The sequence below is a fragment of the Euphorbia lathyris genome, chromosome 2 (genome assembly GCF_963576675.1).
Source record: "Euphorbia lathyris chromosome 2, ddEupLath1.1, whole genome shotgun sequence".
In the NCBI taxonomy this organism is placed as follows: domain Eukaryota; kingdom Viridiplantae; phylum Streptophyta; class Magnoliopsida; order Malpighiales; family Euphorbiaceae; genus Euphorbia; species Euphorbia lathyris.
Genome location: NC_088911.1, coordinates 102,817,710 through 102,889,798, shown reverse-complemented (window position 1 = coordinate 102,889,798; position 72,089 = coordinate 102,817,710). Strand labels below are relative to the sequence as shown.

At 35.7% G+C, this 72,089-nt stretch overlaps 4 protein-coding genes across 4 annotated transcripts; 2 read left to right on the top strand and 2 right to left on the bottom strand.

Moving 5' to 3' along the window:
* The first annotated feature begins 30,567 nt into the window (after positions 1-30,567).
* Positions 30,568-32,989, top strand: LOC136219211 (zinc transporter 11). Its single transcript, XM_066006502.1, has 3 exons — positions 30,568-31,116; positions 31,789-31,844; positions 32,157-32,989. Exons 1-3 carry the CDS (start codon positions 30,648-30,650, stop codon positions 32,685-32,687), a joined length of 1,056 nt encoding a protein of 351 aa, XP_065862574.1. The 5' UTR covers positions 30,568-30,647; the 3' UTR covers positions 32,688-32,989.
* A 113-nt stretch (positions 32,990-33,102) lies between these two features.
* Positions 33,103-36,744, bottom strand: LOC136219213 (uncharacterized). Its single transcript, XM_066006503.1, has 6 exons — positions 36,351-36,744; positions 34,916-35,258; positions 34,057-34,141; positions 33,735-33,821; positions 33,390-33,629; positions 33,103-33,286 (listed from the first exon to the last, which is right to left on the bottom strand). Exons 1-6 carry the CDS (start codon positions 36,494-36,496, stop codon positions 33,210-33,212), a joined length of 978 nt encoding a protein of 325 aa, XP_065862575.1. The 5' UTR covers positions 36,497-36,744; the 3' UTR covers positions 33,103-33,209.
* A 4,852-nt stretch (positions 36,745-41,596) lies between these two features.
* On the top strand, positions 41,597-44,511 carry LOC136219210 (DNA-dependent metalloprotease WSS1). Its single transcript, XM_066006501.1, has 4 exons — positions 41,597-42,075; positions 42,264-42,459; positions 42,605-43,267; positions 44,132-44,511. Exons 1-4 carry the CDS (start codon positions 41,918-41,920, stop codon positions 44,321-44,323), a joined length of 1,209 nt encoding a protein of 402 aa, XP_065862573.1. The 5' UTR covers positions 41,597-41,917; the 3' UTR covers positions 44,324-44,511.
* Positions 44,512-60,694: 16,183 nt separating this feature from the next.
* Positions 60,695-61,972, bottom strand: LOC136220854 (uncharacterized). The gene is made up of 2 exons (XM_066008679.1): positions 61,667-61,972; positions 60,695-61,589 (listed from the first exon to the last, which is right to left on the bottom strand). Exons 1-2 carry the CDS (start codon positions 61,826-61,828, stop codon positions 61,032-61,034), a joined length of 720 nt encoding a protein of 239 aa, XP_065864751.1. The 5' UTR covers positions 61,829-61,972; the 3' UTR covers positions 60,695-61,031.
* Positions 61,973-72,089: the final 10,117 nt, after the last annotated feature.

Genomic DNA, 72,089 nt, shown 5'->3' with positions numbered 1-72,089 from the left:
AATAAGAGAGAATGTCAAGACATAAGCGTATAAAGAGGAGAGTGAAAATATGTTTTGCCCATTAATTAAACATTTTATTTTTTCTTAATGAAGTATTAAGTCCATAAATTAATTTTAGTTAAATAGAATTAAATCGCAATTGTAACCACTCAGTACAAAAAAAAACGTTTTATAATTAATATGTGAAAGTAATTATATTAATTAGAATCACATCCGGGTTTGGTGGAGATTTTTCTTTCTTTAATGTAAGCGCATTATGCGCAATTTTAAAAAAAAAAAAATTATATTAATTAGAATCATTATGCTCAACATTTGAGATTCAAATAATAATATTTTTTTAATTAATATTTTTCAATAATTTGTCCTATGATCATATTTCATTTTCATCTGTTAAAAACTCTTGAAATACTAACAATTTTGTACGAACCATAATATAATAGTTAAAAATTATATAAGCCAATGTTACAAAAGCAATTATCTCAATATCCATAATTAATGTACATTTTTAGGATTTTGAGCATCAAAATTTATTTTTATTTACCTTGATTTTGAATTCGTATCTAGCATAATCCATATTCTTCAAGAATAAACATCTTATCAAGCGTATTAGACGCTTACAATCTCATTGTCTAGAAAATTGGGAAAAAATAACTTCTTGATAATAATAATAATAATAATAATAATAATAATAACATAATTTATATTGAAATAAACTTCATTGTAAGTATAATATTCCAATATCTCTTTAATATTTTATTTAATATGTCTCAAACTTCAATGAACAACTATTGTGTGAAACTTTATATCTATTTGTACAAAAATGCATAAAAATAAAAAAATACAATCCATTATCAGTTAGCTAAACTCAAACTAAAAAAATGAGCGGATTCAACATGTTCCGAATTAGAAAAATTAATCTAACTTCAATTAAAACTAAAAATTGAGTTCATAAAAAGTCGAAAATCTAAATTTTAGTTAGAGTTAACAATCAAAACGATAACACCTAGGAATAGATACTAAAAAAGAATGCAAATATACAAAACCTTTATTTTAGTCATTTTGAAAAATATATAAATAAAAAAGAAAACATGGATAAGGTAGCGAGAGGTATGGAATCTGGATAACGACAGAAATGGAATTTCATCTCTGAAAGATGAAACTATAACAACAATTATTTAATAAAAATAAAACAACAGCACAATTGAGAAAGCCAAAAATTGAGTTCATATAAAACCGAAAATCTAAATTTTAGTTAAGAGTTAGCAATCAAAACGATAACACCTAACAACATATACTAAAAAAGAATAAAAATTTACAAAATCTTTATTTTAGTCATTTTGAAAAAAAAAAGACAAATAAAAAAGAAAACACGGATAAGGTAGCGAGAGGTATGGAACCTGGGTAACAACAGAAATGGAATTTCATCTCTGAAAAATGAAACTATAACAACTATTGTTTAATAAAAAGAAAACAACAACACAATTGAGAACAAAAATAACTACAACAATTGAAAAAAAATCGAATAATTACCTTGAGAAACATAAGAATTTCTTATAATTTTTGACACTTTTGTGTTTTACGGTTAGTTGTTCATGCATCTTCTATTTCTGTCGGATTTCTTCAATTGAAGCTATCAGTTTGGAAAAAAAACACAAATAAAAAAGAAAACATGGATAAGATAGCGAGAGGTATAGAACCCGGGTAACAACAGAAATGAATCTGAAAGATGAAACTATAACAACTATTGTTTAATAAAAATAAAACAACAACATAATTGAGAACAAAATAATTACAACATATGAAAAAAAATCGAATATTTACCTTCAGAAATATAATACTATCTATCGTGACCAATGAATATAATGGTGGAATACTATCTATCATGTTTTATATAGAAGTTTATTTGTGACTTTTAGATTTCCTTTGTTTTGTATTTTTTCATCTTCCTGTAACTCTTGCTTTCTTTTATTATTTTAATTAATAGGCTAATAATTATTTAATATATTATAAATATAAATTTATTATTTTTAATTAATTAAATATTTATTTTTAATTAATTAAATATTTTTAATCTAATTTTTTACTACATTGACAACTCATTAAAAAGACCTCTAAAATACTTCCGTAATTATATATAGTATAGAAGTATAGATATTAATAATTTTATTAAATTTTTATGGATAGGTTAATGATCGTAACGTTATTGTTAAACTTACAATTTACATTGTTTTAGATTTTACTAAAACTTGGATGAATGAGACTTACGATATTAAATAATTGGTCAAGTTACCAAATACTAATAGCTAAATTGGTAGGGCTCTCTCCTCTCTCCTCCCTCATCCCTTTTCCGGTTCCATTTTCTTTTCTTTTCTTTTAGCAGCTCCTCCCTTCAATCTTCTCTTTTTTAGTCTTTTCTCCCTTTTCTTTGTTTTTCATATCTTTCATGGACTCCCCTCTATCAGATCTACTCCGGGTTCCTTCTTCCTCCTCCCATTTATGTTTTAGTTTCCGTTTTTAGTTTTATATTTACATTTTCTTGTTAGTTTGAAGTCTATATTCCTTCTTGAACTTCCTTTTCCGTCAGATCTACATTTGTGAACTATACTTCTTTCGTTTATTATTTTTTCGGTTTTAGCAAGAGCGGAAAAGGTTTATCTTGTCCGTAGATCTATAGATCTGCGTGGATGCACAAACAGAAAGGACTCAGATTCGAACGTCCGGAAGAGCCTAAATGATGAAGTATGGATTACAACGGTTTTTCAACGGGATTCGACGTATGAGAAGAATATGATTTCTATGTGTATTATATTTGTATCTTTTCTAGTTTTATTGCTCTCGATAGTCTTTTTATTGCTCTTTGTAGTCTATGTATTACTCTTGGTAGTCTATTTCTTTCCTTTGTGGGTGTTTGCCTGTATGGGATGGAAGTTTTATTCCTCTTTGTTTGGTACTGTATTTGTATTTTTAAATTAATGGAATGATATGCGCTATTTTATAAAAAAAAAAATAGCTAAATTGGTAAAATGAGGCAAATCTTATTAAATAAGATAAGACGTGAAAGATTCCAAAAAAAAAGATAAGAGGTGAAAGGTACTAATATTGGTTTTAACCCTACCTACTATTTTTAAGGAAGATACGTTTAGGGCTGTTATCGAGCCGAGCTTTGGCATGTTGAAACTCAGCTCGCTATAAAATTAACGAGCTCGACCCGAGCCCGAGCCGAGCTTTGGCTTGCTCAACAAGCTTGAGCCGAGTTTCGAGCTTGTTTCGAGCCCAAAATCCTCTTTTGGACTTGGTTCATTAAGAAAATTATCTAACCATGAATTGTTTGTTAGTAAATCGTTAATTATATTTGTGAAGTTTACTCGCAAATAACTCTTTAATTGTGTACATAAACAAGCTCACAAGCAAAGTTTGTGAATAAATAAACAAAATGCTTACAAATAGTTCGTCTATTACTCATTTATTATGTTTGTGAACGAACTCATCTAATAGCAAATGAAATAATATTAAGTTTAGATATTTGTGAACTAACACAAAACTATATAGTTTTCTACAAAACTAAAATTTGTTTATAAATGTTCTAATCGAGCCTGCTCACGAGCTTTCGAGCCGAGCTTTGGCCTGCACAAGCTCGGCTCGTTTACGAACCGAACCACTAAATCATATTTACGAGCGGTTCGTTTACAAATTGAGCCGAGCCGAGCTTTTATCGAACTGATCACTGAGCCGCTCATGAGCGGCTCTACCCATTTACAGCCCTAAATACGTCTACTTGGTTTATAGTTAATTAGAGACTGATATCACCTTCCAACCGCTTCGAGTGTGACACTTGGGATTGACGTCAACGCCAATCCAGCTTTTGGAAAATTTAACTCTTTGCTTTTCTTCGCCTATTTATTGTTCTAGTCTTTTTCTCCATAATATAACAAGTCCAATAGGATTTTTTCCATTGTTCATGTTTTTGTGTTTTTTCATTTTTTTAGCGTTTTCGTATTTTCGTGTTTGTTCACTTTTTTATTTTTTACGGGTTTTTTTTCATATTCTCGTGTCTTCTAACGTTTTCATGTTTTTCGTGTTTCATATTTTTATATCTTTTAACATTTTCTCTATTTTTCCATTTTCACGTTTTTTATGATATAAATTATGGATTCGCCAAAATTTATAGGATTTGAAAAATTGGATATAGAGAAAATTAAAAATTTAATGGAAGGTAATTTTATAAATTACAAAATACAATGTTAGTAATATCTATTTCTTGGATAAATTGAAGAATAGCTATTTCATGAAATTAAGAATAGAAATGGAATATCTATTCTATAAAAAAAAATTCAACCAAATATTTAGAAATTACTATTCTATTTTCTCTGTATTTCGCGAACCAAATAAACCCTTAGGTGCCGTTTGGTTCGCGGAATAGAATGGAATGGAATAGAATTGTTATTCCAACGGAATAGAATAGCAATGAATGAAATAGAAATTCTTTAGGAATAAATATTCCTATGTTTGGTTGGTGGAATAAGATATGATGGAATAGATAAATTTTTATTCAAAAGACAATATTACCCTCAAATGTAATTTCTTATTTCTTTTAAAATTTTAATTATTATTAAAAATTATTAAAATATTTAATATATATTATTTTAAAAATATATGAAATACAGAAATATGCGAAATATGAAATACAGAAAAAAAAACACGAACAAATTTGAAAATCATAAAAATCACGAAAAGTAAAAAAAATATTAAAAACATGAAAAACATGAAAAAAGCGAAAAATATAAAAAACGAAAAACACGAAAACGTTAAAAAACACTAAAACATGAAAATGTGTTTATAACGTTTTTTCATATTTTCATGTTTTTTTTCATTTTTTTTACGTTTTTTCGTGTTTTTCAAGTTTTCTTGTTTTTCGTGTTTATTCATATTTTCATATTTTTCGCGTTTTGTCATGTTTTCGTGTTATTCACGTTATTGTGTTTTTTTTTTTTTGCATTTTTTCATTTTAGTTTTTAGTTTTTTCCTTTTTTTGTTTTCGTTTTTTTTTTTGTATTTTTCGCTTTTTGTTACTTTTTCATGTTATTCACGTTTTTTCATGGTTTTCATATTTTTTTTTGCGTTTTGTCACGTTTTTCGTATTTTTCACGTTTTAGTTTTTCTTTTTTTTCCTTTTTTGGCGTTTTCGTTTTTTTTCGCGTTTTTGTATTTTTCGCATTTTGTTACTTTTTTGTGTTATTCACGTTTTTTTATGTTTTTCGTATTTTTTCACGTTTTTATGTTTTCGTGTTTTGTTTGCGTTTTCGCATTTTCATGTTTATCATGTTTTTCACATTTTTGTATTTTAGCATTTTTCGTATTTTTCACGTTTTTGTTTATTTCATACTTTGTCACTTTTTCGCGTTATTCATGTTTTGTGTTTTTTCGTGTGTTTATTTTTTTTTGCTTTTTCTTGTTTTTTTTTTGCATTTGTTCACGTTTTTTCATGTTTTCGCTTTTTTTTTCATTTTCTCGTGTTTGTAACGTTTTCACGTTTTTTGTGTTTCATATTTTTTGTATTCTTATATTTTTTAATGTTTTTCTTAATTTTCCATTTTTCACGTTTTTTTATGATATAAATTATGGATTCGTCTAAATTTATAAGATTTGAGAAATTGGCTAGAAAGAAGATTGAGGATTTAATGGTGGATAATTTTGTAAATTACAAAATAGTACAATATTAGAAATAGACTATTCCTTGGCTAAATTGAAGAATAATTATTCCATGAAAACAAGGAATAGAGAGTCCATGGAATTGTCATTCCATCAGAAAAAAATCAACTAAATGTGGAAATAACTATTCTTTAGGAATAACTATTATGCGAACCAAACGAACCTTTAGCGTTATACGATATGATGTAAAATATTGTTTTTCTATTTTTGAGCCCACTACTACATTTTATTTCAGACGACCACCTAGACATGGTAAATGCAACAAATAAAATCGAAATTGACATTACCTTCAAAAAAAAAAAATTACTTTTTGGTCTATTACTGGTAAAGTGTTCCTTATCTTTATATTCCGTTTGTAGGATCCGTTTATTTCAACTGTTTACTATTACTAATAAATAGTAGATATTAGTTGTTTTTTTCCATAAAAGTAGTTGCTTCGAAATTTTATTAAATATTTTCTATTTCTTGTTTAATATTAAAAGTAAAAAAAAAAAAAAAACACTTTCGAAACAAAACGAACACATAGCATATTCCTTAAAAGCAAGGGTAGTTGCTTATTTTTCAATTAGCTTCTGTCAAAGTTTTATTATTATTTTATAAATAAATTAAATTAAATGAAGAGAGGAATTTGTTTTTATAAATATTACTACTTTTTTTTTTTTGAAAAATACATATTACTACTTTATAATTATTATCTTGTTGATTTTTTAATGTTTTTTATATGATACATTTATATTGATATGGATAAATTTTTAATTTGAAGTAGCCAATTAGCTATTGGATAATTAGTAAAAGAATGCAGTAAATCAAAGCCTTAGATCGATTAGTATATATATGCAAAGACTTCAATTCATTAATTAGGAGACTTGACGTTTTGGTGTTTTGCCGTTCATATTTCGATAATGACATCTCATTAATTTCATATATCCTATATAACGCTCAATAATAACTTCTTAAAATACCAAATTCACTTTCAAATCATCTCTTTCAAACAAATTTGGGTTAAGGTGCAAAAATACTCATAACGTTTTGGATCATAAGTAATTTTACCCCTAACGTTGATAATAAATTAGTTCAATTTGAAAAATAATTGATCAAACTGTCTTCTTGGTCATGAATTTTGTCGTTTACACTTCACATGTGCGTCATTTTTTTTTTTGTAGAAAAGGAAAAGAAAAACGAACAACAACAAACTACCCAGGAATTAACCTAGGGAAACTAACCCCAATTCTATCTTGAAGAGGAGAGATGAAACTAGGGGAAACAGGAAGGGTAGTAACGCCTAACGTCCCTTCATGGCCCGCCGCCGCCAAGCGATCAGCAACACGATTCTGCTCTCTAAAAATGTGTCTGAACTCTACGAACTCAAAGGAGGAGCAAAGCCTTTTAATAGCTTTGATGAGGTTGCGACTGTTAAGACCCATAGAATGATTCTCAGAAAGCATTTTGATTGCTTCCAAATTATCAGACTCCACAGAGAGCCTCTTAACACCCAGCCTTTTAGCAAGATTGATTCCAGTAAAAATAGCCCAGAGCTCCGCAGAAAAGGAAGAACCCAACCCTAAATTCTGGGAGAACCCAGAAAGCCAGGCGCCTCCTGCATCTCTAAGCACACCTCCAGCCGCAATCTTACCGCAATCTTACATGTGCGTCATTTTATCAGTAACAGATCGCAAATATATGTTGGGATGTGAAAAAAAAATAAAAAAATATACTGTCTTTTTGTACGAACTAGACAAAAAAAATTCAAAAAATTCACCGAATTTATAAATATTAATCTTCAAATCTATTATTAAATTATAAAAAATATGAAATATTTTTTTAAAAACGAATTGTTATACAATTGGTGCAGAATAAAAAACAAAAATATCTGTATTTTATAATAGTGTCTGAAATTGATCCAATTTATCAACGTTAGGGATAAAATTGCTCCTAGCTTCCAACGTTAGGTATAAAATTACACCATTTTAGACGTTAGAGGTAAAATTGCTTTTGACCTAAAATGCTAGAGGTATTTTTGCATCTTAACCCAACAAACTTATAAGTAACAATATTATTTTATTTTATTTTTGCGAATAAATGCTGGTATGTCATTTAAAAAGAATAGTATAAATATAACTTAAAAAAAATAAGGAATAAAATCTTATACGACTAGAAGAAACTCCATTAAAAATAACTCTATTGAATTGAATGACATATTGAATGACATATTTGGCATGTACAAGACATGAGAAAAAATATAATAATTCCATTTAACTCTTTCTTTACTTGAAAACTTGAATTGACTATATAAGGCTTAATATATTAAGGGGTTAAGGTACAAAAATACCTCTAACGTTTTGGGTTAGGAGCAATTTTACCCCTAACGTCTAAAATGGTGCAATTTTACCCCTAACGTTAGTAGCCAACTGCAATTTTACCCCTAACGTTAATAAATTGGGTCAATTTGAGAAATAATTCATCAAACTGTTTTCTCGATCGTGAATCTTGTTATCTACACTTAATATGTGTGCCATTTTATCAATAACAAATCACAAACATTCGTTGGGATGTGAAAAAAAATAAAAAAAATAAAAAAATACTATCTTTTTGTACGGATTAGACAAAAAAAATTCAAAAAATCTATCGAATTTATAAATATTAATCTCAAATTCTATTATTAAATTATAAAAAATATGAAATCCTTTTTTTAGAACGAATTATTATGCAATTGGTACAGAATAATGAACAAATATCTGTGTTTTATAATAGTGTATGAAATTAACCTAATTTATCAACGTTAGGGGTAAAATTGCTCTTGGCTTCCAACGTTAGGGGTAAAATTGCACCATTTTAGACATTAAGGGTAAAATTGCTCCTGATCCAAAACGTTAGGGGTATTTTTACACCTTAACCCTATATTAAGAGCCCCTGTTCACCCTTTAAATTTATAAATTGTGTTATTAGTTTTTGAATTTGTTTAAAACAACATATTGGTCGCTGAATTTATTTAAAGTGATATATTGATCATCTGAACTTGCTTACAGTGATCCATTTGCCCTTTGAATTTGTTTAAAGTGATATATATTTCAATTTGTCTAGATCTATAAAAAAATCAAAACTTAAAAAATAAAAGTCTAATTCGTGATTCCAAGTCTTTAAACTTAAAACAAAGTGACTTTTTATTTTGTACATTTTTATGACGTTTTTATATGTTAGAGACTTTATCATGACACTTTAAGCAAGTTTAGAGAATTAATGAGACACCGTCTAAATTTAGAAGGTCATACTAGGGCTGTAAATGAGTCGAGCCGCTCATGAGCGGCTCGGTGTTAGGCTCGATAAAAGCTTGGCTCGACTTGGCGCGATTTGTAAACGAGCTGCTCGTGAGCATGGTTTACTCGTTCGGTTCGTAAACGAGCTGAGCTTGAACAGGCCAAAGCTCGCGAGCAGGCACGATTATAATATTTATAAACAAATTTTAGTTTTATATAACTTTGTGTTAGTTCACAAATATCTAAACTTAATATTATTTCATTTGCTATTAGATGAGTTCATTCACAAACATAATAAATAAGTAATAGACGAACTATTTGTAAGCATCTTGTTTATTTATTCACAAACTTCGCTGCTGAGTTTATTTATGTACACAATTAAAGAGCTATTTGCGAGCAAACTTCATAAATATAATTAACGATTTACTCATAAACAATTCGTTGTTAGATAATTTTCTTAATTAATTAACCAAGTTCAAATAGGATTTTTGGGTGGAAAGAAGCTCACAAGTTTTTTTGAAACTTTTGTCTTATATATCTTTATAACGTTTTTATATATTTAGGACTTTATCACAACATTTTAAAGAAGATTAAAACTATCTAAATTCAAATTCAAGAGTTCATACAAGTTGATACAACCAATATTAATGTGATCAAAGAGAAAATATTAATGTGATCTTTCTTCCTATAGTCATCCATTCCACGTGATTCAACCACGCGCAATTCTTTAGGTAGATTCTTTGGTTGGTTACTTTGTCTTTTTTTTTTTTTAAAGTAATCGGACCATTTTATTCAATTTTATTTTATGTAAAATTCACTTTGTTTTATATTAGGGTTAATGCTCTTCCAGCCCCCTTAATTTGTCTAAATTGGTCATTTTATCCCTCCAACTCATCGAATGTCCTATTTACCTTCTTAACTCCATAAAGTGGTATTTCTCACCCCCTCAACTTGTCCATTTACCTCTTTAACTCCATAAAAGTGGTATTTCTCACCCCTTATAATCCGTTATCGAGGTCTAAATTGATACCCTTTTTAAACGTTAAACCTATATTGGTGCTATTTTGTACGTGGAACCTAAATTGATACTTCCCCAAAAACCATAGACCTATTTTGGTACCTTATCCTTACATATAATGGCTCTAACTTGTTTATATTAATGGTTTTGTTATTTGTATCTTTTATTCATTCCTTCTCTTTTCAATTTTTTGGCTAGTTAAATTTTGATTATCTAATTATTGTAATACAATATTATTGTAATAAACACACGAATGATCAATATAATTATCAAATTAAAACAAAATAAAAAAGTTGATATTAAAAAAAAAATTCAAACTCATTTGATTAAGTCCTATTAATTTTGCACTATAAGGGGTAATAAATACCACTTTTATAGAGTTAAATGGGTAAATAGGACCATAAGAGGTGAGAAATGCCACTTTTATGAAGTTAAGGGGGTAAATAGGACATTCGATAAGTTGTGGAGGGGTAAAATGACCAATTTGGACAAGTTAAGGGGGTGAAAAATACCCATTTTATGGAGTTAAGAGGGTAAATAGGACATTCGATGAGTTAAAAGGATACAATGACCAATTTGGACAAGTTAAACAAGCTAGAAGAGCATTAGACCTTTATATTATTTCAAGTTTATATCTCATTCGTAAATAAAATTAAAAAATCTGTACAATTTTGAGTAACTAATTGTGGTTCCACTTTATGTGGATCTTATTTGTTTACAGTAATTGTCTGGATCAACTTGGCGGATTTAAAGTCTTTTTCAAGGTCGATTTGAGGAGTGGATACCATCAAATAAGGATTCGGGTTGGGATGAATGGAAACCGCTTTCAAGACCCGAGATGGACTGTATGGGTGGCTAATGATGCCATTCGGGATGACTAATGCTCCTAGCACATTCATGAGGCTGATGAATCAAGTGCTTCACCCAATTATTGGGAAGTTTGTGGCTGTATATTTTGATGATATACTGATTCACAGCCAGATATTGGAAGAGCATGTAAAGCATCTGCGGGTAGTATTTGACCTATTGAGGAAGCATCAGTTGTACACCAACACCAAGAAATGTAACTTCGTTATGGAGAGTCTGGTCTTCCTCGGGTTTGTGGTTGGAAGATATGGGATCCAAGTGGATGAGGAGAAAATGAGAGCTATCAAGGAATAGCCTACCCCTAAGAATGTGGGAGACATTTGGAGTTTTCATGGACTAGCTACTTTATATCGACAGTTCATCTGAAATTTCAGCACCCTAGTAGCCCCACTTACCGAATGCCTGAAGAAAAGGAAGGGATTCAAGTGGGAAAGTGATCACAAAAACATTTTCAGCTTAATCAATGAAAAATTGAGTACAACGCCAATGTTAGCCTTTCCCGATTTTGATGGACTGTTTGAAGTCGAGTGTGATGCTAGTGGAGTTGGGGTTGGGGGCGTCATGATGCAAGAGAAGAGACCCATCACCTACTTTAGTGAAAAGCTATGTGAAGCAAGATAGAAGTAGGCTACCTATGATCAGGAGTTCTATTTCATGGCCAAGGCTTTGAAAACGTGGGAACATTACCTGGTGCGGAAAGAATTTGTCCTGTACACGGACCACCAAACTCTTAAGTATTTAGGGAGTCAAAAGCAGTACCGAAGCTCCATGCATGCCTGATGGTCCGCCTTTATAGATAAGTTTGTAGGTCCCTTATGAGTTAGAGTTTAGTTACAAGGGGGGTGAATGAAACTATTGGGTAAATTTACTTCTTAATAAAATTTTCTCACAATTTAATTCAATAGCACAAGACAAAGGCAAGTTCGTAATCAAAGGCAATCTTCGTTTACTGAGTTATACAAATAAATGAAGCTTGATTCTACTTCTGACCTTTCTAAACAAAATGCAGTTCAACCAGAGGAGCTTCTGTTATGACTTAAGGTTATGCGGTCTATTGTGCAGAAATAGTCAGAAGCGTTACTTAGATATTTTAACACAAATGCAAGCACATATCAGAAGAAGTAATGTAACATCCCTAAAACCCTAACATATGAGTCTTCCCATATTCATATATGTTTTCATGATTGAATACATACATTTTAGATTCATCGCATTGTCATTAGAAGTTTCATATGCACAATGCGATTTACCGTGCGATTAGTAGACGATTAGTGTGTCGTTAAGATGTAACGATTGGTTAATTGAGTTAGAACTTAAATGAATGAATTAATATGTCCTAAATTGATTAACTTACACTTTAGGAGGGCTGAATTTGATGTTTGTGAGCAAGCACCTCACTAAAGCATGAGGTGTCACTCAAGTAAGACAAAGTATGCCTCTTTGATTTCAAAAGGATATATACAGCTCCTTTCTCCTCATTCCCAGCCACAATTTCGACCATTATCTTCAAAAAACCTTCCTTTTTCATACCCTAACATCCTCCAAATAAAAATCTTCCAATTTCTTCCATTTTCAAGCCAAACAAGTCAAGTTAGGAAGCATACTAGGTGATAGACACAAGTTGAAGGTTAGTATGTTGTTGTAGCTTGTTTTCTATGAGTTTTAGATTCTGAAATACCTAGGTATGATCATATGATTTGTTTTGGATGATTTGTGATTGATTTTGTGGAGTTTTGGTATTGTTTAAAGTGGTTATAGGCTGTCCAAATGAATGATATATATCAAGTGCCCTAAACAGAAATATAGGATACTGCTTTCAGTCATCTTGGAGCATGTTTTTCATATTGATATTGTTCGAATTTGAAGATACATAAAGAATAAACTATGTTTCTATATATGTTATGAAACCCTCTATAAAATATAGGACTTTAATTCCATATATAGATGAAGAAAACCTAGATGGAACATGACTGCCTTGAAATTGAATATCATGTGAGGCAGCCATGTTGATGTAGCATTTTGAGGACCTTAGAGTACGAACTTGAGAAACTTTCTTTATAAAAACGTGTTCCTAACTACTTGAAGTATATGTCTGTAAAAGGATTTGGCAATCCATTGTGTTTAGTGTGAGCTAGGTTGAGTGAATTATGGTAGATGAAAATCTGAGTAGTCTGTTTCTTGGCTGGAAACAAGACAGAATCATTTTGTATGCCATATATTGTGTAGAAGTGATATTAATGTGCATTTTGTATATGTTATACCCATATATGTCTAGTTTCAGTAGGTTCAAGAAACAGGGCATTTGGATTCATATAGAGAAAGTTATGGCAGAATATGTGCAAGTAGGTCATGTGATGATCTAAGACAAAAGGATTAGATTGCATGAACTTTGTGGAGTTAGTGTCTTGTAAATCATATAGCATTCATTAGTTTATATTTTCATTAAGTTTATGTTATGGCTAATTGTATAAATATTATGTGACATTAGGAGGACAAGGTACAATTGAACGCACACCCGATCGTGTAGAATAGATCGAACTGAGTGTGACGGTAAGCATATTGCTTATATATGTGTATGAATATATTGTGGCTTGTTACTTGTTGAGTGTGAGATGTGGTTGAATCTGATGTGAATGATGTGAATAATGTTTGAGTGTTTGTGATATGTCATGATTGATAAGAAAGTGATATGATTGAGTATGTTGCAGTGTTATGAGTAAATACGGCATGTTGAGCCTTGTGCACATACTGGAACTGGATAATGGTTGGATTATAAATGAATATGAGCTTACTTAGATGGATATGTGAAATGGTCCAAGTTGAGAGTGCTATCCGAATATTGTGAGCCGAAAGCACATGTGTTGAGATATATGAGTACATGAGTTGAGTTTAACTCCTCCGTAGCACAGATGATTGTATTCCGAATTTAGTGTTCCGGGATACAGGTTGGGCCCAAGGACCATTTTATATATATTGTCTAAGTACAGCAAGGCCTTTCTAAAATAAGTATTACTATACTAAGTGAAACAAGTGAATATCTTTCTATTGAAAATTCTAACTTGGTACTGATGATATATTTTGATTTGTGCTCTTTACATTACTTTTGCATATACATATATGCGTAATATGTTTATTGAGTAGGCAGCTCACCCCTTGCCAACATATTTTACAGGTTAGGTGGAGTTCTTCTTGCTTAAGTTCGCACCGACAGTGTCAGCCCATTCTCATTTAGGCATTTTGGAGTCTTGTGATGTACTTTTGTTTTGTAAATCCTCTATGTAGGATAATGACTTAAACGTGTATTGTAAATTGTAAATGCTTTATCTTATGTATAATATGTAAAGTTTATATGAGATTGAAGTTTATATGATTGAGAATTGAAAGTATGTCTGTAACTGATATTGTGTGAGATATCATGTGATCCTAGTGAGGGGGTTACATTTAGTGGTATCAGAGCAGGTCTACTTTCCTAGGGATTAGGCTGTGTATGACTTGTTTTGGATTCCTAGGTTAAGACCACATAATCATATTTTCTTATTCTAAAGCATGTTGACATGGTCATGTTTCTTGTAAGGTTATGGAGTCTGATGGTGAGAATGGACAATCTGGTAATGTGTCTCGTCATGGTTCAATTGGTCATGTTCATGTTCATGGTCATGTTCATGATGATATGAATTGATACTTTGTGATATTGTGAATTGTTTTGCCATGTTTGATGGGAATTGATACTTGATTGAATTACTTGTGGTGGAATGACTTAAATGCAAAGTATGTGTACATGTTGCATAAAACGTAAATGACGTTGTGGCATACCAGTCTAGGCATTTATGACTACTTGCTTATATGGACTACTTGGACCTATATGGTCAGATATATGGACTACTTGGACCTATAGGTCATTTACATGGACTACTCGATTACATGGACCGAAAGGTCGAATTATGAAATTACAAGGCTGTACAGCAATACATGTGTTACCGTTTGTGAAAGATAGAAAACAACTTTTTGTAACCAAAAGGGCTAGATTTGATACAGAGGGTCAGTCTAGCAGGCCATCAAAGAGAGGTGGATTCTCAGTTTCTTCTAGAGGCTATTCTTAATAATTTAGAGGTAGTAGTAGTATCTATCATGGTGGGACTAGATCACGGGGCGGATTTGGAGATGTTTTGAGTAGTGCTCCATCTGTTGGTAGTAACAGATTTTCAGGTGGTCGGTTTAATAGTGGGTATAGAGGAGGAGCGAGGACAACATCTTTTCCAGCTTGTCAGACATGTGGATGGGTACATCGAAGTGAGTGTTGGGGACCTTCCCCGGTTTGTGGCAGATGTGGCCGATCTCACACAAGAGAGTGTTATGGTTCATTTAAGAAGGGTACATGTTTTGAGTGTGGAGAAACAGGCCATTATCGTAATGATTGTCCCTTATTAATTGATAGAGGAGAGAGAGTTAAACCTCAGTCTAATATAGCAGGTGGTGCAGCTAGGGTGGATAGATGCAGAGGCAAAGGTCGAGGAGGAGGTAGAGGGGGTAGACATTGTTGGTCCCTTATAATATTACAAGTATAGTTCCAAGGGGGGGTTAGGAACTATTTAAAAAATTTAAGTTAGGGCAGACGTCTTTTTCGTGAGAAAGAGGTTTTAACAGCAGCGCTGAGTGAATAGCAAGATACTGGCTTAGTCAACTGGTGACTAGGTCAGTTTATTCACTTGAGTCAGGAGATAGCACTTAGGGTCTATTCTTGAGCTCAGATATTCAATGCGCACAACTCAGCTTGACCTCTTTACTTGGTCAGTTTTTGTTTAAGCAAGCAATAAATATATAAAGGAGTTTAAGGTTAGAAATATGTTACTCAGCAGATTTATCCAGGTTCGGCCTCCAAGCCTACGTCCTGTCCCCGGAACACGTTCCGAGATTTCGAATTCTCTACTGAGCTTTTTAACGGTAGAGCATCAAACCTTTTACAATCTTAGCAACTGAGTATAACAAGAGTACCTTCCTCTATACCTCTACTCAATCCTAATCTCTCGCTGAGTACTATAACCGAGTACTCAGCCTCTCCTTTCTAATCTCTAGAAATGATAAGTGTTTGTCCTAAACAATGATTGCTAAGACACCTTAAATGATTGAATAATCACTCTAGACTTTTACACAAAGGATATGAAATTTAGTGTAAGATTGCTTTGCTTTTTCTTGCAGAACTTTGCGTAGAGATTTGGTCAGCGTAATGGCTTGATCAAGTTCTGTCTTGAATGAAGCAACTGAAGGGCTCTATTTATAGAGACGTCTGAGGCATCGGTCATTTCGAATTTCGAAATAACCGTTGGAGGGAAACAACTTCCTGTCGTTGTCATCCTGTCTTGCTCAGAGCTCTCGGCCAATCAGATTTGAGTATCTTCTATCCTCGGTCAGCTTTTGGTCAGCTCGGCAGAATGTCTCTCCATTTATGGTAAGGTCAACTAGACAGCATTCTGTGTCGTCTGAACTTTACCCAAAGTGGAAACACTTTGTCTGGAAGTTGTTCTTAGCCAGCTGATGTCTTGTACTCTTTGTCGAATCAACTCAGCAGCTTCGTCCCGAAGTTGTTCCACGAAGGTCTTCTAGATCCTTCTTCCACTGAGCTGCGTTTTGTACATAACGATAGCGTTTTGACATACGCGGGCCGAGTTGCCTTAAACTGTTTGACTTGGGCTTTGACTTCCGTATTGGGCTTTGGGCCTTTTAATCTTTGTGTCTTATAAACAATTTAACTCAACATTGAACAAACACATTAGTAGAATAAATCAAAGCATTTAAACTTAGTGTGTTTAGAATATGTTTTTAATTATACTTAAACAATTTTGTCAAATCAAAATTATGTGGAAAGGTGTTTCAACAAACTCCCCCATTTTGATGTTGGCAAATTCAGCGAAGAACTCAGTATTGAGCTCCCCCATGATAGTTGACCTAATATAACTTATCAAACTCCCCCGTCAGGGTTGAGCTACTGACTTAGTTTTACTCTAAACATTTGAAGGTTTAATCGAGTAAGTCTAAGGTCAGTTTTCAGATATAGGTCAGCTCATGGAACATATTCTATTTTACTCAGTGTTTAGCGGAAGTTTTATCATTCAGAGGGCGCTGAGTAATTTGTTGTTCAATGAGTTTTATAAGACAATGTTATATAAACATACAAGTCAATGTCAAACATGTTATCAGCATTAGGCTCAATCAATAAGTTTTATAAGCATTAACCATAGCTGATGTAATTGAAGATACATAATGACTTAATACTCAGCATCATAGATAATAACTTATAACTCAGGTTTTGGATAAAAAGATGCAAGTATATTACTAGAAGTAGTCAGCGTATACAACAAAAGAAAAGTATAAACATAGAGACTACAAACTTAGCATAACTAAGCTAGCCTAATTTCTATTTCTTTTTCTTTTGCTTGGACTGACTATGCTCATGCTGTGTTCTAGCTTGTTCTTTCTCCCCCGTTTTGTCAGCATCGAGAGGAGGAATCCTAAAGGCGTCGGTTAAGACGGCTCTGGTCAGTTCGGTGGACAGCGCCTTAAGTCTATCAGCGCTTTCATTGACACCGTAAAAAATAGCTACTCCATCATCTGAGACCTCGGAGGGTATATTAAGTTCAGCAGCGCTGATCATGCTTACTATGAAAGCTTGAGATTTACCTATCCAGGTAAGTGCTTCGGACAGACCAACAATGACTTGATGAAATGTCTTCAGTAAGGATGTGTCGTAGTATTGACGCTGAATATTGCTGTGACGTACATGGTTGAAGGTTTGTCTAGTGACAGACAGTATCTCATTTTGCTTCATGGCGTCAGTGTCCATTTCTTGTTTGTTCAAATTCAACAATCGAATAGCCTCACCAATTTTCCCCACTGAGCATTGAGAATAGGAGACCATTTGCTCGTTGGTCTTGATTTGCTCGGTGTGAAGTTGAGCAAAGAGCATTTTAACTTCATCATAAGTGGCATATCGCGTGTTCGCAGCTGACAGGGTTTGAACTTGATCTTGTTCTTGATCAACGTTGGGTTGGTCAGTTTCTTGTTCATCTCCAGCAGCCAACACAGTATTGGTTGGCTCAGCATCAACCTCACTAGCTGTCTCCTCAGCGTCCTCAGCGTCATCCTGACCGCTTGGTTCTTATTGTTCTTCATCTTCTTCACTATCGCCATCTAACTCTTCCTCAACTTGTGCAATGAACTGATCATCCAGATGCACATCATCTTCTTGATGCTCAGCTTCAGTTCCTAGACACTGTGTGTAGTGAGAATCACCCGGAACAACGATGTCAGTCGGGATAGCATTAATAGGAGTCAGTGTAGAAGACTTCTGCTTCTTTTGAGGTTGCTCTTCAGCATCTATTCTTTCCTCAATTTCAGGCTCATCTTGCCTGCTCCTTTTCTCAGCTGACTTAGGTCTCTCCTGACCTGGTTCAGCAGCTGACTTAGGCTTCTTGGCCTGAGGCTCAGCCTTCTTTGAATGAGTCCCAACAGCTTTCCTCTTGCGGGCAGCTGGAGCCTTTGTCCTTTTGCTTTGCTTTGGAGCTGTTTCCTCAGCTTGTTGTTCAGCAGCAACTTTTCCTTTCTTTAGTGGCTGATTGAACTTCAAAGCCCTCAGCGAAGCAGCGGTTATCTCAGATCCTCTAGCCTTAGTTTCCTCAGATAGATCAATTTGATGATCTAAGAGGATTCTGGTGATGAGCGATCCCAGCCTGAGAGTTCCAGTGCTCCTTAGGAAGCCAGCAATCAAGAATACTGGCATGTTGATCGGCTTGTATGTCAGCATATGCCATATGAAGCATTGCTCAAAATTCGTTGCTGAGGTGGTGCAGTTGATCTTGGGATAAATGAAGTAGGTCAGCAGATAGTGAGCCATCTTTTGGTGCTGACCCATTGAGGTACTTGAGACTTCTCCAGAGTGGCCAAAGGGTTTACAGAAGGTGGTATCATACCCAGTTCCTTCATGATCTCCAGACCGCCTCAGTTTTGTTCCCTCATTCTTTAACTTCAGCAAGTTAGCAAGATAGGTAGGGTTTATGAAAATGGTCTTTTCCTTTACCACAGTTACCAGATAGTCCTGGTTATCATAAGCAACTCGGAGATTGTGGTAGAACTCCCTTACTAGGTCAGGATAGGTGTGATCTCTAATGGAGAACAGCTCTGTCCAGCCATTCTTCGATATCCATTCGCAGAAGGGTTGCTCGGATGTCACGAAGGCCTCAGAAACCCATCGTGAGAAGTCTACTTTCCATTCGCTAATGTCTTCAAATACCTTGGTATAGGTTCTGGCCTTGGTCGGCTTTCCCTTAGAGGAGGTAGCTTGGCCAGTTTTGCCTTTGCTCGGCGTAGTGACCTTGGCCAGCTTTGAGAGTTTTTAGAGAGAGAATGCTTTGCCAAAGAATTCGGTAAGTGTAAAGAAAATAAAAAATGGGGATTTACCCATTATTTATAGCGGTGAAAAGTGGATCTTATCGAATCCATGTGTCAGTTTTGCCTTGGGATTGTGAAACGACAATAATCCTGGCTTTTATGACACATTCGGCGCATACGTCATCCTAGGTGGCTATTCGCGTGCTTTTGCATTTAATGCAACGGATCTAACACTCAACGTTTAGAATACTAAGCGTTTTATATTCTGAGTGGTCAGTAGTATATAAAAGGATGATTTCTCAGTTTGAGATTACTACTCGGTGTGCATATTTACTCAGTATTGATATGTATTTTGCGTTAAGTACTCAACATAACAATCACTCAGCATGCATTTGCATAAGTCATTCAGCATAGTAATTCACTCAGCATAAATTTATATTTAGAACATGAATTTACTGAAGAGGATTAAACATACCAATGGCTTCTCTCAGTATGCTGAACTGTTTACGAGACAGTGGCTTTGTGAAGATATCAGCAAGCTGCTCATCCGTTGGGACATATGTCAGCTTTATCTCACCCTTGAGTACATGGTCTCTAATGAAGTGATGCCTTATGCTGACATGCTTCATTCTGCTGTGTTGAATTGGGTTCTTTGATAGATCAATTGCACTTTTGCTGTCGCATTTGACCTCAATTGTCTTTGTTTGAACACCATAGTCTTCAAGATGTTGCTTAATCCATAGGACTTGAGCAACACAGTGACCAGCAGCAATGTACTCAGCTTCAGTGGTAGACAAGGCTACTGACACCTGCTTCTTGCTGAACCAGGATACAAGACAGCTTCCTAAGAAATGACATCCTCCAGAGGTGCTTTTCCGTTCTAGCTTGTCTCGACCATAGTCAGCGTCAGTGTATCCAACGAGTGTAAAGCCATGAGTGTTGGGATACCATAAACCTGCGTTCACTGAGCTTTGCAAGTATCTAAGGATTCTTTTTACAGCTATGTAATGAGATTCCTTAGGGTTAAAGTAGAGAGCCTATCATACCTCGATACAATTTGCTATCTACTGACTTACCATTCTCGTCAGCACAGAGGACAGTGTCAGTGCCCATAGGAGTGGATATTGGCTTGCAATTTTCCAAGTCATATTTCTTTAATATCTCCTTGGCATATTTAGCTTGACTGATGAAGATGCCATTGTTTCCTTGTTTTATTTGAAGTCCGAGGAAGAAGTTGAGTTCTCCCATCATCGACATTTCAAACTCAGTCTGCATTTGTTTACTAAATTCCTTGCACATTGATTCGTTAGTTGCACCAAATATTATATCATCAACATAAATTTGAGCCAGCAGGGTATCTTTACCCTTTCTCTTAATGAATAAGGTTGTATCAGCTTTGCCCTTGACATAGTTTCTAGTCAGCAGGAAACTGGTCAGCCTCTCATACCAAGCACGTGGTGCTTGCTTGAGGCCGTACAGAGCCTTTTTGAGTTTATAAACGTGGTTTGGGAATTTTGGATCCTCAAACCCTGGAGGTTGATTAACATAAACTTCCTCGTTTATAACTCCATTAAGAAATGCACTTTTAACATCCATTTGGAATAATTTAAAGTTCATGTAAGATGCATATGCACATAAGATCCTAATAGCTTCTAGCCTTGCCATTGGGGCAAAGGTCTCACCGTAGTCAATACCTTCTTGCTGACTGTAGCCCTGAGCTACAAGCCTTGCTTTGTTCCTGACTACGTTTCCTTGCTCATCCAGCTTGTTGCGGAAGACCCATCTTGTTCCAATGTTCTTCTGACTCCTTGGATGTGGCACTAGCTCCCATACATCGTTTCTTCTGAATTGGTCAAGTTCCACTTGCATTGCGCTCATCCAGAATTCATCTTCCCCAGCATCAGCGAAGTTCTTAGGTTCCTGAACTGAGACGAAGGCTACATTGCTGAGGTACCTCCTGAGTTGGTTTCTTGTCATCAGGGTATTCTCAGTGGCATCAAGGATTGCACTCTCTGAGTGCCCTCTTGGAATCCTTATCTCTTTGGGTAGATTGATGTCTTGTGCTATCTATGTTTCAACAATCTCTGCAGGTGAAGACTGGTCAGTGAAAACAATATTTGGTTCACTTTTACCTTTAGTCAGCCCTTGAGGGAATGACTCAGCGGCTGTATCTTGATCAGCGGGTGCTGAGTGTGGATCATCCTCGGTCAGCGGCAGATATCTTCCTGCAGGGTTAGTTTCGTCGAACTCAACATGTACTGACTCTTCTAAAACTTGAGTTCGTTTATTGAAAACTCTGTATGCTTTGCTGTTTGTTGAGTAGCCTAAAAAGATAGCTTCATCAGCTTTTGAGTCAAATTTAGCTAGGCTATCTTTAGTGTTTAAAATAAAACATTTACAGCCAAAGGCACGAAAGTATCCAATGTTGGGCTTTCGTCCTTTCCAAAGTTCGTAGGGGGTTTTCTTTAGTATAGGTCTAACAAGAGCCCTATTAAGAATATAGCACGCTGTGTTAACAGCCTCTCCCCAAAAATACTTTGGAAGCCTATGCTCACTCAGCATTTTCCTGGCTATTTCAACCAAGGTTCTGTTCTTCCTTTCAACAACCCCATTTTGTTGAGGCGTTCTAGGAGCAGAAAAATTATGGTCAATGCCGCTGGTTTCACAGAATTCAACAAACTGTTGGTTTTTGAATTCTCCACCATTATCACTTCGGATGTGAGCCAATTTTAGGTCTTTATCATTTTCAAGTTTTCTAACCAAATTTGAAAATGTCTCAAAGGTCCCATCCTTGCTACTCAGCAAGATGACCCAAGTGTACCGAGAGAAGTCATCTACAATGACCAAGAAAAATCTTCTTCCACCCAGACTCAGCGGCTGGACTGGACCGAAGAGATCCAAGTGTAGTAATTCTAACGGACGTTTAGTTGAGACAATGTTTTTGCTATGAAAAGATTGTTTGGTTTGTTTTCCAGCTTGGCAAGCGTGGCATAATTGATCTTTTTCAAATCTAAGTTCAGGCAGTCCCTCAACCAATTGCTTTCTTGCTAATTTGGCCAGGAGGTCCATGCTTACATGACCAAGTCTCCTGTGCCATAGCCAGGAATTTTCTTCCTTTGAAACTAAGCATACAGTTTTTGAAAACTTTTTCTCTAAGTCTAGCATAAAGACATTATCAATCCGAGGGGTAGTTAAAATTAACTCATTTGTTTTTCCCTCGTATATTTTACATCCAGTAGCATCAAATATAACTTTTCTCCTATTGTCACATAGCTGAACTACGCTGAGTAAGTTATATTTGAGTCCGCTGACTAGGGAGACTGACTCAATAGTAGGATTACCTCCGATGGTTCCTGACCCTACTATCTTACCCTTTTTCTCCAAAACTTACGCTTCCTCCTCGTTTACGCTCAAATGTGATGAACTGAGTTTCATCACCAGTCATGTGCCTCGAGCATGCGCTTTCAATATACCACATCTTTGACTTCTCAGCACACCTCAGGCTTACCTGCATTGTAACTAGTTACTTTTAGGTACCCAATTTTTTTTGGGTCCTTGCTTGTTAGGTTCAACAGGTAAAGCATCATATTTCATTTTATGGCGGCATACTTGGATGGTATGGCCATTCTTTCCACAGAAGTCACAGCTGAATTTCCGTTTAGGATTTTTCACTGACTGGTCAACACCCCAGTGCTGAGCGTGCCAGCACACCTTTGTGGTGTGTCCTTTCTTCCCACAGAAGTCACACTGGACATTCCGCTGGGGATTCCATCTCTGCTGATCAGTACTTTGGTACTGAGCGTTCAGAGGAATATTTCTTTTATTTTGAACCTTTAGTTGGTTCTGGATATTTGTGACGTCCTTTCTCAGTTTCTTTGAATCTGATTGGACTTCAGAGACAGACTTATGTATGATCTCCATGTTGTCATGCAAAGTTGAGTTGTCCTGAAGAAGAAATCTGAGGTCACTTAGCTTGACCTCTTCAACCTCGTCACAGCGCCTGCTGAGTGCTCTAATTTTCTTATTACACTTTTTGACAAGTGTATAGAGGTCACTCAGGGCATTACCCATTTCGTTTCTGAGCTGGGAAAGTGATATTACCTCATTTGATTGCTCCTCATCATCAGATGCAATGGAGGGGTCAGCATGCTCAGAGACGCATGGCTCAGCAAGTTCGTCAGCCATGAAGCATATCTTCGTTGACTCGGTGGCCTCAGCTTCTGTTGATGAAGACTCATCACTATCGCTCCATGTTGCCACCATTGCCTTTTTGCCGTTCTTCTTATCTTTTCTCAGCGTGGGGCAGCTTGACTTGATATGGCCAGTTTGATGACATTCAAAGCATGTAATGGGCTTTGAGTTGTCTTTCTTGTATTTGCTGTCGCTGGACTCAGCTTTATACTTATCAAACTTTTTGTAGGGCTTCTTAGAATATTTGTCATTCTTTCTGAACAGCCTTTTCATCTTCCTTGTGAACATAGCCATCTCTTCATCATCTGTTGAGCTCCCATCAGTGGAGTCAGCTTTTATGACAAGAGACTTCTGCTTCTTATCTTCAGACTTTTCCTTCACCTCGAAGTTTTTCATTGATATCTCATGGGTCAGCAGCGAGCCGATGAGTTCGTCATATTTGTAGGTGGTTAAGTCCTGAGCTTCCTCAACAGCGGTCTTCTTTGCTTGCCAGTCTTTAGGAAGACTCCTGAGTATCTTTTTGACTTGTTCTTCCTCAGTGAAGATCTTCCCAAGTCTCTTGAGCTCATTGATGATGTTGGTAAACCTTGCATTCATGTCAGATATTCCCTCATCATTGTTCATTTCGAACAGCTCGTACAGTCTCATCTGCTGGTTCACCTTGGACTCCTTTACTTTATTGGTTCCTTCGTAGGTGACCTCCAGCTTCTTCCAGATCTCTTGCGCCGACTCACAACCTGAGATTTTATTATATTCTGCAGCATCGAGCGCACAGTGAAGCATGTTTATAGCCGAAGCATGATTTTGTAGCTTCTTGAGATCATCCTCTGTCCATTTGGCCTCAGCTTTAACAACTGTTAGGTCAGCCACAACTTTGACAGGTACAAATGGACCTTGGACTATGGATAGCCAGACACTCATATTTGTAGCCTGAATGAAATTTTTCATCCTATTCTTCCAGAAGGTGTAGTTGGACCCGAAGAATAGGGGAGGCCGAGTAATGGACAGCCCCTCAGGTAAGATCTGAGTTGTTTGGTTTCCTGGGAGAAACCGAGTGCTGTTTTCGCCCATAGTGGGGATCAGCTCAAGGTGGTTAAACCTTTTACAGTGAGCTTTTAAGCTCTGATACCACTTGTTGGTCCCTTATAATATTACAAGTATAGTTCCAAGGGGGGTTAGGAACTATTTAAAAATTTTAAGTTAGGGCAGACGTCTTTTTCGTGAGAAAGAGGTTTTAACAGCGGCGCTGATTGAATAGCAAGATACTGGCTTAGTCAACTGGTGACTAGGTCAGTTTCTTCACTTGAGTCAGGAGATAGCACTTAGGGTCTATTCCTGAGCTCAGATATTCAATGCGCACAACTCAACTTGACCTCTTTACTTGGTCAGTTTTTGTTTAAGCAAGCAATAAATATATAAAGGAGTTTAAGGTTAGAAATATGTTACTCAGCAGATTTATCCAGGTTCGGCCTCCAAGCCTACTTCTTGTCCCCGGAACACGTTCCGAGATTTCGAATTCTCTACTGAGCTTTTTAACGGTAGAGCATCAAACCTTTTACAATCTTAGCAACTGAGTATAACAAGAGTACCTTCCTCTATACATCTACTCAATCCTAATCTCTCGCTGAGTACTATAACCGAGTACTCAACCTCTCCTTTCTAATCTCTAGAAATGATAAGTGTTTGTCCTAAACAATGATTGCTAAGACACCTTAGATGATTGAATAATCACTCTAGACTTTTACACAAAGGATATGAAATTTAGTGTAAGATTGCTTTGCTTTTTCTTGCAGAACTTTGCTTGGAGATTTGGTCAGCGTAATGGCTTGATCAAGTTCTGTCTTGAATGAAGCAACTGAAGGGCTCTATTTATAGAGACGTCTGAGGCATCGGTCATTTCGAATTTCGAAATAACCGTTGGAGGGAAACGGCTTCCTGTCGTTGTCATCCTGTCTTGCTCAGAGCTCTCGGCCAATCAGATTTGAGTATCTTCTGTCCTCGGTCAGCTTTTGGTCAGCTCGGCAGAATGTCTCTCCATTTATGGTAAGGTCAACTAGATAGCATTCTGTGTCGTCTGAACTTTACCCAAAGTGGAAACAATTTGTCTGGAAGTTGTTCTTAGCCAGCTGCTGTCTTGTACTCTTTGTCGAATCAACTCAGCAGCTTCGTCCCGAAGTTGTTCCACGAAGGTCTTCTAGATCATTCTTCCGCTGAGCTGCGTTTTGTACATAACGACAGCGTTTTGAGATTAAAGTTTATATGATTGAGAATTGAAAGCATGTCTGTGGGGATGTAAATGGGGCGGGGCGGGGCGGGGCGGGGATTTGGTTTCCCATCCCCGTTCCCGCCTAAACGGGGATTCCCCGTCCCCGTCCCCGCCAGCTAAACGGGGACAAAAACTGTCCACGTCCCCGCCCCACGGGGAAACCGCGGGTACGGGGAATCCCCGTTTACCCATTTAATACAAGATTATAATAAAATTTATTATTAGAATTTAACTGTATACTTAAATTTTGGTTGAAATGTTTAGGAACAGTGAGAATAATGAATTTAGTATGGGTTATGGGTGGAAAGACACAGCATCACAGCATAGAATGTGGGCCTTTTTCCATTCAATTAAGAACAAATTGAAGTAATGGTAGACATAAATTAGTGGGAAAATAGTTATTGGTTAATATTTTATTAAATATAGTTGATTAACAGATATTCTTCTTACTAAACAGGGAAAGCGTTGAAGGATGCAGACAGTAGTGAATAGGAACCAAAAAGAAAAAAATAAGGAAGCAGAATGTGTTTAAAGCAGGATTAATCGGGGATTATCGCGGATTAATCGGGGATTACCCGTCGGGACTTTACGGGTACGGGTACGGGGATCCCCGCGGGGCGGGGATACCATTTCTTGGCCCCACCCCGTACCCGCCTACGGGGACTATATTGGTCCCCGTCCCCGTCCCTGCCAAAAAACGGGACGGGGAATCCCCGCCCGACGGGTACGGGTATTCCCCGCCCCAGTTGCATCCCTACATGTCTGTAACTGATATTGTGTGAGATATCATGTGATCCTAGTGAGGGGGTTACAAGTAAAGTAAAGGGTTAGAGAGAAGTCACTCATCGATTTATACTGGTTCGACCTCTTGCCTATATCCAATCCCCAGAATACCTTCTTTTGGGTTTTAATCCACTAATGAACTCTTTCAAATGGTAGAGCATAAACCTTTACAATAGACTTAGAGACACTGTAATTTACTGTCATTCGCACACTGCACTCAACAATCTATCTACCTCTCAACCTGTTCACTTATAACTGAAGTGAACAGAAGAGATTCTGATCTTTTTATCTATTGATAAATTTGTTCTAACTTAGAACACAAAGTAAATTTCTATAAGCTATTACACGGATGAAAACAGTGAATGTGTATGAGTTTTTTGCTTTTTGCTTTTGGCATTTGAAAGATGTTTCTCTTGATTTCAGCGTTGATTATCAAGTGCAAATGAATATTTTGTTGGGGCTTTTATAGTGAAGACTGGAAGAGGGGTCATTTCGAAATTCGAAAAGACCGTTGGAGCGAAACGCTCCTTCTGTCGCTTTTATCTTTTGATTCCAGTACAAAAGCTTTTCGTTGAAATAACTTTTCCTTCTGTCTTCAGGAGACAGCACACTTCTGATTTTTGCCAGAGGCAGCCTAACGGTTTAGACATTTATAGTAAAGATTCCAAAATGTCCAGGGATAAGCAGCCTGTTCTTTGTACTTTTTTCCGATATAGAGGTCCAATGTCAATTGTGAAGAGTCAACGTTAATCTTCTTTGATTTGGTTTCATTCTTATCTTTCGGAACAATCAGCCTTCTGGGCTTGAGATAAGCTTCTGGATTCTTCCAGCCATTGTGCCAGAATCAAGCCTTGGGCTTTTAGTCAATTTTAAGGCATTTTCTCTCTTTTTTTATTTAATCAAACACACTTAACAAACCATTAGTCAAATTAAATCAAAATTTAATTTCTATAATTTTCATAGATCATTTAATTCAGAAATTAATTTGATACATATATCTCAAAAGAGCCATATATCTTCAAAGAATGTATAGTATTGAGTTTGATATATGTCTATCGAGACATTATATATCTCCAACGAGTGTATAGTATTAGAGCTATTGTTTGTATGTCGGCCGCACGAACAATTTGCGAGTATGAATTAGAATGAGAAAAATAAGGAGAAATATGTTTCGTCACGTGCCAGTGTGAGATGTTAGAAATTTGACATGGAATCTGCTCATAACAAATATGAGTCGAATAGGGTTAAGTAGATTATTATGCTACTTTCTATATAAGCTTACTTATAATTAATCCTAAATCTAATGCCGACAAAGGTTTTTTTTTGCTTCCTTTCCTTCTATAGTCGACATGGCTCTTTTCTCTCTTTCATTCTCTCGTTTTTAGTTTGTGAATCGTTGCATTTTCTCTCGATAAGTCTCGATGGAATTACTTCGTGACATGTGATATGCAATCAAGACTCATTTTCCATTAGAATCAATCCAAACAATTTTTGCGATATTTGGTTTTTTTGCGCTATAAGCGGTCGTGAACCCGTTATCATATTCAAATTATTTATGCTATAATCCTAATATATATAATGAAGCGTGAGATCATGAACAGATTATTACAAAATAATATATATAACAATTTGTATTTTTTTTATTGGTGTAAAAAGTAGTTTATCCTTATTTTTGGATGACATGCTCTTGAAATGGAAGAGATAGGACGGCTACAATTTAATTTGATACTAATTTGGTTTGCACATTAAAAGATTAGGCAAAAACATCCTGAGGCCCCTGATCTTTCATTGTTTGGTGCATTAAGCCCTCGATCTTTTATTTAGACACATTGAGTCCCTGATCTTCACCATTTGGTGCATTAAGCCCTCGATCTTTCATTTAGACACATTGAGCCCTTGATCTTTCATATATGGGTGTATTAGGTCCTTCCATAAATCAATTAATATATAGATTTATTAAGGGCATGTTTGGTGTGACAACAAATGATGTTCTAAAAATAACAAATTCTAAAATAAAAAATATATTATACAAATTAATAAAAATTAATAAAAATAAAAAATTTATTGAACACAATAAAACCTTGTTTTTCGATAATTATGTTCTAAAAATAAAAATAATGTTAAAATTAAAGCAAATTTTTTGGAAATAAGAAGGGTAATTTTATCAATGACAAGTAACTACAAACAATTGTTCATGAAAAGAGCTTTTCATGAAAAGCTCCAAAATGTTGCAGTGTCCAGAGAAAATGCGAAATGCTGCAGTTATATAAATCTAACCAAACATGCCCTTAATAAACATATATATTAATTGATTTATGAAAGGACCTAATACACCCATATATGAAAGATCAATGGCTCAATGTGTCTAAATGAAAGATCGAGGGCTTAATGTACCAAATGGTGAAAGATCAGGGGCTCAATATGTCTAAATAAAAGATCGATGGCTTAATGCACCAAACAATGAAAGATCAGGGGCCTCAGGATGCTTTTTGCCAAAAGATTACTAGTATTATGTTTCCACACGCGTTATGATATGCACATATACAAATTTGAACACAAAACGCATATTATTACATCCAACAAATGACCAAACTCGTATAATTTCAAAATGTAATATAATCAATTTTATATTTTCTAACGTTATAACCACTAAATTCCAATTAACATTTTAAAATGATCGTTGAGACCTTAAATTAAAATATTCAAAAAAAATTATTACATTTTGAGCAACTTTTACTTTTCAACTTTTTATTTTTATACCATGTAGTTATTGTTTGATTAGAATGAAGAAAATGAATGTTTGAAAAAGAGAAAGGTTCGGAAACGATGATTTTGGAAAATAAAAATCTCAATTCAATAGTAAATGTGTTTTTAAAGTTGTCAAAATTTAACACATAATCTTAAAATATATTATTTTATTTTCTATCTCATTCAAATAATTTTTGGCAAATTTTTTTTAGCAAATTGCTAAGCAACTTCAAGAGTTCCCACTATGGTCCCACAAATCATTATATAATTTATTTTAATTATAAATATTGTCATAAAAGTATACCAATATTAGACAACTAAATCATTTTTTATATTAAAAAAATGATAATGTATAGGTACCAAATGAGTGTAAAAAATTGGCAACATTGCCATAAAAAACTAAACAACCTTATTACTCCATCAGAAACACTCTTCCAAGCACCCTTTATCTCATCAAGTACACTCCTAAGTACTCTCATTGGACATGCTCTAAATAACTTTATTTTTTCGATTTTTCCATTTATTTTGATATCGTCAACAGTTATTTTGAGGCTTTATTTAAAAGTTAGTAGTCATAATAATTGAAATTGGAAAGTTATCTTACTTTTATGTAATGTTTTGAAGTTTAGTCAACAAACATAAAAAATGAGTGAAGTTTATTGGACATAGGTATAATAATGGGTCAAATACATGAATATCATAATTAAGTACAAAATTACAATTAATTCATATCACCAAACTTAATTCTTAATATGTCATTATTCTCTATATGTTATGATTTTACACCATAGTTTAAAAATTTTAGACTTTAATTCATAAGTCATAAACTCTAGAAAATATATCATAGACTTCTAATTTATAAATTTTAATCCTTAAAATATATTAAAAGTACAGATTTTACTAGTTTGACTTAAGAAAAAATTATGACTTGACATAGTTGTAAATAGTTGTCAAAAGATGAATTTATGTGTAATTTTCCCCATAATATAATGGTACCTCTCTAACTTAATGTGAAACTCCTGTATATTAGAATTTGTTTGACATTATGATTTATTTGCATATTTAGATTTGGTGTGTATCTTAATCCAAATTACATTTTAAGTTTCACAAAATTTATTTAAATTCTACAAATTCCATTGAAATAAATAATTTCTAATAATTGAATAAAACTACAATAGAAATTCACGCGCTATGCCAAGAGAGTGGGCATTGTCATTGACATTGAAAGTCAAGCTTTTTATCTGCGAGTTCACCAAATTTCTTGGAAGGAACAGCACAACCAATGTGAAGTACTAAGTCTATAATTGTCTGTAATATCCTAGTACAACTATTTTCTCTTCTTCCCTTGTGTGCAGTACAATTCACACATACGACAATAACATCTCTATAAAAATTATACATCCATGGATCGAAATTTTCATTTCCAGCCATGTTTCGCTCTCTCCTCTTCCTTTGCCTCTTCTTTTCTTTCCTCCTCCTCGCCTCCGCACACGGAGGAGGCCACGACGATGATGAGGATGCCGGCGGTGGAAGCGAAGCTCCTGTAAATCTGCGGGAAAAGTCTCTAATTTTGGTGAAGATATGGTGTTTGATAATAGTCTTCATAGGGACTTTCGTTGGTGGAGTGTCGCCGTATTTCATGGGGTGGAATGAGGGGTTTTTGGTTTTGGGGACTCAATTTGCAGGAGGGGTTTTTTTGGGGACTGCTTTGATGCACTTCTTGAGCGATGCTAATGAGACATTTGGGGATTTGACTACTAAAGAATACCCTTTTGCTTTCATGTTGGCTTGTGCTGGTTATTTGATGACTATGCTTGCTGATTGTGTTATTTCTTATGTTTATGGGAAGAAGAACAGCAGTGAGGTTAATGAGGTTAATGCTGATTTAGAGCTTCAAGGTCAGAAATTTAACTTTATTCATCTTCAATTCTGTTCGTACTTTGGAAGAATGGTGTGAAATTAAGAACTGTGTCTTTCAATCTGGTCTTTGATAAGTTAAATTATCATGAAATTTGGAACCAAACATAGAAAATCAGGCTTACTGTTTACTGTGGATTAAGGCAAAAATTTAGGCTATGATTATTGGCAGAAAGCATATTTAATTATTAGGATTAATATTAGGATTCTAATAAGCTTAAGAGCTTCGATTTCAAGTCTTGTATGAAAATTGAGTTTCTTAATTAACAAAAAAAGGTGTAATTTCATACGATTTCAAGTACAAGCCGGAGGTTGTAAGATAATTAGAATATGAAATTGCAAATGAGAAAGAAAAAAAAAAAAAAAAACTCTTCTAAAACTCTTCTTTTTTTTTTAGTTTTTTAGTTTTGATGGTTACGAGTTTTGAAATTGCACTATTTATTATTTATTATTATTGTTTCTGTATGTAAAGATAATGTCCTTCGTCCCGACTAACTATAACCATATATATAAATTTATAGTCTACCCCTAATTGTATGGTTGATATTGCTTCATGAACCTTGTCAGGAAGGAAGAAATGTCAACACAATTAATGTCCCAAGAGAATAATAGGAGATGTCATGTGAGTTAACCTTTTGTTTTCTTCTCTGCAGGGAGAGTTGACCCAGAAAAAACAAGTCAACATGGCACTTCACATCCAGAATTTCAGGTGGGTCAAGTTATGTTTAGGAAACTGAGTCCTTATGGTACTTATATAAGCACCCGGTCTTTCATGTCACTTGGAAAATTCCAAATTTACATTTGGACACATGTTATATGACCCCCACGTAATAATTAAAATAATTGGACATTTTATAATATGTGAAGGTCCATGACACATGTCAAAATATGTATGCGAGGTCTTCCATTTGACTTGGAGAACCGGATGCTTCTAATAATTTGCCTAGAAAACTTCATGTTTTCAATCTACCGTGGCTGAGAATTCACAAGTATTACATTTCCTGTGAATTGATGCATATAGGGTCACCATGGGATGGATGTTGCTTCTGGAAAATCCTCATCACTTGCAACTGCAAGCTCGTTGGGGGACAGCATTTTGCTCATAGTCGCGTTGTGTTTCCACTCTGTTTTCGAAGGCATTGCAATTGGTGTTGCAGAGACGAAAGCCGATGCTTGGAAAGCCTTATGGACCATCAGTCTGCACAAGATATTTGCAGCCATTGCAATGGGAATAGCTCTTCTTCGGATGATCCCCGACCGCCCCTTACTGTCATGTGTTGCTTACGCTTTCGCATTCGCCATTTCAAGTCCAATCGGTGTGGCAATTGGGATTGTCATAGATGCCACTACACAAGGAGCAGTAGCAGATTGGTTGTTTGCAATATCTATGGGATTGGCATGTGGAATATTCATCTATGTAGCCATAAATCATCTTCTATCCAAGGGTTATAAGCCCCAGAGGACGGTTTCTGTCGACACTCCCTATTACAAGTTCTTGGGAGTTTCGCTAGGCATTGGAGTAATTGCTGTTGTGATGATATGGGACACCTAATGGTCCGAAAGCCGAATCTTTTCTAGAATTGGTATAAGGGTATACAGTTTAGGAATGATGGTGGTATTGATGTGTACTAGTTTCATCAAGTTTCACCAAGATGAAACTCTCGGTTTTACAAAGTTTCACCAAGTTTTATTGTTGAATATCTGAAACTCTAGGTAAACCATAGTGAAACGTTGATGAAATACGATTTCATCAACCGAAGGCAGCAATTGAAAGTTTGATAGAAAATAGAGATATTTATATTGTAATTGTTTGATAGAAAAAGGCTATATAAGATTGTTATCCTTCTTGTTTTATTACACAGTTGATTCATAACATCTCATAAGGGATGGAGCAGAAGTTGATTAGAACAAAATAACAATGGCCTTGTTACTAGCTCTATCTGTTATTGTTTCTTTTGAATTAACAGTTCTGAAACGTGAAGATATCAAGTGCTCGAATAGAAAATTCAATTTTAAAAAAAGGTTAAAAATCCAATAGAATTAGAAATACACGAAACAACTAATTGCCAGCGGTTTAAAGGTCGGTATGCAGAACCTTTTCTAGACAAAATGAAACAAGAACAGGGCCAGCCAAATCCCCAATAAGACAACCTGAAACAAAGAAATCATAATGAATTAGCTCAGAGGTTCACAAGACAAGAAACTCAATTTAGACAATGTAAAATGCTAAAAAAACATGTAAGTAGAGCTTTACCGATCCACTGGCCAGTTGAAGGGCGAATTAGGGTAGCACCAATCCCTGCCCCAACAGAAGCAAAAACGAGAGATGCACCACACCTCAGAGTAACACCAGTTATTTTCTTCCCAAGGATTGTAACTTGTTCTTTATCAACATTGTGGTTTTCTTCTTCGGATTTTGCTAACCGAGAAAAGAATCGATAAACTTCGATGCCAACTTGTATAAGCCAAGATGCACCAACTCCTAAAAAGTGTCCTGCTTAAACACAATGCATTGAAGCAAGAAGTTAGCACAAAGCTGAAAAGAAAAAGAAAGACAAGACATAAACATGTAGTTATAAGGAGGAAATTTTTTTATCACCTCTAAAAGTTGTCCTGCTAACTCTGAAGATGTAAAGATAAGCGGGCATTCCCCTTTCAGCTTTGCGCACAGCTGATTTCGGGACATCTGAGAATATTGATTGAATTCAATAAATGCTGACAAAATCTTAAAGAAAGATTGGTAAACTGTAATTTTATTTTTCAAAAAAAAAAAAAAAAAAAAAAAATCAATGCAAATCATCGGTTTATACTTAATCATTCACTGGTACTTCATTTACAGAAAATAGGTTAAGGATAATAAATCCTAATAATGACTACATTCCTGAAATAAAGAAACTGTTTGTTGAAATACCACAAAGTACCTTTTAGAAGTTTCCAAGCCATCCGCTGTGAAACATAGTGCACTGCAAGCCTTTCCAGAATCCTTCTTGTGGTAACAACAGTAGTCTGAGATGGCAATCAAAACAGGATCCACTCAACTCATGTATAAAACACATATCCAACACGTAAAACAATCAAATATGTCAAAACTTCATTCACTGTTTTGTGAAGGTGGCTACTGGCCAATAAAATACATGACAATAGAGATGATCAAAAGAACACAAATGCTCGCACATATCTTGTATTCAAAACTTCAGGTGGAAAGAAACAAAACGCATTAACTTGGATGTTCAATAACCAAACAAGGGGTGCCCCCTTATAGCAGGAGTTTAAAAACTAATGAAAAAAATCTTACATTAGAACATGACTTCTGGTTCCAAGGGTAAAAACTAGGGAAGAACTGAAATAAAATCGATATTTGAGTACAAAACTGAGGGCAAGAAGTGGGAGATGCTGAAGAGATTTGAGTACAAAACTGAGGGCAAGAAGTGGGAGATGCTGAAGAGAAGTTATTTGAATAGCAAATGATTTAAACTGAGAATGAAAATCAGTTCATGTACTTGAAAGAAGCAAACTCAGACGTGTGAATGTGAAAATGAACCCAAATAGAAACTCAACAGATCTTTATCAAAATGTTCAGAAAAGCAAAAAGTGAACAAGAGAACACTCTATACATAAGAAAAAAATGCTGTTAGACAAAGATGAATAAATGGTCTATTGTATGCAAACAGTAGACCTGATCCTTCCGAGTGATGATCGGAATTAGTAGATTGAGATATGATGGGAACCTAGAATTGTTAAAATGAGTACACATGAAACCAAGGAGACAAAACAACCCACCTCACGAGCAATTTGCTTTACTGATTTTTTGAAGGGAACAACCAAATCTATATGGCGATCTTCTGGAGCATCCTGGAGAAAGTCATCATCGTCCTCATCTGCATTTGAATTAGGCTCCAGAAGAGGCAAATAGAACAGCAAAAATGACCTCAAAGATGTAATTGCTAGTTGCTTCATTTCAAAAGCTGAGAATAGAGGTTTTAAATCAAAATAGTACTCCTTGGTAGTGTATTTGAGAGAATCATGCTGAAAAATATCTCCTGATGCTTTTCGTATATTAGAAATGTAATCATCAGATAATACTGCACCAGCATCACAATGAGCAACAGGTATCCTGGAATTGCTGACATAATGACAAAGAGTCAATTTCTCAGTGAGAGCGAATCCCAAAACAAGATAAACTTCACAAGTAGTAAAAGTGGCTTGCAACTAAGAATTTGCAGCACTAGTTCAAAGAAGCTTAACCTTCCCCCAATAATAATTACAAAGAAACAAGTGCATATCTTGGTGATAAAACTTGAACCAATGATCTACAGAAGATAACTAGTTATCAGGGGCGGAGCTAGGGGTCCGGCTCCCCCGGCCTCTAGAATCACCCCTACCAGCTGTAGTTTCGACCCCCTATTTCCAGCAAATTAGGGGTTTGGGGGTACAAGACTGCCCCTCCAAAAATGGGATTGAAAAAAAAAAAAATTGACCCAAGAATGTGTGGTTAGAATTTATATTGTGCAAAAAGAACAATTTATATAGGTAAGTGTAAAATTTCCCCCCAGCTGAGCAGTCCTGTATTCGCCAGTGCTTGTTATAGCTTCTGATGATTGAAAATGGGGGCAGGAAATTAACTGAAATGAATTAAGAATAAATTATAGGCTAAATGTATAATTAAGCCTTGAACTTTCAGGGTTTAAGGATTAAGCCTCTAATCAAATAATTTTCCAGATTAAACTCCTGAACTAAGCCCCTGAGAGCCCCTCACTAGTGGCTTTGAGTTACTGGGCTCAATGCTTATGAAAATTAAAGTTCAAGCGCTTAATTATATGTTTAGCCTAAATTACAAGAATCTAGGTTATTGTTCATCGCTTCAACAATTCTCCAATCACCAGCAATCAGATTAGATATAGAGGATTACAAGTGGTAAAATATCATAAAGAACACATTGACAACTCCATAATTAGTCTCAATCATATGAAAACTGATCAATACTTACATACTAACATACTTAAGAGAAACCAAAAGAAATAAATACGTTCAAATTCCAGATTTTGCTCGTAGGAACACGTTGATCGAATAAAAACAAATGCAAAAAGACAATGAGAAAGCCATAATATAACTCAACAAAGATAAAACCCATCAATACTTGGTGAATCACAGCTCATCCAAACACATAGAGAAAAGTAGAAAAGCACATAAAGAGATTGAGGAAAAGAGAGAATACCCAAATAAGAATCTAGAAGCAAAAGGGGTTCCGGCAGCAGCGATGGAAGCGGCGGCAGCGGAGACAGCGGTAGAAGCGGAGATTTGGGAAGAATAGCAGTGGGGATTCTTTCTCAATAGATCCAAAACTATTGCAACACCGGCCATTGTAATTTGAATCAGAATCAGAGAGATAGAAAAGAAAGAGTGGGGTATATGTGTAATAAAACCATAAAAAGAGAGAGACTTCAAAGTTTCCTGGAAAGAAAAAGTTGTGTAAGGAAAACAAAATAGGAAGGCGAGATTTGGGGAGGGAATATGTGAAATTGCAGAGGAAGCAAGAACAACGTTGGAACTTTTGGAAGCAGCTAATTTATGTAATGTCTGCTTCGATCGACTGTTACAGTTAAACGGGAGCTACAAAACCCATCCAGCTCCTTTTATTAGATTTTCAGTTAAAAATAAAAATAAAATCCAAACACCAATTGGTCATTTGGGTTTGGCTTTGCTTTTCCCGAGCAATACATTGTTAGAAGCACCCGGTTTTACACGTTAAATGGATGACCTCTCATGTATATTTTATATCTAATATAAATCTACACATATTGTAAGAAGTTCCTTTTATTAAACGAGAATTTATAACATTTTTCATACTTAATTACTATTTATTTTGTATAATTTTAATAAGTTTTAATGTTAATTTTCGTATACTTTAATCATTTTATGTATCTCAGTCATTTTCATATGTTTATAAGGTTTTATCACAAATAACTAAAGTCGAGGCTCAAGACGAGGATTCAGAATTGAAACAGAGTCATAAAATGAAGTTTATTCACTTTAGCCCCTGCATCTCGTCGAGGTGGTTGCGGTAAGTGTAAGGTCACTTGACATATTTTCGCATTTTAATCGTAACTCTCTCATATGAACTCAGATTGAAGCGATTCAAAATGCTATGGGAAGCTAGGAGATAGATAAACAAATTACTAATAATAATTATCTCCAAATTCGAAGTGTAACATGCTCAAAATATTGTCACAAGTTGATGTATTTGTTGAAGCCTAAGATTGTTTTCCCATCTTTACACATTTTCAACTCCTAAGTTGTCAAAGTCTGCCACCATCCTCTTTAAAGCTTAATTTGGAAGATTGTGGGGTTGGGAGACATAAGAAGACTTGATCTTTGGAAGCATATGTGACTTTCTACTATAAAAGAAGATATTGAGAGTCATTTGAAGACACACCAAACTTAGGCTTAATCTTCCCCATATTTATGTTAGTTTATTGATTCTTCTCTTCAAGAATCACTTGTATTTGCGGTTCTAATTGTTGTTGTTGTTCTTAAGTTGTTGTTTGTGTAAAATTTCATCCAATAAAAGTACATTTCAAGTCACCGAGGAAGTCCGTTCGACAATCGTCATTACAGTTTCTTCTAAATTTTAATCTCTTTTATTACTACGAACTCCACTATCTATCTTTCTAAGGTGTGTTTTAATCTAATCATATGCTAAAAACCTCATTAACTAAGGCTAAAAGCGGATCTTGACTTTAATTATGTGGTAATCACGTTTAACCTAATTAAGTCACGTTTATCCTTTTAAAAACTAACATATGATTCTTAATGCTTGTTGGAGATGGACAAAATACCAAAACGAATATAATTAATCGTTTATATTAATCTTGATTAAATTGATTAATCGAAACTCATAAGTTGGACCTAATGACATTTAGTGTGACTTATTGGTTTTCCAAAGTTTTTCATGAATCTTATTACAATCTTAGATTTATTACTTGAGCCGGACCAAAGTAAAGTAATAAATCGAAGGTTTGGAAATAAGAAAACTTAATGCTTCTTTGGATTAATTACTTTAGTCGGACCAAGGTAAAGTAATTAATCGAAAGTTTAGAATTAACTATTTGAACAGTTCCTTGAATCTTAAATAATCACTTTAGCCGGACAAAGGTAAAGTAGTTTAAAAATGTTTAGATTAATAAAAATTAATATTTCTCTAGATTAATTACTTTATCCGGACCAAGATAAAGCAATTAATCAAGAGTTTGGAACCAATCTTGAGAATTTATTAGTTGATAAGAAAAATCGCCATCTTAAAAGAAATAAAACAACTTAAAAAAAGATTAAGTGAAGAGGTTAAGTGAAGTTAAAAACTTTAGTTTCTTTCACTCTAAGTAATCTCTCACTTAATTTGTCTAATTTTCCATTTCACTTGTTGATTAAGTCTTAATTTGGTCACCTAACAAACTCTATATTTCGATTGTTTAAATAATAGATAATAAGCAAAAAGATTAATACTTATAATCACCATCCTCGTGGGAACAACACTCTACTTTCATTTTATTACTTGATACACGATTAAGGTACAATTGCCTTCACATGCGTGTATACGTAAAATACTCACTAGAGCACCATTCATTCCAAAAAAGAACTCCACCTTGTAAATCGGAAAAAATATAAAAATTAACTAATGTAGTAAATAAAAATACATGATGAATAAATTATTTAGCAAGTTATTTATAAATAAAATCAATATTTCATATTTACTACATTTTTTCTTCGATAAAAGAAAAGTTAACTACCTTGGGAGAATAGAGCTTGAATTGAGTATCTTGGGAGCGATTATGTATCTCCAAGCACTTTGGTGGTCTAAATTTTTGGAATTTCATTGCTGGAAAAGCAGGGTTGGAAGCTTTTTACATATTCATCTTTTCTAATCAGTCATGTTTGCAAATTAAATATTTCTCTAAAGGGGATTTTATGAATGCTTAATTAGACCATTCACCAAGTTATATTTGGAGAAGTATTTGGAGTTCTCAATTGTTGCTTAAAGAAGAGTATCGATGGAAGATTTACAATGGTTCAAATATTAGTGTGTGGAAGGATCCTTGCCTTAGAAAGAATAATCTCTGAATCTAAACTCCTATGATCTGGGATTGGAGGAGCTTAAAGTTTTTGATTTGTTCATTTCTAACTTTTTAGATTGGGATGTGGAACTATTGGAAGAAGTATTCTCCCCCAAGAGACATACAAGAAATGATGAAACTTCCTATTAGATGGGGACATAAGTAGGATAAGGTTATTTGGCACGCGAATCTTACAAGCATTTACTCCGTTAAAAGTGCTTATAAAAGCATTGTTTCTATGAACGCTTCAGATCACTTCCATGTGCCTCGTAACTAGTAGTCAATTGGAAGGTGAATATTCCTAGTAAGGTTCATGTTTTTTCTTGGTAGGTAGCTCACAACTGTTTACATACTAGGATGAATCTAGTTTATAAGAGTATTAAGGTCGGAAGCTACTACATTCTCTACATCGAAGATTTATGCCATCTCTTTATTAAATGCCAAACCGCTAGAGAAATCTGCCAATCTGTTGTTTTAGTGAAGTTAATCACTGCTACGACTTGGAATGCAGACAACTTTAGGCATTTCTTCTTCTTGATACTCTGGAAAATTTCTGATGTATTTGTGGAGTATTTGGAGAAGTAGAAACGAGAAATTATGGCAACAGCCTACTTTTCTTGCGGACCAACTTTATTTTGCAGCAAAGTAGAAACGAGAAATTATGGCAACAGACTATTTCTCTTGCGGACCAACTTTATTTTGCAGCAATGGAAATGTTGTGTTCATGGACTCGTGCTGTAACACCCTGGTCCAATACCATGTAGATATTGTCCGCTCTGGCCCAATTCCAACACATTGGGCCTCACGGCTTTAAAACGCGTCTGCATGTATTGGATTCACATCTTACTAATAAGCCCCAATCACTCCCTCTCCATTTCCGATGTGGGATTCAGTTCATTCCTGCCCCAATCGCCATCCCTTAGAGCCGCTCCTTGCTCAGGCCTTCTACCCCGGCGCCACCCAATCCGGACCGGGTCGTTACAGGCCCACCAGCTTCCGCCTGGTTCGTCCCCGAACCACACATCGTACGTGAGAACCTGGCTCTGATTCCAATTGTAACAACCTGATCCAATACCATGTAGATATTGTCCGCTCTGACCCAATTCCAACACATTGGGCCTCACGGCTTTAAAACGCGTCTGCATGTATTGGATTCACATCTTACTAATAAGCCACAATCACTCCATCTCCATTTTCGATGTGGGATTCAGTTCATTCCTGCCCCCATCGCCATCCCTTAGGGCCGCTCCTTGCTCAGGCCTTCTTACCCCGGCGCCACCCACTCTATTGTAACACCCTGGTCCAATACCATGTAGATATTGTCCGCTCTAGCCCAATTCCAACACATTGGGCCTCACGGCTTTAAAACGCGTCTGCATGTATTGGATTCACATCTTACTATAAGCCCCAATCACTCCCTCTCCATTTCCGATGTGGGATTCAGTTCATTCCTGCCCCCATCGTCATCCCTTAGGGCTACTCCTTGCTCAGGCCTTCTACCCCGGCGCCACCCACTTTGGACCGGGTCGTTACACGTGCCCAACGGCTACGTCGATCTGTTGGTGGTATTCAACAGACTTCAAACTGCATGTTTTGACATCCTCCCCTTCCTCTTGCATCTAAATAAAACATTGATGCATCATTCTCGCGACGACTTCTCAGGTGGATTTGGGGGCGGTCATTCACAACCATGATGGCTCCTTTTCGTGCGCTAGATCGATAATGATTCACAAGATGCTGCCAGTAAAAGAAGGATACGTTCTTACGTTGGTCCAGACTATGTAATTGGTTAGAAACCCCGGTCTTCAAATGGTTGTTGTAGATGCTATTTACGCTAGCAATGAAGATCATTCGGAGTTTGGAAATTTAATTAGAAGGTGTTGGGTGTTACTACAACAACATAATTCTTACTCATTCTAATTTGTTCAGCGGCAAGCTAATGACGTGGCACATGTCATTGCCTACTCATTTCGTTTTTTTTTTGTAGGAAAGAAAAGAAAAACCACAAAAAAACAAAGAGTTTAGCCCGGGATCAGCCTAGGAAAACTGATCCCCACCATATCATCCATCAGAAGAGAAGAAAGTAAACTAGGAGGTGAAGAGAAGGTAGAGACCCCTAAAATCCTCACATGACCTTCTGCTGCAAGACGATCCGCCACCCTATTCTACTCTCTGAAAATGTGGCAGAATTTGATGGACTCAAAGGAAGAAACTAACCTTCTAATTATCAATTAATCATTTCGTTTTAATTCATGCATATATTTTATTCTATTATTCCGATTTTTATTTCATATTTAATGTTAACCTTTCTTTAAAAAAATTACAATTTTTTTTTTTTTCCGAGACCCACCAACGAATTTTGAATGTGACTCGACGAATCCTTGTTTCCAAACGGGAGCACAAAATAAAATCCTCAGCGTAACTCGTATAATTCAAAATCCCGCCAACCTCAAAGCCAACGAAACAAAGAAACTATCTATGCTTTTAATCTTCTAATTGCCAACAAAACGGTGACGATCATTTCCCCTCTCTTTGGATTGGTAATGTTAATTCGTTATCGGAGCTAAACACTGACAGTAATGTTGGTGGATTTGCATTGAAACGTTTTCGTTACCAACGATTTCTTCAGATTTGTTTAGGGTTTCCATTTTTCAATTTGGAAAAGGAATTTGAGATGAATTTGGGCGATCTAAACAAAGTATGGGAGGTCAAAGCCCTGAAGAGAAAACCGGAAGAAGAAAAGGCGAAGAAGATGCTAGACCAAATAGCCAAACAGGTGCAACCCATTATGCGTAAACGCAAATGGCGTGTCAAGGTCCTTTCTGAATTCTGGTACTTAGTTTTCCTTTCTCTATGTTTTACGAGTATAATTTTGTTCCTTACTGTTTGAAATCGTAAAAAGCTTAGAATTTGGGCATGTCTACGTTTTCTATTTATTTGTTTATTTATTTCCATTTTTGAACCTTTTATGCTGTTTCAACTTCAATTGACCTGATAAAGATATTGAAATGGAACTGTAGTCCGAAAAATCCAGCTCTTCTGGGGGTGAATGTAGCACGTGGAGTGCATGTTAAACTGAGGCTGCGTAGGGCAAACAGAGATTGGGATTTCATCCCATATGATCAGGTTTTAGATACCATGCTCCATGAACTGTGCCATAACGTTCATGGTCCTCATAATGCCAATTTCTACAAGCTTTGGGATGAGTTAAGAAAGGTGATAAGATGTGTTTTAGAATTATCATTTTCTCCCAATTGAATGATTATCTCAATTGTGGGTTTGTTTTTATGATGTATTCATTTACTCATTTGCAACAAATAATTTATCTCTGCGTTGGTTGTTGCTTTTCTGCTTTTAATAGGAATGTGAGGAACTGCTTTCCAAGGGAATAACTGGTACAGGTGAGGGGTTTGATATGCAGGGGAAGCGTTTGGGTGGGTTTTCCCGCCAACCTCCTTTGTCATCTCTTCATAAAACTGCCTTGGTTGCTGCTGAAAAGAGAGCAAAATTGGGATCCATGCTACCATCTGGACCCAAGAAACTTGGTGGTGATAGCACCATTATGGGTGCACTCAGTCCAATACAGGCTGCAGCAATGGCTGCTGAAAGACGATTCAGGGATGAGATATGGTGTGCTTCTCAATCTGTTGACATTTCTGAGGATGGAGAAAGTAGTACTGATATAGCTGAAGACTTTATCGATATGGCACAATCTACTGGATACTCAATACAAAATAAAGGTCAGAAGAGAAGTTATGAACAAAATAGTAAAACAACTTTTCTACCATTTCATGGTCGTCCAGAGTCCAAGACTGTAGATTTATCGACAGATGTTTCAACTTCTAGGTCAACTTTTGATGATGAAACCAAGCGTATAAAGAGAAATTGTAACTCGGAGAAGAATTCGTCTTCAGGTTCTAGTTTTGTGGATTTAACTGGTGAACCATCTCTTTTGTCTATGCCTCATCATGACACAGGGGAACTTGCAATGTGGGAATGTGGAGCATGTACATTATTAAATCCAGTAAGTAGTCACCTTGATTCAATTAGTTTAGTTAGTTTAGGAGTTAGGATCTCCTTTTCTGTTTTTTTTTTCTTATAATTTTATATGAATTTATGGTTAGTGCATTTGAAGTCAGATATTAGAACTACAAAATGTGTTCTGCAAAATTGAAGCTTGATTGAGCTCAGATCTGTTTGATTTGTACAGCTAGAGATCATTTGCTGCCTTTTTTTTTTTTTTTTTTTTTGTCTTTTGAGCATGTCAAAGCATAAATTTTTCTTTTTAACCTTTTGAAGATAGCTCACAAGACCATTATTTCCTTAAAAGTGAACCTCCTTATCATATGTACATGAATTTTCACTAATTACAGGAGGCTTGCTTTTGTACACAGAGCCTTATACTGAACATAGTAATTGGAAGTTTTGTTATTGTAGATTTAGAGATTATAATTTTATCCCCAAGAATAACAGAGGCGGTACATATATCTGCTAAAATCATCACAAACATCACTCGAGTACTCAAAACACAGAAAGCCATAGAAAAGAAATGGCACTCTATGAACCAATATTGGTTTTTCCCATTAATTTAACATTCTCTACCTAATATCTTCTCTCTTCATTGCCACTGTTTTAAGTTTTTACTTTTCCGTTTCACGTTTTCTTTCCAGCAGTTTAATATATCTGTTTGTCTCTCATCTCTATCATTTGCTCTTTCTTACTTTGCATTTTCTCATTGCTTCCAAGCTATCCCACTCACTCTTTGGTTCCGTTCTGTTATTCATTATGATAAGCTGCAAGAACATATTTCCCGTGTTTTCTTGAGTTATTTACTTATCACAAGGACTAACTTGGTCTTCTGCACGTGAATGATGATGGATGGGTGCAGCCACTAGCCCCAATTTGTGATATGTGTTGCACAGAAAAGCCTAAAGATGCAAGTTCCAAGTACAAAATGTGGGCGTGCAAATTCTGTACTTTAGATAACAGTGTGAAGTTGGACAAATGCTCAGCTTGTAACCAATGGAGATATTCAAATGGTCCGCCAGTGTCAACTCCTGCTCCCAATCTTGGTACTTGAGATGGTCAATAGACTAACTGTTCCAAGTAATTTATTACTTCACGAATTAAAAGTGAAGGTTTTTGGCATTGCTGCAGTAATTCTGGTACATGTATTGACAAAGTTGTCTCCATTTCTTAAAAGTTGAAGCAGTATTTATCATGCTCTCTCCTTATTTTCTCAATATATAGAAACATGATTTGATATGATGTTCCCTCTTATTTGTTGGTTTGGTTAATCACTTGGTTAATTATGCCCTTGAAACTCTATTGGTGCGTTCATATCCCTTCTAACTTAGGCTACAACTTTGACCTTCGAACTTGTTGCCTGGCTTAATTTGGAGATGGCATGACATTGAATTTTCCTTGAGAACAAATGAATTTAAAAGCTAACTGGCATTCTTCAATAAATTAAAATTTTTTTTTGAAGATGATGGTTAATGAGGAACTATGGTGCAATTGTAATTTGAAACTACCAAAAATTTACCTGGCTAAGATTTGAATAAATTGTTCTTTCAATTATTCTGTAATGGTCAGTCATGAAATGGTGAAGGAACAGTATATGTAGAGAAAACTACATCATTTGTCTCTTTCTTTTAAAAAAATAAACAAATTACTGAAATATCATTGCTGATTATAGTTTTATAACGATATGCGAACTTTTATTTACAAAACTAGCAGAAGAGGTTTGCATTACAGAACAGATTTGTATATGAAATTATCATGTGCTGGACTAGTTCGGCAGGAATCTACGAGCTTTGTCATCTGATTTTTTCTTACGCAATTGGTTTTTTCTTCATTTGCTGACTGCCATTTCACCTGTTGAAACTGGAAAGTACTGCTTCAAATCCTTTTGATGAAGGCAACATGAATGCTTGAATAAAGATGGCATCGTTTGATGTAATCGGAATATCATGGAATCGGAATGAGAATGACTATTAATTTCTTTTGTTTGGTTTAATTCAGAATCGATGGAAATTAATATAAATGTTGACAAAAATGGGACATAGTGTGTTGTTAAATTCTGATCTTAGATATCAGTTCATGTTAATCATCATTTTTTACAATTGCTGTATAAAATAGGCCTCAACTGAAAGAAGTCTTTGGCTGAGAAATAGTCCACCATATAGCTAGGAGAAGTTCGAGCCAGCAACATGTAGAACATTACCATCCAGCTCATAGCAACCATTGAAGATTTTTTAAGGAACCACTACAGTTGCCTGCTAAGAAGAGCAATATTGAAATCATAAATGAACGTTCTTGTACCCATTGCTCCCAAATATTTAGGACGACAAAGATAAGATCACACTTTTGCCAAGAGGTATAAACACCTTAGCCTTCAATGAAGGAATGTTTAATTTGATTTTATCAAAATTTCACCCTTAACCAAATGTGAGGCTTTTATACCTTCGCAACCCTAGGGTAGAAAATATACAATGCCTCTAAGTGCACCATTAACATAACTTAAAGGCATTAGGAGTAGAATGGTTACAAATAAAATGACAGACACTCTAGTAAATATGTTAAATGACAAAACAATAATTACATAGTGACATAACAACAAATAGCACACAACCGTAGAAATGGTAGATTTGCAAAACTTGGTGACAAAGTCACCTCACACGACATATGGTGTGTCTGACACGCCGTATGGGTTGAACACCGGATTAGTCACAGGACTTGTTGGATAAACCATACATCGTGCGAATTAATCGAGAACGAGTAGGAGCTAATCTTGTCATCTCACACGCCGTGTGGGCTACTTCACACTCTTCTTCCTCTTCATAGCTTCCTTTGGAACCACATGTTGTATAGGCACAGTTCCATTGCTTCTTTATATATGTGATGTCTCCCACACGATATGTTGATAATATGACATGTCGTGTGGGTCCAGTTACTCCTCCATTTGGTGTGCCGCCCTTTAAACCTAAGATTTTCGATATTGGTTTGGTAATCTCACTAATTTAGGACATATCGACTCATTTGGACCCCCTCGGAATCCTCTCGAATGCCTCATTGCTTGTTGATTCTCCTAGAACGGAATGGACAGATTCATGTCATCATCATTCTCCATTTCTGCTCTAAGTCTTGCATATGATAAGAAACAATGGGTGTCCCTACAAGCGTCATTTGATCCGTACACTCAAGAACTTCATTCCCAACCTTAAGTCCGATAGGACCACTCCTGACCTTCAACAACTTGCCAAAGCTCGCGGCGGCAACCAAGTACGACGTCTCATAGGCTAGTATCATAGTAGCTTCATGCTCATCCTTCCACTTAGGTTCTTCGTGGCTACTCAAGTTTTGTGTCACAAGTTTATATAGGGAACACATTGCCCTGAAATTCCCCATAGCTCCACCACAACTTGGTGTCAATCGATCTCATGCTCCCTAAGGAATCTCCTCATTTTCCCGCATTTCGACTTCTTTCTTGACACATACCCCAAACATCGAGTCCTTCCTCATAAGACGATACTCCATAGTGGAAACATAAAGCGAATGTCTCCCCAACAAGGCTACCATAGCTATCAATTTAAGTGAGTTAACAAAATAAACAATAACGAGTTTAGAAATTACCCAATGGAAGACTTGAATCAACAATCGCCTACTTGCGTTAGGGCCATTTTCCACTCCAAGGAACAACATTAAAGGAAAGATATAAAACCCATCACCCGAAACCGAAGGAGTGTGGTATGTCTTACTCATCCCACCAAGATTGGTTTCTCCTTGTATTGAATTAGTTCTCTCTACCATGTCGAAAACTTGACAACTCACTACACCTTCTTTCGGTGTCGGCTCCCGGGTCGGACAAAGGATCAAGGTGGCTTTCCTTCCCCCACTAGAAGAACTCATCAATGGTGTAAGGATGTATTTTTTCCCATCCTTGAATATTGTCTAGGTGTTGTCCCTTCCCATATGTATTGCATCTCGGTCAAATTGTCAAGGTCTCCCTAAGAGCAAATGGTACACATCCATCTAACCTACACCACACATAACCTCGTCTTTGTATGCCCTAATGTAGATATGAAATTTACATCGGTGGGTGACGTAAAGCTTCTCCCCATATTTGATTTAACAAATCTGATACATGTTAGGATGTGGTTCGAGTATCAAGCCAAAACTTGCTCAAAGCAACTCTACTAAGGATGTTCTTTTGGCTTCCCCCCCATCAACAATCACCTCACATTTCATCCCAAGAATGAACCATCGAGTTTTAAACAATTACTATCTGGGATCATGATCTTGCTCTCTCGACATTAGCACCTTCTTCACCATATGAACGACTCATTCATCCCCGTAGGAGCCACTATTAATTGGTTCATAATGCACTACTTCGTCTTCTTCATCACCCCCATGTACTACCATATTGGCACTCTTCCTCATTGGGCATTCATTTGACCTATGGCCCGATTCGTTACATTGAAAGCACTTGAGAGGTGCTGGTTTGGCATAAGGGTTGTTGTTTTTTAGGTGGGGGTAGGGCACCTCTATATTGCTTTCCATATCTCATGGGAATCCTCCTGGCATCGAGACCCTTAGCCCCACTAATACTTGTGATTTGCTTCCATTTATCTATTAACTCCAATTGTTCCCGATAGGACGTGTTGCTATCCCTTCCCATCCATCTAGAGCTTTCTCGACTCCTTACATTCAATTGAGGTTCCACCTTCAAAGCTAAGTTTTGTGCATCTTATACCCGGATGACCATTTGAGTCCCTATCCTGTCTTGGATTTTATGTCTCGATCCTTCCAAATACCTCGACGTCCTTTAGCTTTCAGTTTCCAACAAATTAGCCCTTGCTGGAAGCCTTAAGAACTTCGAAGTATACTCATACGCTCCGACTCCCTTGTAAACACACTTGATACAAACTGTAAATGCATTGGTCATAATTCGGCAGCAAGAACTGATCCCTCAATATCGTTTTCAACTGAAGCTAAGACCTAATCAAATCCCGACCTCCCTTCTTCATTCTTCCGTCCATTGATCGCACCAAACCGAAGCTCCCCTTTTTAATTGTTAAGCAACCAACCTAACCTTCCATTGCTCTAGAATACCCACATACTCAAAGAAACGTCTAACCTCCGACTACTAACATAATATCCAAGTCACCCCCAAAAATAGGCAAACCCACCTTCAACTTGAATGTATCATCCTTGTAAAAGTTACCCCTATGTATGTTCCTGGCATGCTCATTTCCAGTAAAGGGATTTCTCCCAACAAACCCAACATTTCTATGATGCCCATTATCATTATGCTTAAAGTTTCCAAAAATCATTCTCAAATTCATCACTATCACAATGATTTACTAATAAATAGTTAGACCTTCTTACCTCCCGAGGTCAAGGACCCTATTGATTTGGGTTTGGCGCAAACAGATTCCTCCTAAGTGGATGTGACGATGGTGGTGGTAGTGGTTGTTGTGGTTGTGGAATACGACCTTCATCATTTCTTTTAGGATGACCTCCCATAGCTTGTTGGATGGTGTCAATGAGATATATCCTCATTCTTTCCATGGATTCTCTCATTTACTCTTCTGCATGACTTCGTTCTCCATTTTGCACTTAAAGTTGCTCTCTCACTTTGAATCTCAAATCATCAATCTTCTTGTCAAATGCTTCCATAATATCTTATGGGATCTCGGTTGAACCATGTTGAAAGAAGTCTCATGTTAGGAAAATGATCAGCTCTGATACCAACTGATATGGATCGTAATGATGTTGATAGTTTTGCTCTTAAACTAATAAAGAAAATAATATTCTCTCGATAAAACTAAAAGATAATAATCCCAAAAGGTATGGACACCTTAGCCACCAATGGAGAAATATTTAATTTGATTGCATAAAAATTACATCCTTAACAAAATGTGAAGCTTTTATACCTTCACAACCCTAGGGTAGAAAAAACATAATACCCCTAAGTGCACCACTAACATAACTTCAAGGCCTTAGGAGTAGAATGGTGATAAATAAACTAATGGCAAGCTAGTAAATATCCTAAATGGCAAAACATTAATTATATAGTGGTATAACAGTAAATAACACACACATGCAGAAATGGTAGATTCGCAGAACTTTGTGATTAAGTCACCTCACACGGCGTGTAGTGTATCTGAAACACCGTATGGGTTGAATCCCGAATTAGTCACACGACCCATTGGATAAACCACATGTCGTGTGAATTAATCGAGAACGAGTAGGGGCCAATCTTGCCATCCCACACGTTGTGTGGGTACTATTCCATTGGGATCCATTCCTCCGTCATCGATGTGATGTCTCCACACGGCATGTTTGATAATATGACACACCGTGTGGGTCCGGTTACTCTTCCATTCGGTGTGCCGCCCTTTGATCCTGAGACCTCCGATATTGACTTGGTAATCTCACTATTTCGGGACATGTCGACTCGTCCGACCCCCACTTCGAATGCCTCCTTGCTTGCTTGACTCCCCTGGAACGGAATGAACGGATTCATATCCTCATCCGAAATTAGGGAATTCTGATACTATTATCATATGTCATGAAAATGTTATTAATATCAATAACTGTTTAGTGGCAAGCTCCAGGGGAGTAGGAGAAGGGTGTACAAGGCGCTCTCCTGCATAGGGCCCCAAATTTAAGAGGGCCCAAATTTTTTTATTATACAAATCTAAATAAATTTATTGTTATTAATTATTACGTGAAAAATTAAGTGAATGTTAATTTATCCAGAAAATTAAAGCTCTAAGAGTCTTAAGAGGTCCAATTTTTTATTATTATTATGTAATATCTAATTTAATTATTTTGATTATATTTATTATGTTAAAAATCAAGTTAAAAGTATTTTGGTGTTTCATTTTGTAGAAACATTATATGAAAGTATTATTTTTTAATGAACATGATCTCATTTTATTCATTTAGTACAGGGCCCTGAAAATATTTAAAACGTTCCTGGCAAGCTCTGATGCCATAATATTATGGAATATATATATATAATGGGAGTGACATGATTTATTAAATTTGGACTGATGTAGAAAATTTCCCATAGAGAAATGTAGTAGTTTTTGATATTACAGCTCATGAACAAACATATCCATATAGGTTGTAGTATATGTATCATGTCTATATATTATATATATATGAACTTAAACTAGTGTTTCAATATTTATAGGTGTTTAATTGAATTTTTATTTTATAGCTTGATTTTAAAAAATTAAAAGTTTCGTATATCAATTTAAGAGTAAATTATATCTATGACCACTGAACTTTGCCATGGTTGGATTTGAAACGTAATATAAAAGCTATTGAATTTTACACTAAGTTATGTTCGTAAGCGCTATTAATATTGATTTACTTTTTTTATATCTTTGACTCATTCCTCCTCCTTCCTTTTTCTTTCACAACTTCGTTTTTTCTCTCAATCATCTCTTTCACTCCAATTCATCTCTGAAACTAATAAAATGCTTATTAATTTACAGTAAAAGTCTAAGTTAATTAAATTAAGTTAATCATCAATGGCAGAAGAGAATAATAGGCATGCTTATTCTTTTGTAAGAGCATCTCCCATAGGTTCTATTAAACTATATTCAATGAGAGTGAATTAATTGGGGAGTCCTTATGATTGAGTGATAAATGTTTAATATGATATAGAGTTTAATTAATTGGTGAGTCCCTTATAATTGAGTGGTTGTAGAGTTTAACAATTGGAGTGGATAGTTTAATAAAATGAAGTTTATTAAATATATATTATAATGATAATGTGACATGTATATTGAATAGTTATGAGTATGAAACATTGGAGATACTCTAGGCCCCGTTTGTTTGGGGGAAAATATTCTGCAGGAAAATATTTTCCCAATTTTCCATTATTTGTTTGGACAGGAAAATAAATCAAAGGAAAATAAGTTGCAAGTCAATGGAAAATGAAGGAAGAAATAAGGGAAAATGTTTTACTCTGTAAAACATTTTCCCCAAAACATACATGTGTAGAGAAAAATGGGAAAAAACATTAAAAATATAAAAATATGAAACACGAAAAAACATGAATAATGTGAAAACGTTACAAAACACGAGAATATGGAAAATCCGCAAAAAAATGAAAAGGTTAACAAACATGAAAAACACAAAAACGCAAAAACGCAAAAAAACAAACAAACACTAGAAAAGGCACAAAACATGAACGCGAAAAAGTGAGAAAACACGAATTATACGAAAACGTGAAAAATACAAAAAACACGATAATGTGAAAAAATACGAAAAACACAAAAACGCGAAAAATGCTAAAACACAAAAACGTGACAATAAGTGAAAAACCCGATAAACATGAAAAGACAAAAAATGCAAACAAAACACAAAAACGTAAAAAACACAAAAATGTGAAAAATACGAAAAACATAAAAAGTAACAAATGCGAAAAATAAAAAAAACACGAAAAAAAAGAAAGCGTGAAAAAGTGATAAACCGAAAAACTAAACGTGAAAACATACAGAAATGCAAAAAAAACACAATAACGTTATTAACACGAGAAAACGTACAAAAAATACCAAAAAAGTGAAAAACGTTTTTCGTGTTTTTAACATTATTTTTTTTTTCTTTCACATATTCGTGGTTTTCCACTTTTTTCCATGTTTTTATATTTTGTTTACTTTTCGTGATTTTCGCATTTTTCCACTTTTTGTGTTTTTAACAAAATTTCACTTTTTTTTTGTGTTTTTTCACGTTTTCAGTGGTTGGAAAATATTTTCCAGTGTTGTAGCCAAACAACGTAAAATATTTTCCAAGTGTTGTTGCCAAACACAGAAAAATATTTTATTTTCCTGCACAATATTTTCCCTGCATAAAATTTTCCAGAACACAATATTTTCCTCCAAACAAACGAGGCCTAAGTTTTACCAAATTTGAAATTAAATCCTTATGTTGCTGTGGATTTTGGAGATTCTTGAACTGGACTGAATACCTGAATAAAAAGAACCAGAATTGAATTGAATCATTGAGTTTTTCTTTAGGACCGAACCGAATTGTACAATTGACTTAATTAATTAAGTACAATTTTAAAGATTTTCTAATTTCTAATATTACTGAGTAAATATGTTGGAAATTCTAGAACTGGACCGAATATCCGAAAAAATCCAAAATCGGATTGAACCATTGACTTTTTCATTAGCACCGAACCGAATTATACCTTTGACTTTATTAAATACAATTTTAGAGATGTTCAAATTTCCGAATTGTACCGTGTACTCACCCTTAACTGTTACTGTTTCTTGGATTTGATGCAGTGGTGAGTGGAGCAAACAAGGGGGGTCATATTTGAAGTATGTAAATAGTTGGCTTAGAATGGAATTGTGGTGGTTGAAAGAAATGAAAGTGAATTTACTATTACCCAGGGGCGTTTAGTTTGGGGGTTTCAGGAAAGGGTAAGGGAAAGGGGAGGCTTCATTCCCTTTGTTGGTGTTTGTTTTGCTAATTCAATAATTCCCTTTGCCCTTTTTTAGTTTTGGGTTTACCCCTAACTCCTCTAACCCATTTCCCACTCCCCCCTAAGGTTTTTTATTCCATTTCCCCTCTCTTCCTAACTTAAGGGGGCGTTTGGTTCACAAGGAGTAAGAGAAAAGGAATCAAGAAATGGAAACTAAAGGAAATGAAAGGAATAAGCATTAATTCCCCTGTGTATTTAGATATGTTTAGAAAAGGGAATGGGGGTAAAGGGAATCCAATTCCCTATAGGACTTGGGGTAATGGCTTAACCTAAAGTGGGGTAATCCTATAATCTAAAATGGGTAAAGGGAATGGGTTTTTTTTTTTAAACAAACAAGTGTTGGTCCCGTGTGATTAGTTCCAGGGGGGGCGGTTAGGAACTAATATAACTTTTTCGTTTAATAATGCTGACTTAATCAATTCTTTAATTACTTAACTCAAATTTTAGTCAGCACGGCCGAGAGATGTAAGACAGCTTTAATTACAAAGTTGTGTCAGCTTTGCCTCTGACATAGTTTCTGGTCAGCAGGAAACTGGTCAACCTCTCGTACCAAGCACGTGGTGCTTGTTTCAAGCCATACAGGGTCTTCTTGAGTTTATAAATGTGGTTTGGAAATTTTGGATCTTCAAACCCGGGAGGCTGACTAACATATACCTTTTCGTTTATAAATCCATTAAGAAAAGAACTTTTGACATCCATTTGATATAGTTTGAAGTTCATGAAACTAGCATATGCACACAGTATTCGGATAGCCTCTAACTTAGCAACGGGAGCAAAGGTCTCACCATAGTCAATGCCCTCTTGCTGACTATAGCCTTAGGCTACAAGTCGGGCTTTGTTTTTTACTACATTGCCTTGCTTATCTAGTTTGTTTCTAAAGACCCACTTAGTTCCTATGGTCTTTTGATTCCTAGGTTTTGGTACTAAATCCCATACCTCATTTCTCTTGAATTGGTCAAGCTCTTCTTGCATAGCATTGATCCAGAATTCGTCGTGCTCAGCATCGGTGAAACTCTTTGGTTCATGGACTGAGACGAACGCAACATTGCTAAGATATCTCCTGAGTTGATTTCTAGTCATCAGGTTGTTCTCAGCAGCATCAAGAATGGACTTCTCCAAATGTCCTCTTGGAATTTTGATTTCTTTGGGTAATGTTGAGTTGTCAGCAGTAGGTGTTTCAACAATCTCTGCAGTTTTAGATTGGTCAGCAAAGGTAATTTCGGGTTCGCTTTTACCTTTAGTCAGCCCATGCGGTAATGACTCAGTGGCTCCATTTTGGTCAGCGGAAGCTAAGCTTGGGTCATCTTCGACAGACTGACTTGATTTTCCTGCATGATCAGTTTCATCGAACTCTATATGGACAGACTCTTCTACAACTTGAGTTCGTTTATTGAACACCCTATATGCTTTACTGTAAGTTGAGTACCCTAGAAAGATCACTTCATCAGCTTTAGAATCGAATTTGGCTAGGTTGTCTTTCGTATTGAGTATAAAACATTTACAACCAAAAGCACGAAAGTATCCAATATTGGGCTTTCGTCCTTTCCAAAGTTCGTAGGGGGTTTTCTTAAGAATAGGTCTAACTAAAGCCCTATTGAGTATATAGCATGCTCTGTTGACAGCTTCACCCTAGAAATACTTTGGAAGCCTATTCTCACTCACCATTGTCCTAGCTATTTCTTCCTTTCAACAACCCCATTTTGTTGAGGATTTCTAGGAGCAGAAAAATTATGGTCAATGCCGCTGACTTCAAATAATTCATCAAACTGTTGGATTTTGAATTCTCTGCCATTATCACTACGGATGTGAGCTAGTTTTAAATCTCTGTCATTTTCAAGTTTTTTATCAATGTTGAAAACATCTCAAAGGCTTCATCCTTACTACTCAGAAAGAGAACCCATGTATACCGAGAGAAATCATCTACAATGACTAAGGAAAATCTCTTACCGCCCAAGCTGAGTGGCTGGACCGGTCCGAAAAGATCCAAGTGTAGCAATTCCAATGGTCGTTTGGTTGAAACAATATTTTTACTTTGAAAAGACTTTTTGGTTTGTTTACCTTGCTGACAAGCATTACATAATTGATCTTTCTCAAATCTAAGTTTGGGCAAACCCTCAACTAATTGCTTTCTTGCTAATTTGGCAAGGAGGTCCATGCCTACATGACCAAGTCTCCTATGCCATAGCCAGGAGTTATCCTCCTTTGACATTAAGCATATGTTTTTTGAAAAATTCTTTTCTAAACTCAACATGTACACATTGTCAACACAAGGGGCAGTTAAAATCAAATCGTTTGTTTTTCCCTCGAGTATCCGACACTCAGTGGCATCAAATGCAACCTTTCTACCGCTGTCACACAGCTAAGCCACGCTCAATAGGTTATATTTGAGACCGCTGACTAAGGAGACTGACTCAATAGTAGGGTTACCTCCGATAGTACCTGAACCTACTATCTTACCCTTCTTGTTGTCTCCAAATCTTACACTTCCACCTCGTTTACGCTCAAGTGTGATGAATTGAGTTTCATCACCGGTCATATGCCTCGAGCATGCACTGTCAATATACCAAAGCTTTGACTTCTCCACGCACCTCAGGCTCACCTGCATTTTGAACTATTCATATTTAGGTACCCAATTCTTTTTGGGTCCTCGTTTGTTAGCATGAACAGGTGAAGCATCATATCTTAATTTGTGACGACATATGTTTATGGTGTGGCCAGCTTTACCACAGAAGTCATAATAGGTTACCATTTGAGGGTGATTTTGTTTCTGGTCAGCACGATTGTGCTGAGCATGCCAACATACCTTAGTGGTATGACCTTTCTTTCCACAGAAGTCGCATTGAACATTCCGCCGAGTATACCAACACACATCAATGGTGTGTCCTTTTTCCCCGCAAAAATCACACTGACTGTTCTACTGAGTGTACTGTCTATGCTGACCAGTACCTTGAAACTCAGCATTGGGATTGAACCTTTTCTTAGCCGATGTACTCAGCTGGTTCTGTATGGTTGTGATGTCCTTTCTCAGCTTCTTAGAGTCTGATTGGACTTCAGAGACAAATTTATGCATTATTTTCAAATTTTCATCATGTATAGTGTTGTCCTGAAGTAGATGTCAGAGATTACTCAGTTTGACCTCCTCAATCTCATCACATCGCCTGCTGAATGCCTTTATTTTCTTATTACACTTTTTGGTCAGTGTATATAAATCACTCAGGGCATTGACCATTTCATTTCTAAGCAAAATAAGAGATGTTACCTCATTGGAGTGGTCCTCTTGGTCAGTGTCATCTGAGAGGTCAGCTTGCTCAAATTGGTATAGGTCAACAGCTTCGTCAGCCATAAAACAGATGTTCGCCGACTCAGTGGCATCAGCTTCTGATGAGGTTGACTCATCATTATTGCTCCACGTTGCCACCATAGTTTTTCTGCTACCTTTCTTATTTTTCTTCAGTGTGGGGCAGCTTGATGACATTCAAATCATGTGACGGGCTTCGAGCTGTCCTTCTTGTATTTGTTGTCGCTGGGCTCAGCTTTGTATTTGTCATTTCTTCTGAAGGACCTTTTGCTGTTCTTGTCGTTTTTTCTGAACAGCTTCTTCATCTTTCTTGTGAACATGGCCATCTCCTCATCATCTGATGAGTCAGCTTCTGTTGAGTCAGCTTTCATGACAAGTGATTTTTGTTTCTTGTCTTCTGACTTCTCTTTAGCTTCAAAGTTTTTCATGGAGATCTCATGAGTCAGCAGAGATCCGATCAGTTCGTCATATTTGTACGTGGTCAGGTCCTCAGCTTCCTCCACAGCTGTTTTCTTAGCTTGCCAGCTCTTGGGTAGACTTCTCAAGATCTTCTTCACCTGTTCTTCTTCTGTGAAGTTCTTGCCGAGTCTTTTCAGCTCATTTATGATATTGGTGAATCTTGCGTTCATTTCAGAGATGTCTTCATTGTCATTCATTTCGAACAGCTCATATAATCTCATATGTTGGTTCACCTTTGACTCCTTGACCTTGCTGGTACCTTCATAGGTCACTTCCAGCTTCTTCCATATTTCCTGTGCTGACTCACAACCTGAAATTTTGTTGTACTCTGCAGCATCTAACGCACAGTGAAGCATATTGATAGCGGAAGAATTATTTTGAAGTTTTCGAAGGTCCACTCAGTTTCACTTTTAACAACTTTCTCGTTGTCAACCGTTTTGTAAGGCATATATGGGCCTTGAACTATTGCGAGCCGCGCACTCATGTTCGTAGCTTGAATAAAGTTTTTCATCCTGTTTTTCCAAAATGTATAGTTTGATCCGAAAAACAAGGGAGGCCGACTAATTGATAATCCCTTAGGGAGAATCTGTGTTGTTTGATTTCCAGGAAGGAAACGAGTGCTATTCTCAGCCATTTATAGGGATCAGCTCAAGATAGTTATATCTTTGAGTAGTGAGCTACTGTGCTCTGATACCACTTGTTGGTCCCGTGTGATTAGTTCCAAAGGGGGGGTTAGAAACTAATATAACTTTTTCTTTTAATAATGCTGACTTAATCAATTCTTTAATTACTTAACTCAAATTTTAGTCAGCACGGCCGAGAGATGTAAGACAGCTTTAGTCAGAGGCTGACTAGAACTGTTTTACTTGGGAGTTGGGAATTAACACTTGAGGTCAGCTTCCAACTCAGCACTCTGATTACTCAGTGTCAGCTTATACAATTTATATCCTGAGTAATTTAAGCAAACAGCACATACATATATATATTGAGAGAAAGGGTTAGAAGTTACTCAGCAAGATTTATCCTGGTTCGGCCTCACCGCCTATGTCCAGTCCCCAGAGTCCTTCCGGGCTTTTTCAATCCAATACTGAGCTCTTTAAAGGTAGAGCACAAACCTTTTACAAGGCAGTTGAATATGCAAGAGTACCTTCCTCTATTCGTCTACTCAACTCCTACTGAGCGCTATAACCGAACACTCAGATTTTTCTCTACCACTGAGTACTAAAACCGAGTACTCAGCACCACTCTCTCAATCTTTTACAATTGATACAAATCTGTTCTTCCTAGATGAAGAACACTTTAGATGAATACAAATTCAATCTAGCTTTTACATAGAGATAGAAATTTGGTGTAAGATCTTCTTTCTTGTTTGAATGTGCTTTGTATGTATATTTTTTCTCTTGTATTTTCAGCAAAGGATCCAAGAGATGGTCTTGTCCTTTTATAGTTGATCCTGAAGCTCTAATCATTTGAATCTGGAAGTATCCGTTGGATTCAAACGGCTCTCTTGTGTTACGCGCTTGGTCAGCATTCAAAATTCGCAGGCCAATCCTGTCTTCTGAAATTAGCAGCGTTAAGCTTGTCTTCTTCTGCCAGGTTCATCTTCTAGCGCCAGTTTCGTCTTTTAGCTAACGTCCAGTTGACCCATGCATCTCGAAACTGTCTCCGTGCGTAATTCCAAAGCTTCTGTTATTGGTGCAGGCAGTTGTCGGATCTTGTCTTCTAGCAAACGGATGATTCGCGCTGTCCTGACGAATACTCAGCTTGAACTTTATAGACGTTGCTTTTGTTCTTTGTCTCTGGCGAGGCTGAGTCATATTCTACTCAGCTTCTTCAGTCAACTTCGTCTTCAAGCTTTAGTTTAGAGGAAGACTTCTCTTCTTTGATATTGAGTTGTGTTCCACTCAGCTTCTTTGGTCAGCTTCTTCTTCAAGCGTTTGTTTTGAAGATGACTTTTCTTCTATTATGCTGAGTTCTTTTCCACTCAGCTTTTGTGCCTCATGCTGACTTCATTCTGTCGTACTTTTTATTTTCTGTTCACTTATAATTATACTCAGCATTGAACAAACACATTAGTACAATTAAATCAAAGCACTTAAATTTAATTGCCCCTTAATCATGGATTACCTTAAACAATTTTGTCAAATCAAAATCATGTGGAAAGGTGTTTCAACAACAAGAACAAAGGGAATGAAACCCTCCCATTCCCATTCTCATTCCTAAAGACCCCGAACCAGACTCTCATTCTCATTCTACACTCCTTATAAAATTCTACTTTACTCTCTATTTTATTTTATTTTATTTATTTTGATCTCTATATTTTTTATTTTTACATTTTTTTTATCTTTGGATTAATTTCATTTTCGTTATATATTTTTAATTTTTTACTCAAAAAATATTTTTGACTAAATTTTACTTTATTTTTATTTTTGTTTAATCCTTATATTTATTTATTTATATTTTTTATCGCTAGATTAATTTCACTTTTGATCCTTATACTTATTTATTTTTATCTTTTTACCCTGAAAAATAATTTTGACCAATTTTTTTTTCTTTTATCATATTATTCAGTTTTAATATTTATTTTTAATTATTTTTTTAAATATAATGTTTATGCATTTTATTTGATTAATTTTATTTCAATTTCCTCTATTTCATTATCTTTTGATTTTAATTCTTATATTTTATTAATAGAGGCACATGTATGTATACAAATTGTTGTCAAAGATTTTCTTGGTGAAAAGGACAATGAAGATGCTTAAACTCTTTCCGGTGATGAAGTATTATGCTTAGAAGACTATTGGCTTTTTTTTTAATTTGTATGAACTTTGTTAAGTTTAAATTTTAACTTTTATGAACTTTATATTATTATCAATAAGGGTAGCAAGTGAGTGACGTTTTGGATTGTTTAGGATTATATATGAAGTTATTTCACGTTTTATGGAAACTATAGTAAGAGAGTTGATTTTTTTTTATTATATATGAAGTTTAAAAAAATAGTTTTGATTCTCTATTTGAACCAAACATCCACAAAGGGAATGAGGTGGAATTGCATTCCCTTTCCTAAACATATCCAAACACATAGGGGTATGAATGTTTATTCCTTTCATTTCCTTTAGTTTCCCTTTCTTGATTCCTTTTCTCTTACCCATTGTGAACCAAACACCCCCTAAGTTCTTGTAAAGTGAAAGAAGTGAAAGAAAGGGAAAGAGATGAAGCTGTGAAATAAAAAGGAAATGATGCGTAAAATAAAAAGAGAGAAGTAGGATGAAGTCAAATGTAAAAAAGGCGAGTTAACATAATAGTGGTCATGAATATAATTTAATATAAAATTCATTAGTTTTTATATTACGTTTTAAAGTTTAATGGTTATAAAGTGAAAATGAGCAAATTTCGTGAGTATGAGTGTAATTTACCCATAAACTTAATGGAGTTTTTCATTTAAGAGTGGTACTCAAGTGGTATTTAGTAGCTTTTGTAAAAAGTGAATTTACAATCTGTTACTATTATTTGTCATTTATAATGTTTGTAGATACTTTCTATTTTTTTGGTGGTTGATAAAGATGTCCATTATTTATTTACTTTTAAACATGTACAAATGCAACACTACAAAAGCATGTATTGGGATTGAGAATGGCAAGTACGACTTGTGCTCTTAATAATAATGGCTTAATATATCATTTGGTCCCTAAACTTATCCAAAACGTTTGATTGGTCCTCAAACTTTTAAAGGGTTCCAATAGCTCAACTTATATAAAATGTCCAAATAACTCCCTTAAAGTTATAGAAGATGTATTGCACGTGTCTTTGAAAAGTAAAACGATCAATATCGGAGAATGCAGTTCTAATATTAAAAAAAAAAAACAAGTTTTACAGTTGAGCAATTAAAAACTTCCGTTTTAATATGTTTTAATTTATTTTGTGAATTATGTAATAATATTTTAAGACGGGTACAACACGCATTCCATATCTTACTTCTTTTTGTACACTTTAGTACTACATATCTGACATTTTATACAAGTTTAGAATGCTATGGAAATACTTTAAAAATACAATCAAGTTTTTTAAACGATATATTAAGCCAATATTAATATTATTAAAGCATAAACCATTTGCGAATGCTATTACTTACTTGTACCCATTCTAATTCAATCAATGAATATTAAAGATATGCACTTAAATTAACTTTATTTCTACCGCATTTTTTATTAATAATGCAAAATGTAATTCAATTCAACTTTAATACATTGAATTGGATATGACACAATACATGCACTTGCATAATTTCAATTGAAGTACCTACCAACCCTAAACTTTAAACTCTAAATCCTAATTTTACCTTCAAAGTCTCGTCATATCTCAATTTTGATACTTCCAATGATTTTTTCTATTAAATCCCTTGGATTTTACCAACTAAAAATGAAATTTGTTGGTAAACTTTCATTGAAAAGTGGCACAATTGAGATAAAACAAAACAATAGAGGTAAAATTACAAACTCAAAACTAATAAATGCTACATCAAATTTGATTTTGGCAGCCGAGTTCTTCATCATGATCCTCAGAAAAGTCATAAACCCATTTACATTCAGATGCAACATCAAGAAAATAAAGCATGAAAACCAGCAAAAAGCAACACAAAAACATTGGAATTGGACCGAAGATCCACAAAAATAGCGGCAAAGAGAAGTAGAAAGCACGCAATCCTAGCGACCAAAAATAACTACCTCGATTAATAGATTTTTCCACATACTCCGCCGTCAGATGGTGGTGATCCGGCGACATTTTCTTAAAAGGAACGTTAATCAGCATGCTTCCATGGCTGTAATACCTTATAGATTGCACATTGAACAAAAAAGCCACCAGAAAACACACCATTATACAAGAAAACTTAACCGACATAGCGCTGTGGCTTGTATCTCCGTACGCAAGTATTGTCGTCCGAATGCCTTTGCCGACGTTCGCCATTAGCACCGCAATTACGGAGCTGAGCGTTATCGCCATTGACGCTAAAAGTGTTGATGCCATTATGTTGTTTCGGAGAGTCTGTACAGCCAGAACTCCGTTTTTGGATGTGTCCTGCAATCGACAAAAACGGATATTAAAACGCATAAAAAGATACTGAATCACCTAATTTGGGGGTTAGGTTTTCTAACCTCCATCATAGCTCGAATCCAGAAACGGCGAGTGAGGGCATTGACGCCGATTACAGTTTTGTAAGGAGTGTATATGATTCGGAGGAATAGCCATAGGTGATATGCTGCAAGTATTCCTAATCCGGCTGGGACTAAAGTGTAATCGAGAATTTTTTTCTCCATTGATGAATAATGTTGAAATTGAAGAAAACAAAAGGTGCTTTTAGGAAGATGATGATGAAGAGGAGGTGTAGTGTTAGTTAAAAAGGCAGAATCAACAAAGAGAAAGAGTCTAAAAGTTACGCCGATGCTTTTTTTTTTTCTTTCTTTCTTTCTTTATTGAAATGGGATATTCTGTAGATTCATCTAGGATCATGATATTAATGAACTCTGACTTTTCTATTTATTTTAACAATAATAAATTGCCCATATAAATTACAGATTCTTTCTAGCAAGGTGTTAAAAAAAATGGAATCAGATCAAAATAACTCATCGAATGGATGAAATTTGGTTTTTTTACTTCGGTTTTCTAGTGTACTATTTGATTTGGTTTTGGTTAGTCTTTTTAACTTTCGGTAATTTCCATCGGTTCACTTTGTTCGATTCTTCGTTTATTCAATTAAGTTCGATTTTTTTTCCAGCAGTTGTTTGGTTTGATTTTTACATCCAACATTACTACTTTCTAGCTAATGTACAGAGCCGTCCTTGAACATACAGTAAAACCTCTATAAATTAATACTCGATAAATTAATAAACTCTTTAAAATAATAATTTCTTCCGGTCCCAACTTGGACCAGTTCAAAAAATGATCAATTTTAATAAATTAATAAGATAATAATTTTCTGGAACAACTCTTTATAAATACATTATATTATTACCTCTATAAATTAATAATTTCTCAAATACATATGCGAAATATATATAGATATACATATTTGGGATAATTTAGCAAACTATGAAATTCATGAATCTATAGTATTTTATTTTTTCTTGAAATTTAAATCTAGTTGAATTTCATCTCTAACTATTCTCAGTGTATTCAAAAGTTCCAGTGTATCCTTGTCAAATTGTAACAAAAAAAATTGTAAAAAATGGATGATGTTATAATTGCTTCATTTATTGTGACTGGTTTCAAAGGTACCGAATAATTTCTCAAATACATATGCGAAATATATATAGATATACATATTTGGGATAATTTAGCAAACTATGAAATTCATGAATCTATAGTATTTTATTTTTTCTTGAAATTTAAATCTAGTTGAATTTCATCTCTAACTATTCTCAGTGTATTCAAAAGTTCCAGTTTATCCTTGTCAAATTGTAACAAAAAAAATTGTAAAAAATGGATGATGTTATAATTGCTTCATTTATTGTGACTGGTTTCAAAGGTACCGAATCATCTTCAGCTTCATCCTTAATTAAATTTTGCATAACACTCGACACAATTTCTTCTAAACTGTGAACTTGTGAGCATTCATTATTTTCATCTGGATAATCTAATATTTGATTGACATTCATTTGATTGCGGTAATCAAGCTGACCAATCATTCCCTCAAGTTCATGAATGTCTTCTTCATTGATTGCTTCCTCTAAATTCGTTGTGACAGATTCATCTCATGTACGAATTTTGCAATGTTTCAAACAATTAGTAATTTAAAATTTATTTTTAAAAAAATTGAAAATCACTCTATAAATTAATAATTATTAATTTATCGATTAATTAATATCTCTATAAATTAATAAAATTTCATGATCCCAACATTATTAATTTATAGAGGTTTTACTGCAGTAAGAGGAGTGTCCGTCCAGGATCCAACAGAAAGAGATGTCTAAAACTATTATTTTTTTAATAAATAATTAAGAAAATAAATCTTAAAAGATACAACGATTACAGAAATAATTTTAAATACTCCCTCCATTTCAAAATAATTGTCACTTTTGATCAAATTTTTCCATTTCATATTATTTGTCAGGTTTAGTTTCCAATGCAACTTTTTCCTATTTTACCCCTATTAATGAGCTTAATATTAATTACACTTTTTGCTATTTTAAGTTTTCAATGTATGGAGAGAGGTTCAATTTAATGAGAGACACAAAAAATGATAATTATTAATGAAGAGAGATAGAGGGTATTCTAGTCCATATTGTATAAATTTAATGCAAATCAATCATTTCCTTAATATGTGTGCTTTGGTCAAATGTGACAATTATTTTGAAATGGAGAGAGTAAATCGCAACACAGATCTGGACACAATAGAGAAGGGGTCCAAAAACAATTTTATATTAAGAAAAAAAGAGTTTCATGAAATTTGAACCATGACTTTTTGTTTTTTTAAACATACTTCTTAAACCAACCTAACCATTTCAAAATATTAAATTAATATTACAAATGCAACAATATAAACCAAAATCATAGGGGCTTTCAGACCACATTAGTCATGGGTGGAGCCGAAACTACGGGGGTCGAATTCCTTAGGCTCTAGGTTAGATCTATTCCTATGAAGATTTGAAGTATCTTAATAAGTCTATATTTTTTTTATAGAAGCTGTGACGATACAGTAACAATGATACTGGAATCCCAACTAAGTTGGTACCCCAAGAGCACGCATTGAAAACCCAATATTATTTTAAAAAAAATATAAAATAACATAACACAGTGGGAAATGGAAAAACAAAGAAAAAAAACAATAAAAAGAAAAAAAACAAATAAATCAACGAAATCTAAAGTGACCAACATTACAGATATCATCAAAAAGTAGTGAGTGGCAGAAGTGCGGAGCCGATTGCCACCATGTAATGCCGGAGGAGGAGACGCTGAAGCGGGCTAAAGCATCAGCAACCTGATTACCTTCTTTGTATATGTGGGTAATCACGACGGACATCTGCGAGCACTGATGAAGATATTTTAACCAGTCTTGATGGACGGACCAAGGAACGCTCGTAGAATACGTCTTTAATTTATTGACCACTAACAAGAAGCCCGATTCAATTCAAAGCATGTGCCAGTTCTTCTCCTAAGCTAGGTCAACTGCAAAAATTACTGCCTTCAGCTCAGCGATATAAGTATAAGAGGAAGCAATTGAGAATGTAAAACACAATTTGGAAAACCCTCTAAACACCCTTAAGTTTCAAAATGACTACTACCAAAATAGCTACAATCAATTTTTTAAAGCATTACACCTATTTTGGTCATCAAATTAAAGTTTCAAAGTTAATTAAAATGTTAAAGTATTAAAATTATCAATGAGATTTCTCAACTAACGAAAAATCATAAATTAAGTTTTCATCATATTATAAAATCAGAAATCGTGATTATTTGATATAGATTATAATAATTTGTTTGTTGGTTTAAAATGTGTTTGATGGTTTAATAGCGACTAAATTAATGAATTTTTTTTTTTTGTTTACTTCAACAACTTGATTTTGACTTTTAAAGCTTTATATCATATTAGTTTATGAAACTTACTGAAATTTAGGTTTTTTTTGTTTCAGTTTTGATGTTTGTGCTTTGTCAGTGGTGCATGGGGAAATGGTTACTTGGAAATAAATGAAAATTATGATATACTAGAAACCAGTGCAAGTCAGAGGAGTACATTTGAATTGGAAGTACAATTTAAGGATATGGAATTTTTTTAAAATGGGATATAGGACAAAGTAATACTCTGCTTAATTTTTTCTGCAAATTTCTTTACTTTTATTATATGAGGACAAAGTTAGAAAAAGCACATTTAATGCTCATTAAAAAGTGTAAAACGTCAAATAATTTGAAATAAAATTTTTTCCTCAAAACGATAATTATTATGAAACGGAGGGAGTAGTATAATTCAGTTCAATTTAAAAACAATCAACGGTTCAATTTTGTTTTAAATTTTTTTCCCAGATATTCGATCCGATTTCAAACATTCCACATATTTACGTAGTAACATTTAAAATTTGAAATTAAATTATATTTAATTAAGTCAATAATATAATACAATTAAATCTTAAATAAAAAAATCAATAGTTAAATCTAATTTAAAATACTTTTACACAAATATTCGTTCTGATTCCAAATAAAATTTCAATATTCACATTCATTCCTGGTCCAAGCAACTAAAACTATTTTTATTAAAAGTAGGTGACTAGTTTTGACTCTTACTTGATCACGTATTACATACACAATCATGAAAGTTTTTGCCCACCACTTACATCATCATCTCCAAGCTTCAACCGTGTTAAAAATTTAAAAAGATAATTTTTTTTTAATAGTAAAGCAAATATTTCATTAAATCATAAAATTTTAAGTAAAAATGAAACCAACAAGGAATAAAACCTCACATACATATAGACTAAGCTTAATATATAATCCATTAAAGCAAGAAAATGACTATTAAAGATAAAGAAAGCCATTAAAGGTACATTAAACATCAACAACATTAAAAAAGATTGCATCACAATTTGGAGATGTAAAAGAGAAACTTGAAACAGGTTTAACAGTAGAAGAGTTTGTGAGGGATTACTTTGGTTTCAGACATGATTTTGTGAGAGTAGTTGCAGTAATTATTCTAGGATTTGTAGTGCTTTTCGCTTTTACTTTTGCGGTTTCTATAAAAATGTTCAATTTCCAGAGGCGGTAACAATTCTTTTATGGCTTATTGATTGTGAGAGAGCGTATATGTATACAAAATGTTTGTGGATGTAAAGAAGGTTAGTTATGAGTTGAGTTAACTAGAGTCATAAACAGTTTGATAGTAAGCTAACAGCTTGTATAACAGATGTAATGATCCGGTTGTATCAAATGCAATATACAAGATACTAATATCAACATGTTGTGAATCTTGTACTCCTAAACTTATCTATGACAAAAAAAAAAGAAATTAGAGGCTTGAGTATTTTCTCTCCTCCGGTTGTGAGAGGTCTCGTTTTTCTCTCCTTCTTTTGTGAGAGTTTGGGTTGTCGTACTTATACGTCGCTGTTTTCTGCCATGGAAAATCGATTCGATCGGTTGTCACTATCGCTTGATGAGGAGGAAGCTATTCATGTTCTTCCTGAAGGAGAGGGAGTGGACACAACGGTGACCGAATTCTGCCTTGTCGGTCATTTTCTCATGGAGAAACTGATTAAGTTCCCGGTCATGAAGCATCGCATGGCTGGAATCTGGAGGCCTGGGAAAGGAATCACGATCAGAGATCTAGGTGGAGGTTTGTTCCTATTCCAACTTTTTCATTCTATTGATGTGCGTAGAATACTCGAAGGGGGTCCTTGGACCTTCGATAGTCATTTTCTCTTGCTGCATCACCTGAAACCGGGGGAGGTTGCGACTATAATCTCGCTATTTCTGTTACCTGTCTGGGTTCAGATTCATGATGTGCCGTTGGGATATATGTCCCTAACGGTGGGGAAGTTGCTTGGTCAGTTCTTGGGAGAATTCCTGGATTACGATTCTAAGAACAACTCAGGCGGATGGAAATCTTATATGCGGATCCGAGTCCATAATGATGTTCGCGTTCCTCTGAAGCGTTGGAAGAAAATCAAGTTGCAAATCGGAAACTGGAGCATTGTTCAATTTCGATGTGAGATCCCTATGCCGTGTCCTATCTGCTATATGTGTGGCCTTCTTGGTCATACTGAAGTGCATTGCCCTAATCAATTTGAAGTTCCTGAGGAGGAAGTCAAGCTCGAATGGGGAAGCTGGATCCGGGCGGTGGACCGCAGGGGTGGAACTGGTGGAGGTGAGCGCTGGTTGCGTGAGGAGAATTCTGGGAGAGGAAGTTCTAATCAGAAGCAGAATACTAGTAGTGGAATGGATACAGACTGTGAGCTTGACAAGGAGAACCGGCCTGATGGCGGCAATGTTATCACAACCACAACAATGCTTGTTTCAAGAGGCTTAGCGGTCATGCAATCTGTGTATGAGAATCAGAGGATGAGCAGTGGGAAAGCTCTTGGGGAGAGAGAGGTGGATTTAGTTGGGATGGAAGAGAAAAAGCGCAAGAGGTTGAACCCTGAGAATGTAACAACTTCTCAAGGGGGCCTGCCCCTAACAAACACGTCTGTTGGTGCGTCAACCAACACTAATATATCGGCCGGGTCCTTAGAGGAGCCCCGTCGGGAGCAATGATAGGCCTGTCTTGGAACTGCCAGGGTCTTGGCAATACTCGCGCAGTGACAGCTCTGAAGAATATTGCCAGAACTAAGAGACCTAATTTCATTTTCTTGATGGAAACGTTAGTACATTCCAATAAGATTGATTTGATCAAGTGTAATCTTGGTTTTAATAATGCTTTTTCTGTTGATTGTGTTGGTAGGAGTGGGGGTTTGGCCTTGCTCTGGAATAATAAAGTTCAGATTTCAGTTTTGTCTTACTCTAATTCACACATTGATTTTACTGTAACGGATGAGTTTTTTGAACCATGGCGGTGTACCGGCTTTTATGGGCAGCCAAATAGAAGTGATAGGCATTTAGCGTGGGATCTTCTCCGTGTGTTGTATGGCCGATCTTCTCTGCCCTGGTGTGTTTTGGGGGACTTCAATGACCTCCTTTTTGTGTCGGATAAACGGGGCGGAGCTCCCCATCTTGAATGGCTTTTCCGGGGGTTTAGAGAGGTGGTTGCATCGTGTGATCTTGTGGATTTACAGCTAGCTGGTTATGGCTTCTCTTGGGAGAAAGGGCGTGGAACATATCACTTTGTGGAAGAACGATTTGATAGAGGGATGGTGAATCCCCAATGGCTGCAAATGGTTCCTACGGCTACTCTCCAGTGTTTGTTTGAAGGTATGTCTGATCACCACCCGATCCTACTACGCACATCCTCGGCTACTAGTGTTCGCAGAAAACGCTCCTTCAGAATGGAGAATTGCTGGTTGCGTGATAAGGAGTTTGTTGAGCAGGTTAAATTACAATGGGGCCGGACAAGGGATAATTGTTTCCTTACTCGTATTCAAGCTTGTATTAGCGACATGGAGGGTTGGGGTGAAGCTTATAGGCGTCGGTTCTCTGATCTGATTGCTCAGAAGTAGCGCCAATTAAATGCTGCCATGGTTGATTCAAGTATTGATGATTCGGACTGTGTGATTCAGATTCATAGAGAGCTTACTGATTTACTCAGTCAAGAAGAAATATATTGGCAGCAAAGGGCGAAGAGTTTCTGGATGAAAGGAGGGGATAGAAATAGTGGTTTTTTCCACAGGGTTGCTACGACGAGGCAGCGGGGGAATCGTGTTGCCAAGCTGAGGCGGGATGATGGAACATGGGCGGTAAATCCCAATGATATGGCCGAGGTGGCGTGGGATTATTTTGAGAAACTATTTCAGGATGGCGGGGAGCCTGGGGAGTGCGATTTATTGTTCTTGGGGAACCGGGTCACTAGTGAAATGAATGATGCTGTTATTGCCCCATTTGAGGTTGAGGAGTTTCGGGCAGCGATTTTTTCAATGCACCCCGACAAAGCCCCAGGCCCCGATGGGCTAAACCCCGCGTTTTTCCAACACTTTTGGCCAACACTTGGTACTGATGTCTACAAGGCGTGCACAGATTGGCTCTAGGCAGGGGTGTTTCCCAATAACTTGTGTCAAACCACTATTGTTCTTGTTCCGAAGGTCCCCTCACCTTTATCCATGCGGGACCTCCGGCCTATATCTTTGTGTAATGTAATTTACAAAATCTTAGCCAAGGTCCTTGCTAACCGTCTCAAAAGCATGCTCCCGGATATTATCTCTGCTGAACAATCGGCCTTTGTCCCTGGTCGGTCAATTACTGACAATGTCGTCGTTGCATTTCAGCTGCTCCACACTATGAAACGGCGGGTAAAAGGAAAAAATGGGGATGTGGCCTTCAAAATTGACATAAGCAAAGCTTACGACCGTATCAAATGGCCCTATTTGAAGGCGACTCTTGAGCAGCTTGGATTCCATCAGGTTTTTGTGCAGTGGATGATGCTCTGTGTGACGTTGGTTACCTATAGTATCAGTTTAAATGGTGATTTGGTGGGCCCAATTGTCCCGCAAAGGGGTATTAGGCAGGGTGACTCGTTATCGCCGTATTTGTTCATACTTTGTGCAGAGGGTCTGTCTGGTCTCATGAGGCAGGCGGAGTTATCAGGGGCTATTCATGCATGCAAAGTTAGTCGGGGAGCTCCAGGGGTTTCTCACCTGCTATTTGCTGATGATAGTTTCTTTTTCTTCAAAGCTACTATTGAGGAATGTCAAGTGATGAAGGGCATTCTAAATAGGTATGAGTTAATCTCGGGGCAGGCTATTAATTGTAACAAATCTGGTATCATGTTTAGTCCTAATGTGGATGCGGACAGGAGAAATGAGATTCAGGTTCTGCTTGGGGTCACGACGCCTTTGAATACTAGTAGGTACCTTGGCTCACCATCCTTGATTGGTAAGAAAAAGCGGGCTGTGTTCAGTTATCTTCGGGATCGGTTGTGGAATAAGATTTTTGGGTGGCATGGAAAGCTGTTATCGCAAGCAGGTAGGGAGGTTTTACTGAAATCCATTGCACAGGCTATCCCATTGTATTGTATGAGCATTTTTAAGCTGCCCATATCTCTGTGTGATGAGTTACAACGAATGATGAACTCCTTTTGGTGGGGTTCGAATGGTGTGAAGAAACGAATCCACTGGACTTCGTGGAATCGGTTGTGTCGCCGGAAAGAGAATGGAGGGATGGGATTCAGGCACCTCACCGCGTTTAATCTTGCCCTACTTGCTAAACAAGCGTGGAACCTAGCTTCTAAAAGTGATGCTCTTGCTTGTCATATCATCAAAGCTAAATATTACCGAGATGGGGATTTTTTATCGGCTCAACTGGGTTCCAACCCGAGTCTTATCTGGAGGAGCATACTTGAAGCTCGGGCCATTGTTGTTGCAGGTAGTCGTTGGAGGGTGGGGCTGGGTACCTCTGTAAATGTTTGGAACGACCCATAGATTCCGAACGCTACTGGTTTTAAGCCTGTGATGCGAGCGCCAGCAGTTATGCAGGGGTTACTGGTGGCAAATCTGTTTCGCCAGGATGGGGATGGCTGGGATGTGGTGAAATTGCAGGAGCTGTTAGACGAGGTGCCGCGGCCTAATCTCCCGGGCGGACCGGGGGGTGGACAACCTCATGGCGACGTAAGCGGTGATTGGCGCCGAAAGCAACCAATCGTGGAATCAAGCTACTCGGCAGGACCGGAGCTCGGAGATATGGAAGAGTCGCCACCCACGAATGGGAAAATGAACACCGATCCCTTGCGGGAGACCGGTGTGGGTTCGGAAAACTTAGGTACGAGCCGAGAAGGCTAGCTCCTTTCCGGAGAAAGGCTACTAGGCACCTCGACATCGTCCGGTTATGAACCACCGGCCTCCTACTCAGCATGTTAGGCGATAACGGACTAATCGTATACTTCTTTAAGTTTAAAATTCATTTGAAACCCTTTTCTTTCTCTTTTTGGAAACCGTTTTGAGCATATGATATTGAAAAACCACATCAGTAAAGAATCACTCATTTATGTTTATACATACACAGAGAGGGGGAAGAAAGAAGTGATTTATTTATAACCGTATTTAAATGTTATGTTGTGTGTCTATTCTGCATTAACTTATTTCCCCAAAACGATGTTTATTACATGGTTCGCGCCTTAATCGCTGTTGGAACGATTGAGGTGCGTTTTAAAGCCCCGTTAGATGAAGTTTACCCGAATCGCCGTTGGAACGACTCGAGTATTTGAAGACTTTTGTGATAAAAACCTTTTAACGAGAAAACGTGCTTAAACATACAAGTCAATTTTATTTTGTACAAATTCTTTAAGAAAGTTATTCGAAAATTCTATTATTCACAACGAAAACGATTTTGATTACAATGTTCGCTTAATCCGTCGTTGGAACGGATTAAGGTTTTAAAACGTGGTGTTTTGAAGACGATTTGAAATATCAACCAAAATGACTCTATTTATCTACATTAGAGATCTAAGAAAGCTCATTAGCTTAAATAATTTAATTGAAAACTCTCTTTTTGTGACTTATTTTCCCCACTTATTTAATGGACTCTCTAACCATTATAATTACATCAATAAACACATTTAGACCCAAAAATTAATTTTTCCAAGTGAAGCCCATTTGAAACATGGACTTATAAATGACCAAAAGAAATAAAGAAAATAATATAGATATATATTTACACATTTTAGCCCAAAAGACATAAAATAAGAGTAAAAGAAAATATACTATCTAATACATATATAAGAAAGAATAATGAAAATAATATATTTATACTTTAAACATAAGAAAATAGTGAATGAAATTCATAAATAAGAAAATAGCATTTATCACTCAAAATAATTTTATTTAACAATAATTAAGATAACCCAAATATACCCCAAAACTATATATATACATAACTAATATAATCCTAATGTCAAAAAGACTATATGTTCATCCCCCAATATCTACTAATTATCTCCCAAAATGCCCAAGT

What these genes read in the sequence shown, in the direction of transcription:
- LOC136219211 (XM_066006502.1), top strand. Translation starts at nt 30,648, where the DNA reads ATGTTTCGCTCTCTCCTCTTCCTTTGCCTCTTCTTTTCTTTCCTCCTC. An exon ending in TGCTGATTTAGAGCTTCAAG is followed by an intron (nt 31,117 to 31,788) that starts GTCAGAAATTTA and finishes TCTTCTCTGCAG; the next exon opens with GGAGAGTTGACCCAGAAAAA. An exon ending in CTTCACATCCAGAATTTCAG is followed by an intron (nt 31,845 to 32,156) that starts GTGGGTCAAGTT and finishes TGATGCATATAG; the next exon opens with GGTCACCATGGGATGGATGT.
- LOC136219213 (XM_066006503.1), bottom strand. Translation starts at nt 36,496, where the DNA reads ATGGCCGGTGTTGCAATAGTTTTGGATCTATTGAGAAAGAATCCCCAC. An exon ending in GCTTCTAGATTCTTATTTGG is followed by an intron (nt 35,259 to 36,350) that starts GTATTCTCTCTT and finishes TCATTATGTCAG; the next exon opens with CAATTCCAGGATACCTGTTG. An exon ending in GGCTTGGAAACTTCTAAAAG is followed by an intron (nt 33,822 to 34,056) that starts GTACTTTGTGGT and finishes CAATATTCTCAG; the next exon opens with ATGTCCCGAAATCAGCTGTG.
- LOC136219210 (XM_066006501.1), top strand. Translation starts at nt 41,918, where the DNA reads ATGAATTTGGGCGATCTAAACAAAGTATGGGAGGTCAAAGCCCTGAAG. An exon ending in AAGGTCCTTTCTGAATTCTG is followed by an intron (nt 42,076 to 42,263) that starts GTACTTAGTTTT and finishes ATGGAACTGTAG; the next exon opens with TCCGAAAAATCCAGCTCTTC. An exon ending in CATGTACATTATTAAATCCA is followed by an intron (nt 43,268 to 44,131) that starts GTAAGTAGTCAC and finishes GGATGGGTGCAG; the next exon opens with CCACTAGCCCCAATTTGTGA.
- LOC136220854 (XM_066008679.1), bottom strand. Translation starts at nt 61,828, where the DNA reads ATGGAGAAAAAAATTCTCGATTACACTTTAGTCCCAGCCGGATTAGGA. An exon ending in GGATTCGAGCTATGATGGAG is followed by an intron (nt 61,590 to 61,666) that starts GTTAGAAAACCT and finishes TGTCGATTGCAG; the next exon opens with GACACATCCAAAAACGGAGT.